This window comes from Aegilops tauschii, chromosome 1 (assembly GCF_002575655.3).
Source record: "Aegilops tauschii subsp. strangulata cultivar AL8/78 chromosome 1, Aet v6.0, whole genome shotgun sequence".
In the NCBI taxonomy this organism is placed as follows: domain Eukaryota; kingdom Viridiplantae; phylum Streptophyta; class Magnoliopsida; order Poales; family Poaceae; genus Aegilops; species Aegilops tauschii.
The window spans coordinates 413,188,680-413,260,768 of record NC_053035.3 but is presented as its reverse complement, the minus strand read 5'-3'; the positions used below and the strand labels follow the sequence as shown (position 1 = coordinate 413,260,768).

The 72,089-nt window shown below is 47.5% G+C and overlaps 1 protein-coding gene and 1 long non-coding RNA gene across 2 annotated transcripts; one reads left to right on the top strand and one right to left on the bottom strand.

The window, feature by feature from the left end:
* Window positions 1-12,227: 12,227 nt before the first annotated feature.
* Window positions 12,228-19,210, top strand: LOC109743421 (uncharacterized). Its single transcript, XR_002228077.4, has 2 exons — window positions 12,228-18,711; window positions 18,805-19,210. It is a non-coding gene; the product is annotated as an uncharacterized lncRNA (long non-coding RNA).
* A 28,560-nt stretch (window positions 19,211-47,770) lies between these two features.
* Window positions 47,771-49,271, bottom strand: LOC109743429 (uncharacterized). The gene has a single exon (XM_020302518.3). It carries the CDS (start codon window positions 48,683-48,685, stop codon window positions 47,987-47,989), a length of 699 nt encoding a protein of 232 aa, XP_020158107.2. The 5' UTR covers window positions 48,686-49,271; the 3' UTR covers window positions 47,771-47,986.
* Window positions 49,272-72,089: the final 22,818 nt, after the last annotated feature.

The window sequence follows — 72,089 nt, the reverse complement described above, 5'->3', positions numbered from 1 at the left end:
GATTCCACGCAACAACTTGGAGATATACTCTCCACCAGAGTCATCACAGAACACACGAATAGGCGTAGAGAACTGAGTGTGAACCATGACAGCAAAAGGCTTATAGATAAGACCTCACTACGAGAAGAAATAAAGTATATCCAGGTGCGTAGAGAGAAGTCACTAGCAGAGGCAAAGGGAGATGAACCCTCGAGATCAGAGTGAACAAGGTCGAAAGGACGCTAAGACACTGTCTCGCTATGAGTAGGTAATTGGACCACAGATTAGAGACATCGTTAGAGACGTATCCAAGAAGACCACGTCGAACTAAGGATGAGAGATCACAAGTGACCCAAGGCGATGATGCCACTGTTGAAAATAGCTAGTTCACACTGGTGGCGGTGGAAGTAGAGGGACTTGATCCGGCATCCCACGTATCTGTGCACTCTCTGTACCCTGCCGATTTGGCTTGGTGTTCTTCTCCTGCTTGCGGGTTGTGTGCCACGTGCTTGATTAAGCACCCCAGGTTCTCCCACTGTGCGCCCTTGGCCTCGACTTTAGGTAGCGCCTGTCGCCGGCTTGCCCCGTTCATAATCCAGGTACGCGTCGACTGTCCGAGCTCCTGCTCACCATTGGTGGTGCTCGAGCGTGCGGTTATGGTATCGCACAACAAGGGAACACGGGATGTGGGATTGAGACAGTGCTCATAGCAACCCGTAGCAAGGCAAAGGATTCCCATCCAGACTTTCAGGGAACGGAGGTGGTCACAAATGTGGACGTTGGCTCCATAGGAGTCTCAACAATGCGCTCATCAGTAGGACAGTGGAGCGATGACGCTGCGGGAGGAGGTGCACTAGAATGGGGGCACTGTAATCTGTTTCTTCTTTCCGGTGAGTGGCAGCGAGATAGACAGGACTCCCAGTAAGATGACGATAAAGTGTCAAGATCAGACAAAGGGTCACCATCAGTAGCACGGAGGTGAACATTGAGCTTCATGGGAGTCTCAACAGTGTGCTCATGAGTAAGAGCGGCAAGAGTAAGATCCTGGATTATTATTTTTGAGCAAGAAGATACCTCAATCCTAAGAAAGTAGCGAAGAGGGCCAAGATCAAACATAAGAAACTCCTTACTCAGACATGCCTTCACAAAGGCAATATACTCAAGGTCTTTGCCGTTGATGATCATGTCATCAACATATAGAAGAAGAGTCCTACCAAGAGCAGAAAAGGAGGACAAACAATGTCATATCATGAGGACTCGCTGAAAACCAGCAACAACCACCATAGAGGCAAAACACTCAAACCAGGCGCGAGGGGCTTGCTTAAAGCCATAGAAAGAGCGATGAAGGGAACAAAGCATGTCGTTAGGAGCAGAGTACCCATGTGGTGGCTGCATTTAAGCCTCCTCATGCAGCTCGCCATTAAGAAAGACATTCTTAACATCCAGCCGAGACAGACCCGTGGCAAACATAGGCCACAAAAGAAGTGCGAGAAGTGGTCATATGGTTTGCAGGAGCAAAAAGTCTCATTGTAATTAGGATTCGTAGTCAGGACCATGCTCTTGCTGAAAGCCACGAGCCACAAGACGAGCTTTGTAATGCTCAAGAGAACCATCAGAGCGAGTCATAATATTGTGGACCCACCAAGTGATGGGACAAACACAAGGAGGAAGAGAAACAATATCCCACGAGCCGGGGCGCTCAACAGCAACAATATCCTCTGCCATCGCAAGGTGCCATTTGGTATGAACAACATCACGACAAGAAGTCGGCTCAAGAACACTGGAAGACCAAAGTGGTCAACAGGCGGAAGTGGATGAGGAAGCAAGTCATAAGTAGGCGAAGAGGGGAAGTGGCATCATTAGATGCATTCACAACACATAGACGATGTATATAAAAGTGAGGAAAAGATGGAAGAATACGGGTAGGAATCATCGGGATAAACTCAGGTGATGGAGACAAGGAAGCCACAACTGATGAAGGTGTAGAATCCTGTGATAAGCGAGGTGAGGAAATCATAGGAGATGATGCCATGGGGTCTGCAATAATTGGAGAAGCAGGAGCAGTACAACGAATGGATAAGGGATCAACTGGAGTGATAGGAGTGTCGGGATTAAAAAAAAGATATCCTCCACTAAAAAGGTCGAGAAAGATGGACGCGAATAGAAGGGATGAGACTCATCAAAAGTCATATCTCAAGAAATAGGCATCCAACGACTAACATGATACCAACAACGATATCCCTTACGCTCATCGTTGTATCCTAAGGAGACACACTCAACGAACTGAGCAGTCAGTTTTTTGCGTTCACGTGGGGCAAGGACATACCAAACACAACCAAACAATTGAAGCGTTGAATAATCAGGAAACGATCAAATAGACGCTCGAAAGGAGCTCCACCTTGCAGAGCAATGTATTGCTGAAGGTTGATGAGATAGATGGAAGTGGTGACAGACTCGGCCCAAAAGTGCGGCGAAAGAGAGGCGGTAACCATCAGTGGACAAGCTGTCTCAAGAAGGTGACGATGCTTGTGCTCAGCCACACCATTCTAAGCATGAGCACCAGGATAAGGGAACAGAAGGATTCCATGCAACAACTTGGAGATATATTCTCCACCAGAGTCACAGAACACACGAATAGGCGTAGAGAACCGAGTGTGAACCATGGCACCAAAAGGCTTTACCCAAGTATGAGAAGAAATAAAGTATATCCAGGTGTGTCGAGAGAAGTCACTAGCGATGACCTCCTTTCGAGGCAAAGGAAGATGGACTCTCGACATCAAAGTGAACATGGTTGAAAGGACGCTGAGACATTGTCTTGCTATGAGTATAAGGTAACCGGACCTGTTTATGAAGCCGACAACCTTGATGCTTAGAGGCATCGTCGGAGACGGATGCAAGAAGGCCACGTCGGACTAAGGATGAGAGATCACAAGGGACCCAAGGCGATGATGCCACTGCTGAAAATAGCTGGTAGACAAGGCAACAGAGGCAGAGACTGGTGGCGATGGCGGCAGAGGGACTTGATCCAACATCCCACGTGCCTGTTCACTCTGTACCCTGCCGATTTGGCTTGGTGTTCTTCTCTTGCTTGCGGGTTGTGTGCCACACGCTTGATTAAGCACCCTAGGTTCTCCTACTGTGCCCCCTTGGCCTCGACTTTAGGTAGCGCCTGTCGTCGGCTCGCCCCGTTCATAATCCAGGTACGCGTCGACTGTCCGAGCTCCTGCTCACCATTGGTGGTGCTCAAGCGTGCTGTTATGGTGTCGCACAACAAGGGAACATGGGATGTGGGATTGAGACAGTGCTCATAGCAACCCGCAACAAGGCAAAGGATTCCCATCCAGACTTGCAGGGAGCGGAGGTGGTCAAAAATGTGGACGTTGGCTCCATAGGAGTCTCAACAATGCGCTCATCAGTAAGAGCAACATGAGCAAGAAGATTTTGGAAATACATAACAATCTCAAGGAAGTAGTGAAGAGGACCAAGATCAGACATACGAATTCAATATGACGAGCCTTCACAAAGGTAATGTACTTAAGAGTCGTTGTCGGTGATGATCGACATGTAGAAGAAATGTTCGGCCACGAGTTGAATGGTGGACCGAAAGTGCAGGACATGAGCACTCACCAAAAACCAGCCGCAATCACCACTGAGACAAATCGCTCAAACCAGGCACGAGGGGGGGGGGGTTGCTTAGGGCCATATAGACAGCGACAAAGACGACAAACCATGCCATCAAGAGAACCCAGGTGGTGGCTACATGTAGACATTCTTGACATCAAGCTGAGAGACACACTAGCGGCGAATAGAAGCCACATTGAGAAGTGTGTGAAGAGTGGTCGTGTGGGCCATATATACAGGAGCAAATGTCTTATCGTAGTCATGACCATGTTCTCACCACTAAACGAACTTTGTAACACTCACAAGTGTTGAGATGAGCATGGGGAGGAAGGGAAATGAGATTCCAAGTGTCGATGCGAGTAAGAGCATGAATCTTCGATGCCATCACATCGAGCCATTTAGGATGAACAACCTCACGATAAGAAGTCACTCAGGAAGAGTTGCACAGTAACCACAACGGTCAATAGGTAGAAGCGAGTGAGCTCAAAAGCCATAAGTAGGCTGAGCTGGAGGCGATGCGTTGACAACAAAAGAAGATATAATAGTCAAGGGAGATGGCTCATGAAAAGAATCCACAACATGCGGACCACGAGTGTAGTAAAGTCGAGGAAGATGAGCAAAAGAAGGAACATGAAAAGTCAAAGTGCTAAGAGTGCCATTATTATCTACTGGGAGGGAAGTACCATCGACAGTAAGAACATGAACAAGAGAATATGGAGGTGGAATGGAGGACAAATTGGAAGAATCGTAAGTTTGATATTGTAAAAAAATAGTCCCTCGGTACCATTAGAGTAAGTAGCAAAACCTTAAAAACGTGTCGATGGAGAACCAAAAGAAGCAGCTACCAGACACTAACGTCGTGTAATCTCTAGCGTAGTCAGGGGGCTCAATTGAAGAGGTCGACGAAGAAGTATCTCGAGATGAAGAGCCAGACTCGGTTTTCCAGAAGCGGTTGGGGATTGGGGATCGATCCAACCGGTTTTTTGCTTCATCTTTTATCTTTTTTTCTATCTTTTGTTTTTTGTGTTCGTTTTTCCTTTTTAATTTTGTTGAACTTTTCAAATTTGTGAAATTTTCTATTTGTGAACTTATTTAAAATTCTAATTTTCGAATTGCTAAAAATTGATTTCCTGAATGTTGTTCAAATTCATGATTTTTTATTTTTTTAACTTTTCTATTTGTGAAGATTTTTGAAATGTGAACATTGTTCGAATACATGAATGTTTTTGGCATTTGCGAACAATTTTGGATTCATTAACATTTTTGGAGTTCTTAGATGTCTTGAATACGTAAACATTTTTTGAATACATGAACTTTTTGGAATTTGTGAAATTGTTTTAGAATCTGCGTACATTTTTTAATTCGACGTGAACATTTTATGAATTCGCCATATTCTTCAACATGTGAATAATTTTGCGTATTCATGTACATTTTTTTGATTCATGAACTTGTTTTGAACACGTGAACATTTTCCAATATGTGACCAATTTTTGAATGTGTGAACATTTTTGGAATCGACAATTTTTTTGGAATTCGTGAACAATTTTTGAATTTGTAAACTATGTTTTGAACACCTGAACATTTTTTGAATTCGCAAACATATATTTTGAATTTGTGAACATCTATTTAATTCACAAACATATTTTTTGAATTTATGAACATTTATTGAATTTATAAACTCTTTTTTAAAATTTCCTTACATGTTAGTACTCCCTATGTAAAGAAATATAAAAGCGTTTAGATCACTGTGTGATGTATAAAGAATTATGGTCAATGTTATGTTAAGTGTTTGGGTCAAATTATTATTAGAAAGCTGGGGTTGAAGTTTGCCAAAAAAAAAGAAGATTATCATTTGGGCTTGATAGAGTATGAGTATGTCCCACTCGGTCCTGTTTGCGTGGCCCACTATGGAGAAGCATACACCAACCATTTTGGTAGCGGGCCTATAACTCATCTCAGCAATTCAATTTAGGCCTCATTCTCCTAATACGCTAGTCAGCATCTCCTTTCCAGTATTTCTCTTAGTCTCACTCCCAACCACTTCACGACCTCAAAGAGGCAAAACGCTCAAACCAAGCGCGAGGGGCTTGCCTAAAGCCATAGAGAGAGCGACGAAGGCAACAAAGCATGTCGTCAGGAGCAGAATACCCAGGTGGTGGCTGCGTAAACCTCCTCAAGCCGCTCACCGTTAAGAAAGACATTTTTAACATCAAGCCGAGAGAGACCTATGGCGAACAGAGGCCACAAAAGAAGTGTGCGAGAAGTGGTCATATGGTTTGTTGGAGAAAAAAGTCTCATATGGTTTGTAGGAGAAAAAAGTCTCATCATAATCAGGACTCGTTATCATAACCATGCTCTTGCTGAAAGGCGCGAGCCATAAAACGAGCTTTGTTACGCTCAAGAGAACCATCAGAACGAGTCTTAACTTTGTAAACCCACCACCAAGTGATGGGACGAACACCCCGGAGGAAGAGAAACAATATCCCACATGCCCTCCATAGATAAAAATGGGAAATTTCTCTCTTCGAGACCATTGAAAAAGAGCAATCTCCTCTGGCATGGAAAGGTGCCATTTGGTATGAACAACATCACGGTAAGAAGTCGGCTCAAGAACAGCTGCGCCAATGCTTGGAAGACTAAGGCGATCAACAGGCTGAAGCGGAGGAGGAAGCTATCCATAATTTGGTGAGATGAGGAAGATGGCACATTTGTAGACGCATCCACAACACGTGGATGACGTGTATACAAGTGAGGAAACGATGGAAGAATACAAGCAGGAATTATCAGGATAAACTCAGGTAATAGAGACAAGGAAGCCATCGGTGATGAAGGTGTAGAATCATGTGATGAGTGAGGTAAAAAAAGAGATCCTCCACTGAAAAGGTCAAGGAAGATGGACACGGGTAGAAGGAAGAGACTCATAAAGTCATACCCCGAGAATAGGCATCCGATAACCAACATGACCCCAACAACGATATCCCTTATGCCCATCGTTGTATTCTAAGAATACACACTCAACAGACTGAGCAATCAGTTTGGTGCATTCATGTGAAGCAAGCAGGACATAGCAAACATAACCAGACAATTGAAATGTCGAATAATCAGGAAACAATCAAATAGACGCTTGAAAGGAGCGCCACCTTGCAGAGCAGTTGATTGCTGAAGGTTGATGAGATAGATGGAAGTGGAGACATACTCGACCCAAAAGTGCGGCGGAAGAGAGGTAGTGACTATCAACGGAAGAGCCGTCTCAAGAAGGTGATGATGCTTTGCACTCAGCCACGCCATTCTGAGTATGAGCACCAGGACAAGAGAACTGAGGAAGATTACCCTGCTCAGCAAGGACTACACGTAACAGCTTGGAGATATATTGTCCGGTAGAGTCAGCATAGAACACACGAATAGGGGTAAAGAACTAAGTGTGAACCATGGCACAAAATGTTATATCTAGATAAAACCTCGCTACGGGAAGAAATAAAGTATATCAATGTGTGCCAAGAGAAATCATCTATATATATATATATATTCTCCAGCAGAGTCAGCATAGAACACACGAATAGGCGTAGAGAACTGAGTGTGAACCATGGCAACAAAACGCTTATATATATAGATAAGACCTCACCGCGGGAAGAAATCAGGGCCGGGCCGGTGTAATCAGAGTCCCTATGCGGAACTCTAAAATAGGCCCTACCTCATCCTCACTATAGAAAATTAAAACAATTGTAGTGTATATATCATCATGTCTTACATAGCAAGGAATATATTCAAGAACCATACCTATTCGAAGCTTGGTTGCATAGTCTTTACTTGAATAACATTATTCTTTGTGTTATTTGAAATGAAATATTCAATTATATCCTCGTAATCAATGTTCTCCAACACTTCACTCTCAAGTGCTATTGTGGCCAAATCAGTAAGCCTTTGTTATGTCATTGTAGTACGCATATAGGAATTCAGTAGCTTCAATTTTGAAAAACTTCTTTCTGCTAATGCAACAGTCACTGGAATGGTCAATAGAACTTTGTATCCAATACTTGCATTGGGAAAACAATCATGTCACTTCTAGAACTTTAGATTTTCAACTAGCACCATATCATCCTTTGGAACGAAATATGTAAGTACCTCAACTCCACATACAGTTCATTGGCATCAATGTCAGATTTGCCATCTTTTTTAAGGGCATCCTCAAGATTATCACAAGAAGATTTCAAACTCTCATTATCCAATGATCGCAATGATTTGGAAGTAAATAAGAAACCAAAATATTTCTGGTAACCCTCATATTGTTCAAATCTGCTTGCAAGTGACATAATTGCTTGATCAACAATAGTTGTAAAATAATCAATTCTAAATTATTTCTCTGCGGACTGTCTTGCAACATTTGTGTCATCTGGGTTCTCATCAAAATATCTCTTTCTTTTCATATCTCGTCTTTTAATGTTGTACCGATATCCATATCAAGTGCAATTTTTTGGCTATCTCCAATGCTTCTAAAAAGCCACTTTCTCTATACCCCTTGAAAAAAGTAATCAACCCTTTCACTTTCTCAATAGTAACATGTATAAGCATATCCTTTGCTTGCAAGTGTTTGCTTACCAAATTAACAACATATAATACCTCATACCAAATGACTATTGCCACTATAAATTCATACTCCCTAGGTTCATTTGCCAAACCTTTTGCCTCGCTTCTCGTTTTTATATCATTATCAATTTCGGATACCTAAAATGAAAAGAAAGAAAATATATGTTATAGTTGAAGATAGCCAAAGGAATTACATAATAATCAATAGAAAAATATTGGGTACCTGAAGTAGAGCCTCCCGAATGTCTGCACATTGAAATCTGGTAGCTTTAACACTGTCCACACGACTCTCCCAACGTGTAGCTAATACTAACTTGAGCGTCACTCCTATCTATGTTATCTTTTAGAATCTTCCATTTCTTAGTAAAAATTGTGAAAGTTATATAAATGTGTTAGATGATATCACGAAGTGTTAAATTAAGGCTATGGCAGCCACAGGCAGAATAGATAGCTCTAGGATTTACATTCAGAAGTCTCCTTTGTACCCCAAGATGCTTGTCCTCTCACATTATCTATATTAAGATCAAGAAGCTTAAGTTCATTCTCTAGCACTTCAAAGTCCTTGCCCAGTTGTATCATTACATCTAAAAATCCTAGAAAGAATTCTTCTACAAAAACATGACTTGAAGATGAATCCACATACTTAACAATTAAAGACATGTTCTTGGTGGCTTGCCTCTTTATTTTCTTAACAATCTCAAACTTAATGATCGAGATGATGAGCATGACTTTCTTCATTTGTAAATACGGCGTACATGCTCTTCAATAACTGTGTTAAATTCAGCCGACAGCTCTACCATACCCAAGAAATTCCCATTGCTATCTTCATACAGTTTGTTGTTACTACCACGAAAGGCTAGATTATGCTTGCCAAGAAATTTAATAATCAAACAATTCTGAACAAAATTTTTCTCTAGTGCTCCTTTTCATTCTCAAGTTGTCCTTGAGCATCTTTATCAATAGTTTGATGCTTCTGCAATCTACTACCTTTCGGTTTATAAGGCTTGCGCGTATCCCTAGATCTATTATTTGGCCAACATAAGATGAATTGTATAGTCTAAAAATTGTACCACTAGAAAGTATACGATTTGGAGTTTTTAATGATATACTTTTTATGATATATAACCTGTGTTACATTGGTCCATTTGTCAACATAGAGATACACGCAAGCCTTATAAACCGGAAAGGAGGTAGTAGTACGCAGCTCTTACCAAGTGGTCATATTCAAAACATGATCTGCACTTGTCTCATGCTCTTTAAGTCTACTGCCAACATGTATCCAATCATCACACCCCTCGTTTGCCAATTGACCTTGTCTATGCCCTTTTGTAAATAGTTTACAACCAAAGCAAAGTACTCTATTGAGGTCCTTAGAATAGACAAGCCAATCTCTATCGCAATGCTCCCCTTTTGACAGAATTCTAGTATAGAATAGTGCAAAAAACCTTCTAGAATATCTATCCTTAGGACCTTTCTGAAATTGTGAGTCTCTTTTAGGGCCCTTTTGTGCTAGAATGTCAATCTGCTTAGGATCAAGAGAACCCCAGTTCGTTGGATCAAATATATCAACATGAAATGAACAACCGACATCCGCAACAGGTGAAGTATTTGCGTTAACATCAATACTAGTTGTCCCGATTTCATCACCATTATTATCCATATCAATGTTTGTGTTACCAATAAGATCTTCATCAACCTCATCATTAGTTTCTTTCTCTGTCTGTTCATCTCTATGAGGGTCAACATTATTTTCAACTGTGAGGCCTTGATCATGTGATTGATTATTAGAGGACACATGTGGTTCTTTTGCAACAAAGTTATCCATAGCTCCTTTCTTTAATCGAGCTAACTTCTCTGTTTTTGTTTTTTCAAACGCTTTTGGTAACCTGATTCATGTTTTCTATTCTGAGAAGACATGACTTGGACCTTGAGACACGTATAGAAAAGATGAAAATAACATAATTAACAAGCTATTGGCATAAATTAAAATTGCTAGATGGAATGCGATCTGCGGAACTCACAGATTGTTGGCCGACAACTGATAGAAGTGTCACGTGTTGAATCGGATGGGGATGGACCGACGGAGGATCGCCGAGCGACAAGCGTCATACTGGAAAGAGGAGAGAAACAGACAAGAGATGAGGCCAGGAGGCGATGGCAGAGAGGACTCGTCCACTCGACCTGGTTTCCTCGATGGCTCGATGCCTTGATCGCTCGACGCCTGGGTTCCATGCGAGACTCTGCGGCCTAGACGGCTGGATGTGCTAGCGCTAGTGGGGCGGCTTACGGGCCCATGCTGGGTTCCGAGTAGCAGGCTTGCTGGCTGTTGCTTGCTATGGGCTGCCTTGTGCTAGGATTTCAGGGCCCTTGGAAATTGGGGGCCCTGTTTCGTCGCACGGGCTGCACGCCCATGGGCCCTAGCCTGGAAGAAATAAAGTATATATCCATGTGTGTTAAAAGAAATCATCTACAAAGATAATACACTAGCGATGACCTCCTTCCAAGCCAAAGGGAGATGGACCCCAGACATCAGACTTAACAAGGTTGAAAGGGCGCTCGCCGATGGTGGCGCCCGAGTGTGCGGTGAGGGGGTTGCCCAACAGGGGAACACAAGATGTGGCATCGAGGCAGTGCACATAGCAACCCACAACCAGGCAACAGATGCTCAGTCGGACTGGTAGGGAGCGGAGGTGTATACAAAGGTGAACATTGAGCTTCATAGGAGTCTTAATAGTGTGCTCATCAGTAAGAGCAGCGCGAGCAAGAAGATGCTGGATATACTTCTCTTGGGAAATAAAAAAGCCATTAAAGGTAGAAGAAACCTCAATCTCAAGAAAGTAGCGAAGAGGACCAAGATCAGACATAAGAAACTCACTATGACGAGCCTTCACAAAGACAATGTACTTAGAATCATCGTCGGTGATGATCGGCATATAGTAGAAGAGTTCGCCCACGAGTTGAAAGGTAGACAAAAAGTGCACATCATGAGCACTCGTTGAAAAACTGGCCGCAATCACTACAGAGAGGAAACGCTCAGACCAGGCGCGAGGGGTTTGCTTAAGGCCATAAGAGAACAATGAAGACGACAAACCATGTCATCAGAAAGGGAATACCCAACATGTGGCCACATATAGACCTCCTCATGCAACCCAACACTAAGAAAGGCATTCTTGACACCAACCTGAGAGACAGAACGGTGAACAGAAGCCACAACGAGAAGTGTGCGAAGAGTGGTCATGTGGGCCATAGGAGCAAATGTCTCATCGTAGTCATGACCATGTTCCCATCACTAGACGAGCTTTGTAATGCTCAAGAGAATCATGAGAGTATTAACCTTGTAGACCCACTTACAAGTGATGAGACAAGCATGAGGAGGAAGGGAAATGAGATCCCACGCGCCGATGCGCGCAAGAGCATCAATCTTCGATGCCATCACATACTGCCATTCAGGATGAGCAACAACATCACAATAAGTCGTCTCGAGAAGAGCGGCGCTAGAATAACCATAGCGGTCAATAGGCGGAAGCGGGCGAGCTCGGAAGCCATAAGTAGGCTAAGCTGGAGGCGGTGCGTTGCCAACATAAGAAGACAATAGTCGAGGGAGATCGCTCATTAGAAGAATTCACAACACGCGGACGACCAGTGTAGTAAGAAGACGAGGGGAAATCTATGGGGAAGCCTCGGGTAATAAACGAGGTGGGGAAGCCGCAGGTGATGATGGTGTGGGGTCTACAATGGTAGTATGGGAAGACATGGTGGGATGGGTGGACGAGGGCAACTCTTGAGTGATAGGTGTATTGGAAAAAGCGAGGAAATAAATATCCTCAATGGGGGAGGTCAAAGGAGAGGATGGACGTGGATATAAAGGACGAGACTCATCAGAAGTCACATCCTGAGAAATGTGGATTCGATGGCTGACAGGATCTCAACACCGATAGCCCTTGCTCATCAATGTAACCTAAAAAGATACGTGCAACGGACTGGGTAGTTAGTTTGGTGCATTCACGGGGGGGGGGGGGGGGGGGGGGGAGAATGTAGCAAATGCAACCAAACAAATGAAGTGTTGAGTAGTCAGGAGAATGACCAAAAAGACGCTCGAGAAGAATGTCTGCCTGTAGAGCAGAGGAAGGATTAATGTTGATGAGATAGGTAGAAGTAGAAACTACCTCAACCCAAAAGTGAGGTGGAAGAGAGGCGACGATCATCAACGCAAGAACCGCCTCAAGAAGGTGATGCTGGTTGCGCTCAGCAACACCATTCTGAGCATGAGCACCAGGACAAGAGAACTAAGGAAGTGTGCCTTGCTCAAAGGAATCCGCCCAGCAAATGAGAGATATACCTAAGGATCTCGAAGCCGCTGAGTTCCACATGGAGCACACCTTGCTCCAGGCCACCATGCATTGCCCGTCACTTATCATGTTGGTCCCACTCTAAAGGAAAATGTGAATGTACTTCTCGATCGCCGCAAGTAACTACGGAGGTAGTTGCATGGAGATGGCTTGATAAACTAGGATGGAGATAAGCACTAATTTGACAAGCATAAGCCAACATGTTTAGTAGATTGAGAACTTTGTCGCCAAGTGGGGATGCAGTTGAGAACTTTGTCTAGAAGAGGCTACAGGTAGACCGTGTGAATCTTGCACGACAAGGGGAGGCTGAGGTAGATGCATGGGAGCTCTGGGAAAGCACACGCTAAGCTTAGCTTAATCACTTAAATCTCGACGATGCTGCAACAAATTGGTGCAAAGGAACACTTGTCAAAGTTGGTGCATAAGCTCCGTGCCACCAAGATAGGTTGCCCCACGTCGAAGACAGGACGATGACCATGTCGGCATCGTACACTGCCATGAGGTGCTTGACGCCATGCCAGCACGATGGCTCTAACATGACAACGCTCTTCGCATGGACCAACAAGGCGTTGAGCACTTGCAGCACAAAGAAGAAACAACAAAGACAAAAGGGGGTCACCTTGCCACAGGCCATGACAGTGATGAATATGCCTTCCATGCACCCTGTTGAGGGTGTCTATGGCAGAATCATTCTGACCAACTCGATGAATCTGCTGCCAGTGCCCGTGTACCGCGAGACCATAGGAGGAAGGGCCATGAGACTGAATCGAATGCCTTCGCAGTGTCAACCTTGAGCATGAGGGTTGCGATGCGTCTGGCATGCAAGCCCTTAGTGGTGAGCATGAAGGAGCTCTGGGTTTCCTTGATCAGTTCCGGGAGCCGAGGCACGACGTGGAGAGCAAGCAGCTTGGAGAAAGCCTGCCAAAGGTATGCGGCAAACAGATCAGGTGGCAGTGCGTGACCTTGTTTGAGTTTTCTTCCCTGGCAACAAGACAATGTGGGCATTGTTGGGCTCGACGAGGCAACCCGGTATAAGCAAATAGAGCTGCTGGACGAGTACGGCAAGCTCATCTTTGATGATCTCCAAAGGGAGTTGGTAAAACAACTCTACCAGGGATGGCGCAACCCATGACGGACGAGTAATGGCACACATGGATGTAAAAGTAGCACGTGTTTGCGTCTCCCTTGGCTAGCTAGTGGACGCGGAGGGCTGGCATGCGATGATGCACGTGAGGGAGGCCAAACCAAGCAACTCAAGCTTCAACTCTTTACGCACATTAAGCTCCTTTTGGGACAGCTGTCAAGACTCCTGCACTGCGTTGAGCTGGAAAATGATTTTCTAGGCCATGAGCTGTTGTAGCTTGACGCTGCCAATATGCCGGTCGCTCCATGGCCGCAATGTGTTGTCCGTATGCTTCAGCAGGACACCCAAACGCTAGAGTGGGCGAAGGTGCGACGGCACATGCTAGGCATCGGCAACCACCTGGCGGAAGCCATCAAAATTCGGCCAGAGATTCTTGAAGTGGGACTGGTGAGCCCTAGGCGTCAAAAGCGTGGTGTACAGGCTGAGTGTAATGCCATGGAGGATCCCGCTCAGAAAAGCAACTAGGATATCATTATCCCCAATTCGTCAAACAGAACAAGCGGTCCGGCTGCACCAATGTTGGTGACCGTTTGCTTCAATTGTAGCGCTGCCTGATGAGGTTGATCTCGCGAAGCCCAAGGTCATCAAGGAAACGGTGAATCTGCCCATCTATCTTTTTTCTAGGTTAGTGTTATTCTTGCCACCCTGGCCTGCTAGATCAAGTTGAAGGCACCGGTAACGACCCAAGGACCAGGTTGCGAGGAGCGGAACTCATAGCTCTTGGAGGAAAGCAAAGCGATCTGCATCAGGGAAAGGACCACATACGGTTGACAATCACCAAGGGGGTGCCTGAGACGAACACAAAGAGTAAAGGTTCAATTCGGTGCATTAAGGCCTCACACGTTTCAAGAAGACCATGCCGAACTAAGGATGAGAGATGAGAGTAACACAAGTGACCAAGGAGATGATCCCACTGCTGAAAAGAGTTGGTAGACAAGGCAGCAGAGGTGGAGTGACTGGCGGTGGAGGCAACAGAGGGAAAGTGAAACCAGTGAAGCTCCCAGAGGTCCTGGGAGTTACGACATCGGGGGCTAGCACGAGAGCACCAGTGTGACGGTCCGAAACAGAGCATGAGTCAAAGTCGAGAATTACCCGACAACCAGAGTCAACAATTTGACCACCAGAAATGAGTGCATGGTATGTCGAGGAACATGAAAAGACGAAGTTCTAAGAAGTCTTTGGCCATTAACCAGGAGTGAGATACCTGTTAGGAAATATGCAACTTGTATTTCCAGGTGGCCATATGCCATTATATATACACACGTACAAGTACAAGTGTTTTACAATATGCAAAAAAAACTTTATAGAACGGGGAAAATACAAAAGGGTACACGGCTAAATATATAACTCTTAACTCCCTCCCTCGAACTCATGGTTGGTCAGTAGCACTGAGCTTGAAGAGATTGAGATAGAAGTCGTGTTGTGCTCTAGTTTGGGCCTTCCTAAAGAAATCCGCCAACTGTAACTCGGAAAGCACATATTGAGGAGCAATAACGCGAATCCTGCACACCAGCACGCACAAAAAAAGCATCAACACCAATATGCTTGGTGAGCTCATTCTTCACAGGGTTGTGCGCAACACTATGAGCACCTGTACTGTCAGACAAGAGCAGAGTAGTGACAGAAACACCAAACTTCTGAAGTAACCACCGTAACCAAGTCACCACTGCCGTCAAAAGAGCCAAAGCTCGCGACTCAGCCTCTACACTCAAACGTGAAACTGTAGTCTTCTTTGTCTTCAAGGTCGTGAGAACCACAAGAAAAACGCAGTAAGCAAAAAGTGAATGACGATCCCAGGGATCACTAGCCCACGTAGCATTTTAATAGGCTTGAAGCTGTAATCAACTGGAGCAGGGAAAGAGCATACGGTGAGAGATTGTGCCACGAAGATATCAAAGAACACAAAGGAGGTGACTATAGTGAATCAGTGTGGGCGCAGAGACAAACTGACTCAAAATATGGAATGTTGAGGATATAGACCTGGGAGTCACCCGCCAGGAGGGCCGGGTTACACTAAGGGTCATTGCCAGAAGCCCGGAGCTAAGTTTCAAGATAATGGGCCAGAGATGGGCTGAGACCCGGCGATGGCTTAAAGCTCGTAGTGCAATCTTTATTGTTATAATAGAACTTGTAGTGTAAGGCAGGTATTGTTTAGAGTCCGAGCCGGACACTCTTATGAGCCGGCCGGGACTCTAAGGGCTGCTGGGCGTCAGCCTCCCTATATAAAGGGACGACCCGGCAGCGGTTTAAGTGCGGGACAACGATCTCTCCGAGAGCCAGGCATAGCAGTTTAGCTCCCTGGCGATCGTAACCCTAATCAATAACACCTCGAACTGGACGTAGGCTTTTACCTTCACCGTAAGGGGCCGAACCAGTATAAACCCTCGTGTTCCTTGTCCCGCATAACCCCTTCAAGCTTCCTAGTTGCGATGGCTCCACGACTAAGTCCTAGCCCAAGGACATCTGCCGTGACAATTCCACGACAGACGGGATAGGAGATATCTGGACGAGTAACATCTAGATAAACAAGACTCCCAATAAGATGATGATAACGCGTTGGATTAGACAAGGGTCACCATTAGTAGCACGAAGATGAACATTGAGCTCCATGAGAGTCTCAACAGTGCACTCATCAGTAAGAGCAGCATGAGCAAGAAGATTCTGGATATATTTTTCTTGGGAAATAAAAAAGCCATCATAGGTAGAAGAGATCTCTATCCCAAGAAAGTAGGGAAGAGAGCCAAGATCAGACATAAAAAACTGCTCACTAAGACGTGCCTTCACAAAGGCAATATACTCAGGGTTGTCGCCATTGATGATCATGTCGTCAACGTATAGAAAAGAAGAAGAGTCGGACCACGATCAGAAAAATATATCCAGAAGAAGAGTCTGACCACGAACAGAAAAATATATCCATCAGAGGTAGAAGAGACCTCTATCCCAAGAAAGTAGCGAAGAGGGCCAAGATCAGACATAATAAACTGCTCACTAAGACGTGCCTTCACAAAGGCAATATACTCGCGGTCGTCGCCATTCATGATCATGTCATCAACATTCTAACCTATAATGAGGCTGGCCAACTCGGCCTCCCAGCGCTCCCCCAGATTGAAGCTTTGTTGGCCGTTCGATGGAGCTGCTTTTGGTCAACTGGTTTGTCTCGGCCGCCAGATTTGTTCTGCCAGTTTTCACCGCGCGGTTAATTTTCACTATCCATGACTGGTGGGCTTGTTCTTCCTCCCTATTGTCTGGGTGAGCCATTCGTGGGTGCGAACGACCCTGCCCTCGCACGCCGTGCGTCGTGCGGCCCGTCGTGGTCGTCTCTGCTGTTGCATGCAAACCCCATATGAACCCTAGCCTCCAATCACAGTCACCACATCCATCCCTCCTCCCCCACCAAGCTTACTATGTTGAATTCCGGTAAGGGCAATCCCATTGTTTATGCATCTTCTTTAACAAAAGAACGATAATTGGGGTATCATCTGAGATGTGCTTGATTAATGTCTTTCAGGCAATGTATGATGCCATTTGCAACCTTCTTGAGTAAGCTGAAACATGAGTAACTCCATTAATTTTTATGTAGGTATGTTAATAATCATTATGTCACATTGTAATTCCATCACAAGAATCATCTCTCCTATTTCATCCTCTGAATTTCTGTACTGCTGGTGCTTACATATATGTATATTTCGCTTCTGCTTGAGTCTCTCCTGTCTGATCCGGTATTGATGATCTATGTGGCCGAAAAAAATACATTGCCTGTGATTTGTTTAGATGCATCATGATATCCAGCTGTGTTGTTATGGCTTCAAAATATGTCTACAGAGTATTATTGATGGTTATTTTGCATGTTGGGTTATATTAGTAATGTGCCTTGAAATTATTTTCCCTCCTCGTCTTGGTGTCTTGTGTTGGTATGGCCTAAAAATGTGTATTAAGAAGTATTTATGATTGCCATTTGCATGCTGGGTCATATTAGTGATGTGGTTTATTTATTCATGGTTCAGATTGTTTGTTTGGTCTTTTGATTTACACATTTGTCCATAATTTTTTTATATGTATATATACAGTCGTCTCGGAATGGGATATGATTCTTTTTGGTATTTCAGTTTACAAGTTCATCCTAGGAATCTTGATATCTGGTTGTGTTGGTATAGTTTTGTAATTTTTCGCCTGGAATCCATCTATCGAGTCTGCTTTTTCTTTGTTCTGTTCATCAAGGTTTGCTCCCTTCTTTTAATGCATTAGCTTTGTTTTAATTGTACTCTTGTGATGCTTGTTGGTTAAGTGATGATTTTACATTCTGGATTAGGCCGACGTGTCGTGTTCTATTTTGCGTCGTGCTGCTTATATTTCGTGGTTGCCTGTGGACAGGAAGTGTGCACTTGTTTCCATTGTACCTATTTTGGAAGCCGTGGTAGCGCGATAGGCTTTACCAGCGCTTGCATACTTGCGTGAGGTCGCAAAACATAATAGTTTGGCGCATCCTGCTATGTGACACATTGTGACCATCCTCGATAATATTTTCCTCTTGGTCTTTTCTGTACATAACAGTGTGATACGACACCTATAGAAATTGCTGCAGACTATTGAAGAAGAGAGCCTGTGGAGATTGGACGTGGAGTATATGAACTCGAGTGCACAGGAGTTCGTTATCTGTCCCGTTCGGTACTGCGCTGTGATTCGGTGCATTGAATGCTCACAACAGGCCCGTGGTCGACCAGGAATTTGGAAATTGAGATATACGTAGAGGTGCAGACCTGACTGGTTGGCAATAGCTCTGACGGAAGTTGGGACGCCGTCGACTGATCGGAGGAGAGCCGTGGCTCGGGACGTCGGTGCCGTCCTGATCCGTGGTTCAGAATTGTTGCTTTTTGGTAGTGTTGACAGTGATCGAGTAAATGCAGGGATGGGTAGATGCAAGCAACTGTCTCCTACCTTACGAGACTAGATCTTTCTTCTCTTGAGGCCGGTGAACCGGAGGAGGCGACTGCGGCTGCCGGAGAACATGGACTTCTTGATGCAACCGATTAACAGGTGAGAAAATCTGTTATATGTTGCATGTTGGGTTATTCAGTATGAAGATCTAATCAATTCTTCACTGGGGGCGTGGGGCGGGAGCGATTGCAGGAGTGTTTGAGGTGAACGAGAGTGACATACCCATGGTGCCCCTCCGGTACCCAGTGATGGCGCAGCTTCGCGGCCAGATCTGTGCGATGGAAGTGGCGGCGCAGGCACCTGGTCGAGATCGACCCCAAGCCTCAGAGCAAATCCATAGAGCAGATCGACCCCAAGAGTCCAGGATGGATGCGTAGGTAAGAAGTTTTTGCTGGTACTGATATTTTCTGCTTGTTGAAGTGCTGCAAAATTCAGTCTGAAAAGTGACTGCTGCCGGCATTCAGTGATTTTCCTGTAATAATCTGTTTCAGCGCTATCGATGATTTTCACGTACAGGCGACGTGTGTCCACATAGACTATGTTGATTGATTTTGCTGTATCATGTCTACGTTTGTGTAGTTAAAGGGACGAGTCTAAACTGTTTATTAAGTGGTGATTGTTCCTGCATGACAACGCGACATAGAGCTTTGTAACTATGGGAACAGATCTGAAAAGTTAAACACTGAATTTGCTTTTGTTCAAGTCAGTTTGCATTTTGTCTGATTCAGAAAGTACATGATGACACACCATAGTGTGCATTACCAGTTTGGTGCAAATGAAGAGTCAGGATTGGGGCTGCCGAACCCGGTTGAGCGCCATGCCCGAATAGGATTTCAGCAATGGAGAAATCAATCCCGGGTTTGCTGAAAATCCTGTTGACAATGTCATTGTGCCAAAATTAGGAATGAGCTTTGACACAAGGGGGAAGCTTATGATTTTACAATATGTGTTCATGGGAGAAAAGTTTTAGCATCAGGTACGGAAAGAGCAGGCTTAACGTGCAGAGGAAAAAATGCATGCAAGAGATAGTCTGTGGGTGTGCGGTATGTTCAAATGCTAGAATAATTTCCGGTACGTACTTCTAGCTAAGTGTGCTCATGGGTGGTGACTGAATTTTGGCCTGTTTGACTGTTCGACAGGGGAAGCCGATAGTGGAGAACACAAGATCTTGCCGTGGCGAACGCCCTGCTCTCATAAGACTTACGTTCGAAAGACAACGGGTGGTACATAGCCGAGCATAGGAAGGAGCACAACCATTCTTGAAACAGGCTTTCACCCTGCTTTATACATAAAGCACCATACGAAGTACACGGCCGAACGATACAAGGTAGTGAGGTAGCCCTCTTACAAAGCAGATCCCGGGATAACCGGACAACACAAACGCACGCGACTATGATGCCGAAAGAAAACATAGGACGACTAGATTACAACACCACGAGATGCCCTAGAACACCTAAGCTCCATGACAACGTCCTCAGGAGGGGAAACGGCGCCAAGCTTTGCCGTTGTTGAGCCCGAGTCGGACGAGGGTTTTCACCCGGAACTTTGGCATGGAGAGGAGAACCACAACGACGTCCCCAAGAGGATAACGACATCTGCAGGTGTTGCCGCCGTCAGCGCCAAAGCACGGAGCTTTCGCACGGCAACTCACTTGTGCCACCATGAGGCACCGAGGACACCCGTGCTGCGCACCAGCCTCCAGATCTGGGCACCCCATTGCTAAAGAAAAATAATGTGCCCGAGCTACCCACCGCTACACCTCTTGCCGCCCTAACGACCCAGAAGCATAGCCACCACCGCCCACTTTTGGCCAGACAATACATTGGCCTTCACACAAGCATATTGATGTATACAGCGGGTATTTGGTGAAACAACTACGGTAGAACAACTGAACCTTGCCAAGGTGTACAACATGATTGGGAGTTTCTTTGGGAGGATGGAGAATGTGCCTTTCACAAAAAGAGCCCTGCAGAATCTATGTGGTAAAATTAGCCGTGAACAAGCTGAGGATGATGTTTGAAAAACAAAGGAGGTGTTTCAGGAACTTGGTTCAAAAGATCAATAGTTCACATATCAGGTTCAAGTTGACAAAGAGGGGAGGATCAACAATTTGATGTGGGCTAATGGGAACAGTAGACTCCAGTACACTTCTTTGGAGATGTTGTCACCTTTGATACAATGTACATAACGAACCAGTATGACATGATGTTTGGTCTATTTGTTGGAGTGAACAATCATTTTTAGAGCATAATACTTGCCGGCGTGCTAGTTTGGGATGAGAAAGTCGAGCATTCAAGTGGGTTTTCTCAGAATTCATTAGGATGATGGGCTGGGGTGCACCCCAGACAATTCTTACAGGTTAGTTCTTCTGAGAACATGCTAATCAATTAAAAAACTTTGAGAGATAATTCCTTCTGATTGGGACAAAAAATTAAATTCCATTCCTTCACGTGCAGACCAAAACACAATGGAAGTAGCTATAAAAAAATAAATTCCATTCCTTCACGTGCACGTCCTAAAGAAGGAAAAGGAGTCCCTAGATCAGTTGTACAGTAACAAGAGCGACTTCCAGGCAGAGTTCCACAAGGTTGTGAATCCCATGCTGACCATAGATGAGTTTGAAGAAGTGTGGAAGTTTCTCGTGGAGAAGTACAACCTCAAAAACCACCCATACATGATGCAATACACACTCACTCAAGAGAAAGACGAATAATATTCGTTGCAGTATTGCCACCGCGAACGTTAACAAACTCATAGTCGAAATCCAAGCTGAAACTCTGGTGGATCGTTCATTGGCCAGCGGAGGTCTTAGCATAACATCAAGAGAGGTGACGGAGTCACATTACACAGTATAAAGCAGCGTATAGCAACAAGGTCATGGAACCAGCGAGAAGCTAAAGCGCTATGTATGGCAACACATATATTGGCATAATCTTGAATACTATGAAATAACGATTCCGTATAAACAACGCCCAAAGCAAGGACCACCAAGTCTATTGTATCAAACACCATGGGGTTGAGCTACTCCATAACTTCTTTTAGAACAATTCTAACAAGTGTCAAAAAGATTATTCAACCATCATCATCATCATCATTTCTTTTCTTTTTATAAAAGTAGAGATTGTGATAATGTCGTTCACAGGATCACACGATTGTTTCCAAGCTAAGCAAAAACTTGAACGAAGTGCAAAAAAATATTAACTTAGAAACATGGGGCATAACTTGAGCAAGTGATTCCCTTATACAAATACAGAGCAATCATACTTATTTAGGCATATCAAACAATGGGACACATGATTGCATAGTATTTATCAGATGAGGATCATTGCACAAGACTCTACACAAGAAAAAAAATAACTTTCCCAAGCTTAGAACTTTGCAAAGAACTAGTCTCGAGAAAATTATGAAAAGAGAAATTGCAGTTTATTAAAGAAGAGTATGGAAAGTGGTTACCTCCCCAAGCTTACATTAAGCAAGGTTAATAAAATATTTTTTACCGTTGAGGTGCAAATAACCTCTCCTTGCAGATGGCGACTCCCACCCCTCTCCTCTCCACCTCTGGCGACTCCCATGGCGATTCTAGGGTTTAACCCTACGATCTCCATCCGGCGAATCCAATGGATGGCCTCATCCATTGGGACTTCTCCCCCGGCCTTAAGGTCGAGGCACAGGTGCGTGCACGGTTTGGATCTACGGTCCACTTCGTCCCCAACCCCGGCTCCAAGGAATTCTTCCTTGAAGTTTCCTTCTCCTCGGCCTCTTTTCCCCTCTCGGTGGATTCGGTTGGTTTGGCTCTTCAATCATGTATTGGAGGGCTCGGTGATGGTTTCAATGTTGTTCGCTTGGGTGATCGTCATTTCCGGTTCTCGGTGGCATCAAATCGAGTGGGTCACTTTATCTTTGGTCTACGGGACCGTATTTGGCCGGATTTTATCTGTCACTTTCATTTGCACCATGGTATGGACGATCGCCCCCGGATTCAATCATGGCATGCGGACTCTGAGCTGACTGGTTTGGCTTCTTCACCTGGTCCGGCTATCAAATCTAAATGGTTATCTTCACATCATAATGTGCATATGGATCCTGCATCTATTCCAGTGTTTCAGAATTTGGGTTTGATCCCGCCGCCGACGGACTTGCATTCCGGCGAGCCTCCTGCTGAGATCTCTTTTGGTAGTTTTCTGGCTCCGGTTTCTCTGGATATTCTTCGGATTGGGTCCATATCCCTACCTATCTCCTCCGATAATCCGGCCAAGTTGCCTTCTTTTCGAGGTGGGTTGTTTAATTTGGGATCATGGGAGTCCATCCCTGATGATACTCTTTACTCCATCTTGGATGGATGGCAGGCTGGTTATGATAATGACAGTGTTAAGCTCATGGTACAAATTTCATCAGTTCCAACCAAAGATTATATATACAAAAGGCTTAAGCATTGTTCTATATGTGATCGGCTTGGACATGTCGCAGACACTTGCACTGGGTACTTTTATCAAAGTTGTGGGGATGTTTCTGGGGATTGTTCTTGTTTTTCTTCACGTAGAAACTCCCACAAGCATGTGCCATGCAAGGTGGGCCCGGGCCCTTTAGGTCATCCATGCAATGCTTGCTCTGCAACTGACCACATGACTAGGCTTTGTCCTGGGCTTCGTCGTTGCACGCTTTGCCACCGTCTGGGTCATGCGGCCCGTAAGCCCAGATCTTGCAAATTTTTACCTCATTGGGCTTGGGCACAAAAATCCCTACAAGTAACAAAATCAGAGAGGATCTTGCCTCGGGGTGAGTCGGGTGTGTCTGCGTTTGGAAATTCTATGGTTGTTGGTATGGCCCGTGTTGTGAGGGATACGCGTGCACGTTGGGTTTGGAAACAGAAACAGAAAATCCCACGCTCCTCGGACGTGGCCACCCCCCATTGCTTGACGATACGCCTCCCCGGTCAGGGTGTAGTCAATTCAGCCTGCCAAAAACCCCAATCGGGTGAGCCGACGTCTTCCTCGAGCTCACCACCCCCACCTTCATCGCCCCCGCTCCCATCGCCTTCGTCTCGGAGCAATCTCTGTCCATCATCGGCGATCTCCCTTTGGGCGGATACCAAACCTCCGGCAACTCAAGCTATGGCGAACTTCCCAATGCGCCCGTTCGCCTTTGCTCCGGCTGGATCGACCTTCGACCGTGGCCCTGCTCATCGAGTCCAGCGCCATGTCATGGTGGTAGATGATCCGCCCCTCAACCATGACAGGTACGCTATTGTTTCAGTCCATCCTCCAGTCCCTGATCATCAAAAGGAGTTCTGGCTAGCCGAGGTCTGTCGCATTATCACTGGGGATCTAGAGTATGATTTGGTGGATGATTTTATTTACCCGCTGGGAATTGGATGTGTGGTTTTTGCGGATATGGAGAGTAGGGATGCTGCCATTAGAGAGGGGCCTCACGCTCTGACTGAGGATTCTACTTTCTCTTTAGTCCCTCATGACGAATGTTTCAATATGCGCATGCCTGCTTTTGAATATGAGGTTTGGGTCATGTTTCTCGCTTTCCCAATGGACTATCAGACTGAACACTATATTCATAAGGCCGTCTCTAACTTTGGAAAGCTTCTTGTCTGGCCATGCCCGGGTCACAACAAAGCTAGAGTTCTGGTTAAGTGTCATATCAAAGATGTTGCTGAGGTGCCGCATAGTCTGTTGTTTACCAGGGTTGATTTGCTGCCAGGTCTTGCTCGATCTTGGTCTGTCCCTGTGTATGTTCTGAATGGCAGAAATACTATTCCCATCTTAGTTGGTAATGAAGATGTTCCTCCTCTTCTGAATGCATCACCCCAGCCATATGAGCTTCCATACTACACCCTCATGCAGCAGGCAAGAATTGATGAGATGACTGCACAAGAGGCTCTGAATGAAGAGGCATGGAATGCCCCGGAACCTGCCCAGGAGCACATTCAGGAAAATGGTTGGCCTATGTGGCCCGTGGTTCCTCCGCCATACACAGGGTTCAGTTTTAGAACTTTCTTCCAGTACGACGGGCCGTCCCTGATGGATGGTGTGGACCCAGAAAACAATGTCCAGGACAACCTGTCTGATATTTGGTCTTCTGATTCGGAGTTTCAGGCGATGGAAGCGTTGGCAGATGGATTTGTGCTTGGGAATCCTGCTGCACGACTGGCATTTGTCAGAGCAGGAGGGGATTCAGTTAATTTCTTTGTGGTTGTTGATCATGAGCTGTTGCTTTGGATGGGAGGGATGCTCAAACGCATATATACGCCGGCCCTCACCTTTCAGCAATCCGAGGCTGTTATGTTACCCCTTAACCCGTTCAAGTTTCTCCAGAACCAACCGAATGCTGATGCGGCTGCCTGGCTTGTAGGCATCGTCCCAGAGCGTGATGTTATGTCAGCGGTGTTCAGTTCAACCTTTCAGTTGGGGGCTGTCATCATACCCTCGTCTCTGCTGCAGGAGTCTGTTGAGCACATGTCTGAAGTGATAGATACTGATTGGGAGATGGCGGCTCGCTCTCCTGGTCTCAAGGCGATCTCACGATTTGTTTCTGAAGATGCAGAGTTACAGTCAGTGCCCCTGTCAGATCAAGATACTGCTCTTCAGGTGATTGCTTCTGCTTCTCTTTATAATGCTCCTCAGCCCCGCAATGTGCTAGTGCCTCTAGATACAACCACTGTCAGAAGAAGCACTCGATCTAACAAGTATGATGGCTTCAAGATCAATCATGTCTCTGACACCAAGCGATCTAAGTCACGGGTGAAACCACGCGAGACCTCTTTTATCACAGCTGTTTCTTTGGCTGCTGCCCCCATGTAGGTTATGTCTGATGCTTGTCCCCCTCCTACGTCGATTGAAGATCTTCAACAGATGGGTAGCCGTTGCAGGATTGCGCAGGATGTTCTTTCTCTCGAGAAGCTGCTGGATGATCAGCGCTCGTCCACTGGAGCTGGCGACTGAATTTTCGCTCGCTCATGAATAAGTCGTGGAATGTATTGTCGTGGAACATCAGGGGCATCAACTCTAATGCTAAGACTTTGGCTCTTAGGAATGCTATTGATACTAGCGGTTGTTCTGTGCTATGTATCCAGGAAACTAAGCGTGAATCTTTTGATCTGGCGTTTATTAAAACTTTCTGCCCTAAGCGTTTTGATAAATTTGTGTTTGCACCATCAGTGGGTGCCTCTGGTGGTCTTATTATAATATGGAATAGTTCTGTGTTTGTGGGCACGCCTTGGTATGTTGACTCGTTTGCTGTGGGTGTCTTTTTTGTTGCTACTCAGTCTAGTGATTCTTGGAAATTGATCAATGTCTATGGTCCATGCTCTGGTCAGCGTCGGGTGGATTTTACTAACTGGTTATTTGACCTAAATATACCTGATAATGAAAATTGGTTGATCCTTGGAGATTTCAATTTTATTCGTTCCACGAATAATAGAAACAAGCCTGGGGACGACGCTGCGGACATGTTGTTGTTTAATGAAATCATTCGAGCGCAGTCTCTGATGGAGTTACCTGTGAAGGCAGAGCATATACCTGGAGCAACATGCAAGACGACCCCCTGCTCGAACAGCTCGATTGGTTCTTTTCTTCCTCTTGTTGGACTACCTCCTTCCCAAACACGATGGTCCTGCCATTGGGGAAACCGGTGTTTGATCATATTCCGTGCGTGGTTGCAATTGAATCTAATATCCCCAAGTCCAAGCTCTTCCGCTTTGAGAATTTTTGGGTTAACCATGTTGGGTTTACGGATGTGGTTGCCGCCTCTTGGTCCAAGGCATGCCATGCACCGAACGCTGCTGCCCGCATTTGTAAAAAACTGAAAACTCTGAGATATGATCTCAAGAGATGGAGCAGAGGTATCTCAAAGCTGAAAATGATGATCCAGAACAGTAATGAATCTTTAGTTATGATGGATAATCTCGAGGACAAAAGACCTGTATTTATCCAGGATTCAAACTTTAGGAGGATTTTGAAATCTCACTTGCAGACACTGCTAAAGTTTCAGAACGAGTACTGGAGGAAAAGATGCACGATCAGGTATTTCAGATTTGCTGATGAAAACACCAAGCTCTTTCAATCTCTGGCCACTAAGAGATATAGACACAATTCTATTGCCATGCTTCGTGATGATGCTGTGGAAATCCATGACCACGTTGGCAAGGAAGGGGTGCTGTTCAAAACCTATAAGGAACGTTTGGGTTCTTCTAAACCCACTAACATGCGTTTTGATCTTTCTAGAATCATTCGTCAGATCGAGGGACTGGATCAATTGTCGGCACCCTTTTCCAATGAAGAGATAGATACTGTAATTAAGGAAATGCCGAATGACAGGGCTCCGGGCCCTGATGGTTTTAATGGTTGTTTCCTTAAGAGCTGTTGGCAGATCATCAAGTCGGATTTCTATAAGCTGTGCCATGCCTTTCATGGTGGAGGGCTAGATATCACTAGCATTAGTGAGGGGTACATCACCTTGATCCCTAAGATCTCTTCTCCAGAAACTGCAAATGATTATAGACCAATTATTTTACTGAATTGTTGTCTGAAAATCATCACAAAGATCTTGGCTAACCGGCTGTAGAAAGTCATCCTCAAAATCATCCACAAAAACCAGTACGGTTTCATCAAAGGGAGGACAATCCAAGATTGCCTGGCGTGGTCGTTTGAATACATCCATCAATGCCATACCTCAGCGAGGGAAAATATCCTCCTCAAGTTAGACTTTGCTAAGGCGTTTGACACGATTGAGCATGCCCCCATGATGGAGATCATGAAGCACATGGGTTTTGATGACAAATGGCTCGGATGGATGAAAACGATCTTTGGCTCGGGGGTTTCTTCTGTACTCCTTAATGGAGTTCCTGGTCGGAAATTTAATTGTAAATGTGGTGTGCGACAGGGTGACCCTCTCTCACCGTTGATCTTTGTCCTTGCGGCTGACCTTCTCCAAGCAGCAATTAATGATGTTTTCGCTCGAGGACTAGTTGAGCTTCCTCTCCCTCGTGACAGTGCGGGTGACTTCCCCGTTGTTCAATACGCTGATGACACAATTTTGGTTATGCAGGCATGTCCTGAACAGGCTGCCCGTATGGAAACTATCTTGGAGGATTATGCTGTTTCGGTTGGGCTGAAGATCAATTTCCAGAAATCAACTCTTATACCCATTAACATTGATCACCAGCGTGCTTCTGAATTGGCTGGGGTTTTTGGTTGTTCTGTTGGTTCCTTTCACCTACCTCGGCCTCCCAATGGGGACGACGAGGCCAAGTGTTCTTGATCTCATGCCGCTAGTACATGCAGTCGAGAGGAAGACGTCCACTGCGTTGTCGCTGATGTCATCTGGGGCCAAACTGACTTTGGTCAATTCTGTTGTGACTTCGATGCTGATATATGCAATGTGCACAATCAAATTGCACCCAAAAGTGATCGAGCATCTGGACAAACTGCGCAGATATTGCCTCTGGGCAAAAAATTATGACGATGGGGTCAAGAACAACTCCCTTGCGGCCTGGGAACTTGTCTGTCGCCCAAAACGCCGCGGAGGCCTTGGTGTTATTGATATCAAAACACAGAATGTTGCCCTTCTCCTGAAACATCTATTCAAATTCTATAATCATGAAGATGTCCCCTGGGTGGAGCTGGTTTGGGACGCTTACTACAAAAACAAAATACCGCATGCAACTGATGCAGTGGGCTCTTTCTGGTGGAAGGACGTGATGCAACTCAGTGGGGTCTTCCGGGGGATCACCAAAGTCACCCCAGGGGATGGCTCTAGCGCTTTAGTTTGGAAAGATGTTTGGTTTGATAGTAGTCAGGATTCCCCACTCATGGACATGTACCCACGGGCTTTCTCATTCTGCTTGAATGAAGACGACTCCATTGCTAAGGTTCTTACTGCAACTGACCCAGCCATGATCTTTAGTCTACCTCTCTCGATCCAGGCGAGAGAGGAAATCAAAGAGATCCAGCAGGGGTCGACGCAAATTCGTGTGGCCAACGACCGTTGTGACATTTGGGAATGCACGCTCGGGCGTTTCTCATCCAAGAAATTATATAATCACTGCTACAAGCAGGTTGTGGCAGATGAGGCGTTCGGTTGGCTCTGGAAAGCCAAGAGCCCGATCAAATTCAAGATGTTCGGGTGGCTACTCCTAGTTGATCGTCTGAATACCAGGAATATGCTCAAACGCAGACATTTTGCTGTCGCGGGGGGCAACTACACATGCATGTTCTGTCAAAACCCTCCCGAGGAAACTGTGGAACATCTGTTCTTCAATTGCCCCTTTAGTCAACACTGTTGGAGTAAAGTTGGATTGGCGTGGCCGATAGGTGCCAACAGATTGGCTCTGCTGCGTGGGGGTAGGGATAACTGGAGGCAACCTCTTTTCATGGATATATTTCTTTTGGCTGCTTGGAGTCTATGGATGGAGAGAAACAACCAACACTCCAGAGGGATTCAGCATTCCTTCGGAGCATGGTTGGCTAGATTCAAGCATCTCTTGGAGTTGCGAACACATAACTGCAGAGAGGAACTTCGCCCCTTCCTGTCTAGTTACATTGTAAATTTGGGTCACTAGGGTTGTAGCTAGCTTGCATGGCCGGGGGGGCGGCAAAAACCCTTTGTAATGCATATGTAACTGTTCCTTTGTGAGTAATACAAAGTCAGTGGGAGCCTCTCCCACTGTCATTCACCCTTCAAAAAAACCTCTCCTTTAATGGGCATGGACCTACGCTTCATCAAATGTTTATGATGTTGTCCGGTAGAACCGGACACTTGCAGTTGAAGATTTTGTCGAATCGAAGCGACTGAATGGCTTGTGAGGGTTTTCATACGATTGGCACGACACCATACGTGTTACCACATTAGGTTCAAACCTCTGCAAAAATAAATACACAAGATAAAAAGAACACAAGGATCGGTACACGAACGTAGTTCATATACCCAGCCGGGAAAAAGAAATAAAAGAAAATATGAAGAACTACAAAGTTTATTGGTTGGGATGCTTCAAAGGTGAATAATAGACATTAGAGTGCAAACGGATGGTTAAAATATAAACCACTGACCTCGGCTTGAAGAAATAAATAAATTGGACATTCTTGCCTTGGTATGAGCGCACGTACGACCGCCCATGGTCGTACGATCCATCGTCTTTTACTTTATTATGGCACACAACGTTGACATCCAACCATACAAGCGGGCGTACAAGCGCTCGCGCTCGTGCAAGACACCGTCTTATGCTCTGGATCTCCGGTTGCTTTCTACCCGAGGTTCATATGAGCATACGCGCTCGTATAGGACATCGTCTTTGGCTCTAGTAATCTTCTTGTCTTCGTTGAGGAGCCTTACAAGCTATGCTCTGGATCTCCGGTCGCTTTCTTCCCGAGATTCACACGAGCATACGCGCTCGTATGGGACACCGTCTTTGCCTCTAGCAATCTGCTTGTCTTCGTTGAGGAGCCTTATGACCGTGCATACAAGCGCTTGCGCTCGCATGACACACTGTTGGTGGCTCTGTTGCCTCTAGATGTTTTTGTTGGCGCCCCCTTGCTCGATACGACTGTAGATATGACCATAGATGATCGTATAAAACACCGTCTTTTCCTCTGTTTTGTCTAAAGCTTCATTTTCTTCAAAAATTCCTGCAGGGTTAGTCCCAACACTTGTACTAGGCAAACATTAAGAAGATTCAATAGTGCAATTTGTACCACATAAATTTTGAGCAGACGAAAAAGTTCACCTATTGACGACTAAATTAACCAAGCCAACTATAATAGTAATTCATGCAAAGTGACAATGCAAACATATAAATGTAAACTAAACTATAAATACTTGAAATTAATAAAGACTCATACTTACTTCCAGGCTGCCTCCTGATAGTGCTTTCTTTAGAGCGATATAGCCAGGCTTCGATGCTCCATAAATCCACCCGGATCCCAAGGGATATTGACCCGGTGTGTAGTTGGACTTGCCTCTGACCACTATTTGGAGCATCTCATAGCAAAGTGTGGTCGGAGTCGTACCCTCTTGCGGTGCATCGGCATCATGTATGTGAAGAGGTCCTCTCTCTGAAGCGAGAACTGATGCACCGGACTAGGAAGACATGTCTCCATGTACTTCTGCAATGCAAGGGTTAGAGACTTACGAATTGTCGGGGGTGTCGTGCAACATATGCCAAAGGATGGCTTATCATGGTGGGGGAGAGTAAGACATCGCCGGTGCCTGGAAATGGGATAAGGCGTAGACATGTACGCCGACGCATCTTACCCAGGTTCGGGGCTCTCCTAGGAGATAACACCCCTAGTCCTGCTCTGCGGGGTCTTCGCATGATCACTATCTCAACAATGGTGGCTACAACGTTGCTCCTTGAGCTGTTTCTCTAGAGGAGAAAGAAGAACAAGGCTAGCCCTAGCTTCACTCTCTCTATATGTGTGCGTGGTCTCTAAGAGGCTGAACCCTTTGCATGGGTGCCCTGGGGGGTTTATATAGGCCTACCCCTAGGGGTACATTGGTAATCTGGCGGGGTGTAGGACCCGACTGTCAGTGTCTACGGTCGTCGGCTTCTCCGCCGGCCGCTGGGGCCTGCCGTTTGGTGGGTCCCACCGGCTGTCCCGTACTTCACCAACAGGTCGTGCCCGCCGCTTGCGGGTCCTGCAGGCTGCTAAGTACTATGGCTGCGCCACCGATGATGCATGCTTTGTCGGGGAGAGCATGGCTACAGTGCCACCGCCTGGTGGGCGTTCACTGTAGCCACTCCCCGTCTCTTCTGATTAATGGCGCACAAACTCCAAGGGAGGGGGAGGGCCGCCTGCTAAGAGTTGGCCTCCCCTGTGCCGACTGGTCAGGGCTTGCCGTCTTCTGGTGTCTCACAAACAGATAGGGCCCGCCGCCTGTGGGCCGTACCGACAGCCCGTAGTGGGAGCATGGCCTCCTCTGCCATGGGTGATGTCATGGGCTGCGTGGTAACAGTGCCGCGCCGGGCGAGGGATGTCCGCCCAGTACGCTGCACTGTGGCACGTTCCGCCCTGGATACGGGGGTGGCAGTCTGTACTGTAGCCACGCCCCGTATCATCGTTATAATGTGGTGCAAACTTCAAGGGAGCGGAGGGGGGCCGCCTGCTAGGAGCCGGCCTCTCTGGAGGCCGCCTGTTAGGAGGCGGCCCACCTCATGGCTGTCTTCTGGGAACTGGCGCCCTCTAGCAGCCGGCCGTTTGGTCCAGCCGGCCCTGAGGAGGCGGCCCTTCGTCTTCGAGGCTTGAGGGGCGCAGCCGGCCCCGATGTCTTGAATCGCCATGGGGAGCGGATGAGGCTACCCGTGGTCATTTACTCTGACAGTAGCCCCTGAAGCCGGTGGGGCGCCGCCGCTGAGAGGGCGAGGAGCCCCAGCAGCTTCCTACTCCGAGTGGTCTAGTCGCTGTGATTCGTCCGTCTTCTGAGGTGCCGACTGCTAGGAGTCGGCCATGACCAGGCAGGACCGCCTGGCGAATTCGAAACGTTTGTGATGAGCGGGGCGGCATGCCAGCCGGATGGTTGACCTGCCACCCGTTGCTCGCCTGCCACATGGCGCCAGCAGGCCGGGCCAGCCTGCCAGCCCACGTCCGCGACAGGACGTCGCCGCAGGCCGGGGCCCACCACTATAGGGCCTCGGCACGCGTGCTCCCGTGGCAGTTAATATGCGCCTCTATTGGCGCGGTAATCGTGGGACCGTGGGGGAAGTGGGCGCAGTTAATCCCACGGCCCCCACGCTCACGCCTCCTCGGCTCCGCCGCCTGGGGCTATAAGTAGGGGGAGGAGGGGGGCGGCAGACGCACGCGCGCCCTCCTCTCCCTTCTCCTTTCTTCTCCTTCTCACTTTTGCCGCAGCGCTCCCGCTTCTCGCCGAAGCGCTGCCGCAGTCCCTCGTCGCTGAGCGCATCCTCCCCGCAGCGCTGCTGCTCCGCCGCGGGCTCGTGAGTTCGTCGCCGCGCCGCACCGCCGTCGGGCTCAAGTCCTCATGGCGCGCGACCGGGCCGGCGCTTAGGACGGCTCCAACGTGCACGAGGATGACCTCGCTTTCCTCCGGCAGACGCGGCAGCTGCCCGGCAAGGGCTACGTACAGGTACGCATTCAACCGCGAGACGGAGATCTCGCCGGCGCCGGAGGAGGGCGAGCGCGTCGTCTTCCGGTCGCACTTCCTTCGTGGCTTCGGCCTGCCGGCGAGCGAGTTCTTCCGCTCCTTTCTTCAGTTCTATCGGCTCCAGCCGCACCACCTTACGCCAAACACGATGGTGCTGCTGTCCGCCTTTGTCACGCTCTGCGAGGGTTACCTCGGCGTCCTCCCCACCCTCGAGCTTTGGGGGGAGTTTTTCTACACCAAGCTCGACACCGCCGCTAAGAAGGAGGCGGCTCAGTGCGGAGCCTTCATCGCGGTGCGACGTCCGGGTGCTGGGAACTGCTTCCCGGCCATCAACTTGTCACAGTGGGTCAAGCTGTGGCAAAAATCTTACTTCTACGTGAAGAACATCCATCCGACGTAGGACTTCGTCAACCTACCGGCTTACACAGCCGGCCCGTCGGTTGAGCCCCGCACCAACTGGACCTTCAAGCCGAGGACACTGTCGGCTGCCTCCACTGCCGCCATCGCCCGGCTCAAGGTGATGGTGGAGTCGGAGGGCCTCAAGGCGTCGGACCTGCTGACCGCCTTCGTGGTGCGCCGAGTGCTCCCCCTCCGATTTCGGCCTCACATGATCAGCCGGATGAGCGGGCATCGAGACCCGTGCCGGATGTGCACTAAGGAGATGCCGGACGTGGAGGTGGCCCGGCTGGTGAACCAGATCTCGAACTGCAAACTCTCGGAGGAGGAGTGGCAGTTCGGCAAGCGGCCATACTCCCGCGCAGACCCGCCGCCCGTGGTGAGTCTTTAACTCTTCTTTCTCTTTATATGCTGTGTTCTATTTTTGCCGCCTGATCAGTCGGTCACAATGCAGATCCTCATACCCCAACCGGCAGCCGACGCCCTGGAGCAAGGCCATGAGTACCTGCCAGACCGGTCGGTGAGTGACGTGGACGACCCCGACTTGGGGGCGACCGCCATGGAGGAAGACGACGCTACAGGTGGCGGAGTCGGAGCAGGCGGCTCCGGAGAAGGCGGCTCTCAAGGAGGCAGCGTCGAGGAATGGCTGGATGATGACGAGGAGGAGGCCGAGCCGCGCTGCCCACAGGGCGCCGACAAGGCGGGAGCGGGCTCCTCAGCCGCGCCGACAGCACCAGGGGGCGCGCCGCAGCGCCGAGCCGACTCGTTGTTGTTCGGCAGCCGGCCGAAGAAGCCGAAGAACCCAGCTGCTACGACCAAGCGGCGAGAGGCCGCCGCGAAGGCGGTCCAGTTCCAGAGGGCCCCGAAGCAGCCCCCGACGGTGTCCGCGTAAGTACTTGCTTTCTCTTCTCGTGCTTCCTTTGCCTCCGCTTCTGTGTACATGGTGACGCAAGGTGAGTCGAACTCAATGTCAGTTGGGATGACGGCCTCAGCCCCATATACCAGGAAGAAGGGAGTGAAGCCGGTTGACTTGTTCGGAGTGGTGCGTAGGCTCCAGAGGACGGCCGGCAGCTCGTCGATCCAGCAGCCGGCCGTCCGCTCCAGAGGCTCGACCAGTCGGGGCTTGATGCTGGAGAGGATGAGGCCGTTTGCTCGCTCGACTTGGCCGTTTGACTGCGGATGGGCAACAGACGCTAAGTCCAGTCGGATGCCCTGCGTCGCACAGAAACGGGCCAAGGCTCCCTTGGCAAAGTTTATGCCATTGTCGGTGATGATGCTGTGTGGTACACCGTATCGGACGGTGGTATCTGCGATGAAAGTCACAGCAGTCGGACCATTCAGTTTCTTGATTGGATTCGCTTCAATCCATTTGGTGAATTTGTCCACGGCGACAAGCAGATGGGTCATGCCGCCGCGTGCTGTCTTGAATGGTCCCACCATGTCCAACCCCCACACGGCAAAGGGCCAAGTGAGGGGGATGGTCTTGAGTGCAGAAACCGGCAGATGTTGCTTGGAGCTGAATTTCTGGCACCCCTTGCAATGCTTGACTAGATCCTTGGCGTCCTCCAAAGTAGTCGGCCAGAAGAAACCATGGCGGAATGGCGACAAGGGATCTGGAGGCCGCGTGGTGGCCGCACTCGCCTTGGTCGATATCTTTGAGGATTGCTTGGCCCTTCTCTGGTTCTACGTAGAGCTAGAAGACCCCAGTCACGCCGCGTCTGACAAGCTCTCTGTTTACTATCATGTAGGCTCCTGCTCGGCGCTGCACCTGCCGGGCTGAGATCTCATCAGTCGGCAGCACTCTGTTCACCAGGAATTGAGGATGGGCTGCGCCCATGATGGTGCTTGAACTTCATCTACTGTTGTCACGGCCACTTGTACTAGGGCGGCTGGGTTGGGAGGCGGCGGGTTGGAGTTGGTTGCCGCTTGTTGCATCGTTGGAGTCCCCGGGACGACTGCTGCAGCCCCTGGGCCGGGTTGTGAAGTCCCCGGGCCGGGTGCGACTGCTGCAGTCCCCGAGCCACTTGGTGAAGTCCCCGGGCCGGCTGCTGCAGCCCCCGGGCCGGGTTGTGAAGTCCCCGGGCCGGGTGCGACTGCTGCAGTCCCTGTGTTGCCTGCCGAAGTCCCCGGGCCGGCTGCTGCAGCCCCCAAGTCGGATCCGACTGCTTCGGGAGCAACCGGTACGAAGATGGACTCGGACTCTGGAGAAGGCTTGATTGACGGCTTGCGGAGGCACCAAAGGGAGACGCCGGCTGGTATTGCTTGACGGGTGGAGCCGATCCGTACCAGGGCATCAGCTAGCTCGTTTTCGTTCCATGGCACATGAAGGAACTCACATCCTTCAAAATATCCGCTGAGTTGCTGGACGAGGAAGCGGTAACTTGCCATATTTGCATCATTGGCGGCCCAGTCGCCAGACGACTGTTGTACCACCAAGTCGGAGTCGCCATAGCACAGGATCCGGCGGATGCCGATCTCTTTGGCCAGCCGGAGGCCGTGTACTAGCGCCTCATACTCGGCCACGTTGTTGGAGGCGGCAAAGTGAATTTGCAATGTGTATCTGAGCTTGTCGCCTTTGGGAGAGGTGAGAACAACGCCGGCTCCCAAGCCGGTGCGCATCTTCGAGCCATCAAAGTGCATTCGCCAATGAGTAGAGTCCGGAGCTGGCGGCAGGTACTGGGTCTCGGCCCAGTCAACGAGGAAGTCAGCCAGTGCTTGGGACTTGATGGCGGTGCGTGGCTGCTAGAAGATGGTGTAAGGGGCCAGCTCGATGGCCCATTTGGCCACCCGGCCAGATGCATCTCTGTTGCCTATGATCTCAGCAAGTGGGGCAGTGCAGATAACCGTGATTGGGTGCTCTTGAAAATATGGCTTCAGCTTCTTGGCGGCAAAATGCACGCCGTAGCACATCTTCTGGTAGTGAGGGTAGTTCTGCTTCGAGGTTGACAACACCTCGCTCAAATAGTACACAGGCCTCTGGACTGACTATGCTCTGCCGTCTTCTGGGCGCGCTACTACCATGACAGTGCTGACCACCCGGCTGGCGGCGATGTAGAGGTACATGGGCTCTTTAGCAGTCGGAGCCGCCAGGACAAGCGGCGTGGTCAACATCTTCTTCAACTGGAGAAAGGCCTCATCCGCCTTGTCATTCCACTCGAAATGAGTGGTTTTCTTCATGAGCTGGTACAGGGGAAGAGCCTTCTCGCCCAGCCGACTGATGGATGCCAAACGGCTGATGAATTTCTGGACGTCTCTCAGTCGGGTGGGTCTCGCCATCCTCTCGATGGCTTTGATCTTCACAGGGTTGCACTCAATGTCGCGTTCTGAGACCAGGAAGCCAAGGAGCTGGCCGGCTGGTACTCCAAAAACACACTTCTCCGGGTTGAGCTTGATTTGAAATCGGCGCAGATTATCAAAAGTTTCCTTGAGATCTTCCAAGAGGGTACCGCGCTTCTCCGTCTTTACCACAATATCGTCTACATAGACATGGGCATTTCTGCCGAGTTGCTTGAGTAGGCACTTCTGCATGCAACGCCAAAACATGGCACCGACATTTCTCAAGCCGAATGTCATGGTCAGGCAGCAGAAGGCTCCGAATGGTGTGATGAAGGCGGTCTGCCGGGTTCAACTTGATCTGGTGGTTCATCCAAGAAACTCAGCAGCTCGCATCCGGCTGTGGAGTCTATCACTTGGTCAATCCGAGGCAATGCAAACGGATCCTTGGGGCAGGCTTTGTTGAGGCTTGTGTAATCAATGCACATGCGCCACTTGTTCTTCTTCTTCAGTACAAGGACTGGGTTTGCAAGCCACTCTGGAAAAAACACTTCCAAATGAAGCCGGCTGCTAGGAGCCGGGCTATCTCTTCACCAACAATTCTTCTCTTCTCTTCCGATAGTTGGCGGAGGGGTTGTTCGACTGGTTTTGCATCTGCTCTGACATGTAGCTTGTGCTCGGCGAAATCCGTCGGAACACCCGGCATGTCCTTGGGAGACCATGCGAAGATGTTACGATTCTCACGGAGGAAATCGACGAGTTGGCTTTCCTATTGGCTACCGAGGTTGGTACCTACGATAGCGTGCCTCTCCGGGTGCTCAGGGTCCAATGGGATCTTCTTTGTTTCTTTGGCCGGCTGGAAGGAGCCCTAGGTCTCTGACTCTTTGGGTTCTGGTGACAGGTCCGGCTGCTTGCTGGCCATGGCACCACCCAGTCCAGGAGCTTCTTTTCAGCGGTAATCACGAGGGACTCGGCCAGCCGGCTGCTAGCCGCGGCACAGACGGCCGACTCCTCGTAGTCTCCGGCTATGGTGATAATGCCCTTGGTTCCTGGCATCTTCATCTTGAGGTAGGAATAATGAGGCACCGCCATGAACTTGGCTAGAGCGGGCTGACCTAGGAGCACATGGTAAGGACTCTCCAGGTCAACCACCTCAAACCAAATTGCTTCACAGCGGAAATGATCCTTGTCTCCGAAGAGGACGTCTATCTTGATCTTGCCGATTAGTGAGCAGGAAAGGCCGGGCACAATGCCATGAAATACAGTCCGACTCGGCTGGAGCTGCATCTGCTTGATGCTCAACTTCTCCATAGTATCACGGTAAAGGATGTTGATGCTGCTACCGCCATCTATCAGAATTTGGGAGAATCGAGCAACTCACCTCTCCGTTGCAAGGGTGGCATCCAACACCAAGGCATAGGAACCCGGAGAAGGCATCACTTCCGGGTGGTCTGCATGGCTCCAGCTGATAGGCTTCTCAGACCAGTGCATGAACTCTGGGGCCGTTGAGGCAACGACGTTCACTTCACGGTGCTGCTGACGTCGGCTGTGTGTGTCGTTGGCCACACTGGTGAAGACGACATACGCACCATGTTCTTCAGGGAAGTCATCTTGGATCACGCCGACTGCTGGGCGTGCTACCGGCTGCTGGGGAGGCGGAGCCGGCGGGCTAGGAGGCGGAGGAGGCAATCCTTCTCCCTTGGCAATGCGGACGAGCCAGTGGCATTTCCGGGTTGTATGGTTGGACAGCTTCACGCCGCTGTGGAACTTGCAGGGAGTGTCAAGGGTCTGCTCAAAGGAGAAAGCAGGCAACCAAGCTGGCTTGCCGCCCTTCTGATGCTTGGGGCCGGGTTGTCCCTCAGGCTTCTAGTCTTCAACTGTTGCCACCTGCCGGCTGGTGGAAGCCGGCTGCGGGGCCTTGCACTTGTTGTCGTTAGGCTGCTGCCGCCTACTGTTGTCAGCAGCCGGTGTCCTAGGAGCCGGAGGGAGCACCTTTCCGGAAGCGTCCACTCGGAGCTCCGACTTCATGGAAGAGTCGGCGGTGGCGTACTTGTCTGCTATGATCAGCAGCTCGTCGAGTGTGGCCGGCTTGTCGCAGAGGAGTCGGTGCTTGAGTAAGGTGCCCTCTCGGCACCCGACGGTGAAGTACTCTATGGCTTGCACTTCATGCACCCCATTCGCAGGAGTTACGCAGTTCTTCCCACCGCGTCAGGTAGTCGCGGGTGGACTCCTCCGGTCCTTGAAAGCACAAGGAGAGCTAGCGGGGCTTGGGCAGCCGCTTGTAAGTGCTGGTGAAGTTGCGGATGAACACTTCGGTGAAATCTACCCAGCTGTTGACGCTGTAGGGCTTCAGGTTGTTCATCCATGTCCGGGCCGTGCCCTGGAGCATGAGCGGAACGTACTTCACGGTAACGTGCTTGTTGCCATTTGCTATGTTGACGGCCATGGAGTAGTCGACCAGCCAATCTTCCGGCTTCACGGATTTGTACTTGGGTGTGTCTCGTGGGAGCGAGAACCCTTTGGGGAAGGGCTCGTCACGAATGCGGGGGCCGAAACAAGGTGGGCCCATCGCGTCTTCTTCTTCTAACGCCAGAGATTGAGCGAGGCGGTCGATACGGTGGCGGGCATCATTCTCTTCGACTCCTTCTCGGCGGCCCAGCCGGTTGCCGAGAGTCGGTGATCAACAGGCGGCGGGGAGGCGTGCCTCTCCCTGCGAGGAGGAGGAGGCGGATAGTCGTCCCATCGTTCCACTGCTCGTGGGCGGCCATCTTGGTCGTGCTCGATGGTGAGGCATGTGCGGCTGCGGCTAGCAGCCGGCTCTCGGTCTCGCCTGTCGCGGACGCCACCTGTCGGCGTCCGGGAGGTCACGCCTTGCTCTCGGCGAGGGGGCGGGTTCTGAACCCGCTGGCCGGGTTCTTCTATGCGGCAGACGGCTTCTTGCTGCGCGGCAGCCGCGTCAATTAGCTGCTGAACACGCTCCGTCATGCAGCGTCGCTCGTCACCCTCTAGGTGGTCCAGCTCGTCTGCTGCCGCCTGGGCAGCTCATATGTTCTCCATGGGCGTGGCATAGACAGGGCGGTCTACCCCGAACATGCTGGCGACGGCAGCGCCGCGCTATCAGACCGTGGCAATGCGGATGGGCCCACTAGCAGCCAGCGTGCAGCCAACGGCGAGGTCGATCTTGCGCTGGTAGGCCTCGAAGAGGCGTATCATGGTGGCCAATTTCTTGGCGCTCTCAACGAGCGAGACGCGGCAGGCTTCTAGCGTCTCGGCGTTGGCGTCTTCTGCGATGGGCGCAGACAGGTCTCGCAGTGCTGCCTACAACGGATCTTGGGCCGCCCCACCAGAGGCTCCGTCGTGGCTAATGACGAGCACCTCCGTGACAGTGCTGCCACCACTGTCCGCGCGAGGGAGCGGGTCGTCGATGACCACCACGTTGGTGGGGAAGGCGTCGAGGGAGGCCGTGTCGGAGTTGACAAGCATCGGGTCGGTGGAGCCGATCGACTCTAGGTCGGAGGCCGGTTCGTTGGCGATGTCAAGCTTGCCAAGGAGGTCGACGAGGAAGCTCTCGGAGCTGCCTGCTCCCGCGTTGGGCGCAAGCTCGTCGCAGAGGCGGACCTCGCCAATGAGATCAGCGAGGCAGCTCGCCGCGCAGGCGACTTCCGCGCCATGCAGTGCGTCAGCGCAGACGCCATCGGGCGTGCCGGGCTGGTTGCGCTCGCTAGGGAGGAAAAGGGTTCCCGTCCAGAACAGATCTCCGGATGACGGTGCACCTAGCCCCATGGTGGGCGCCAAATGTCATGGGTGTCGTGCGACATATGCCAAAGGATGGCTTATCATGGTGGGGGAGAGTAAGACATCGCCGGTGCCTGGAAATGGGATAAGGCGGAGACATGTACGCCGACGCATCTTACCCAGGTTCGCGGGTCTCCTAGGAGATAACACCCCTAGTCCTGCTCTGCGGGGTCTCCGCATGATCACTATCTCAACAATGCTGGCTACAAGCTTGCTCCTTGAGCTGTTTCTCTAGAGGAGGAAGAAGAACAAGGCTAGCCCTAGCTTCACTCTCTCTATATGTGTGTGTGGTCTCTAAGAGGCTGAACCCTTTGCATGGGTGCCCTGGGGGTGTATATAGGCCTACCCCACAGGGGTACATTGGTAATCTGGCCGGGTGTAGGACCCGGCTGTCAGTGTCTACGGTCGGCGGCTTCTCCGCCGGCCGCTGGGGCCCGCCATCTGGTGGGCCCCGCCGGCTGTCTCGTACTTCACCGATAGGCCGCGCCCGCCGCTTGCAGGTCCTGCCGGCTGCTAAGTACTGTGGCTGCGCCATCGATGATGCATGCTTTGTCGGGGAGAGCATGGCTACAGTGTCGCCGCCCGGTGGGCGTTCACTGTAGCCACTCCCCGTCTCTTCTGATTAATGGCGCACAAACTCCAAGGGAGGGGGAGGGCCGCCTGCTAAGAGTTGGCCTCCCCTGTGCCGACTGGTCAGGGCTTGCCGTCTTCTGGTGTCTCACAGACAGATAGCCCCCCGCCCCGCCTGTGGGCCGTACCGACAGCCCGTAGTGGGAGCATGGCCTCCTCTGCCATGGGTGATGTCATGGGCTGCATGGCAACAGTGCCGCGCCGGGCGAGGGATGTCCGCCCAGTACGCTGCACTGTGGCCACGTACCGCCCTGGATTCGGGGGTGGCAGCCTGTACTATAGCCACGCCCAGTCTCGTCGTTATAATGTGGTGCAAACTTCAAGGGAGCGGAGGAGGGCTGCCTGCTAGGAGCCGGCCTCTCTGAAGGCCGCCTGCTAGGAGTCGGCCCACCTCATGGCTGTCTTCTGGGAACTGCCGCCCTCTAGCAGCCGGCCGTTTAGTCTAGCCGGCCCTGAGGAGGCGGTCCTTCGTCTTCGAGGCTTGAGGGGCGCAGCCGGCCCCGATGTCTTGAATCGCCATGGGGAGCAGATGAGGCTACCCGTGGTCATTTACTCCGACATGAATACATTTTAATATGTCACCTTGGCTATCATTGTAGGGAAACACTTCATAAGATTCTTCCTTTGGAGTGGATAATTCGACACTCCTTAATGGTTTCCCCTGCATAAGAAAACCGCCCGAAGAAACATAGTTCAACATTAGTGTAGATAAATCAAGAGTATTTCCTTCATGTAGTTTGCCACTATTAGTTAACACTAGGCTTTTAAATAAGATTCTTAGCGGCTCATGATCATTATCCCCCTCACTTGGAGGATGACTTTCCTGCACATCAAATTCATTAGCATCAAGTTCATTCAAACTAGAATTATCATACTCTGATTCTGGCATATCAAAGAGTTTGAATAAATTGGGGGGGGGGGTATGAAACAATTCTTTTATCGTGAACCCCTTTTCTTCGTGTTCTTCTTATTCGTCCTCCTCTGATTCACATCATAATTGCAAAGATACTCACCACAATAATTTACTATGATGGCCACTGCACGATACATCTCAGTAAGTATGGCATTCTCTTCAATGGCTTGAAACTATTTAATTTCATTGAGTAACATCCAGACACTTGTGCATAAAACATATTGTAATGTTTCCTTAGTTACATCACTCTCACAACAATTGTTGTAAGATGCAATGATCTCGTAATGAGCATATGCACACTGGAATGCAAGGTGGGTCTTACCATTACAACTTCTGGAAGAAACTGGATATGAGGAACATAACATAAGTGCACATTTGTCTTTATTAATTTACTCATCCCATATATAGTAGGCATACGTTCATCAGTGAGAACTTCAAATAATTGCAAGAAATCACCATCAAAATTAATACTTGTGAGAAGGCAGTCAAACCATTCGTCCTCCTCTTCTTCCTTGCTATATTCTTCTTGTGAGCTCACTTGTTCGTGTGTATCATCTTGTGCCTTTTTATTATTGGAAAGATATTCTTGACAATAATAGTTTACGCTTTCCAAAAAACCATACATCCAGTCAAGAATTTCATCCTTGCTTCAAGCTTGAACAACTTTGATCTCCGCAGATAATTTCCATGCACTTGTGGATAACACATAACGTATGATTTCCTCAGTGGCGTTCATCTTACTAGCGTTGTAGTGTGCTACCACCTCGTCATAAGTATTCATGCACTGGAAGTCAAGGTGTTCCGAAGACCCACAACTTCTACAAGAAACTCGATACATAGAACATTACATAGATGGACATGTATTTAACATTCCTAGTAGTTCTAATGTACCCATAGAAATAATACTCTTCTTGAGAGTTGCATCATCAAAGAACTTATCAAGTGTGTACAAGAGCTTACTCTTGGAAGTGGGAGGCGGGCATGGGTGAATTTTTTCCTCTTCTTCTTCATCGATGCTTTCCTTTTCTTCTAGGAGCACTTATTCATCCAAGTTCAGTTGTTCTTTGTGATTCCCTTTATTTTGTTGCAAGTTAGTTTCAAAAATATTTGATTCATGATCTCTTGCCACTTATTGCAGCCATTCATCATTGGGGGCTGTTTGCTCCTCATTGTTTGCATCCTTTCCTTCATGTTTCTGTGATTCTTGCAAGATTTTTTCTACTTCTGGGATAGATGCAACCCACTCTTGGTCATTGACAACTAATGCATTATCACAGAAATTATCTAGGCAAAATGTATGGATAGGTTGCAACTCAATGTAAATTGTATCAAGGATAGCATCTCTTATATCTGTACCCAATATATAAATTAGAACCTCATCAGCACATTGATTGTCGGTGCTCTTTGGATCCACAATCTAAGCATGGTGCTGGATATGAATGGGGTATAAGGGACGTAATTTGTTTTTACCAATTTAATCCATTCCTTCAACTTTGCTTCATCGGTAGCCAAAAATGGTAGACTCTCGCATCTCTTTTCCTTCGTAGCAAGTTTCATTTGTTCCTGGAGAGTCATCTCAAAAGACATGTTTAGCAATTTTTTCTGATATAAACAATAACTAACAAAATAAACTATATGTCTGAGCGGGAAGGTAATAACCGAGCGCTTTTGCTCCCCGGCAATGGTGCGAGAAAAGCTTGATGACCTGCAAGGGCACAGGGCTATTGCAATTCGTGGTAAGCAGAGTATGTCGATCTTACAGGGAGCAGTGTTGCACGGGTAACTACCAACCCCGCAACTACATCGTCACTTATGTGCCTACACTCACACCTATAGCACTATCTAGAAATAGTCTATTCGTCGGTTGGTAGTGGAAACGATAATAAGGGTGGTTTTAACTAAACAACTATGCAGAGGAAAAAACATAAATAAAACAAGGGTAAAATAAAGGGGCGGCGCTTGAGTAATAAGGTTGTTCTGGAGGTGTTCGGAGTCATCACTACCCATACGTTCTGTGAATACTAAGCCAATTTACATTTTTCTCTTTGTGGGCGGAGCCAGTACAGATACGTGCATACACGCGGCGGCCCCGTATCACATACACCACCACCATTCGTCCCCACTCTGGTTATCAAACAGTGATTAAGCGGAAAAAGGTCCCTGTGGACACAGCCAAAATGGTCTCCATTTACCCCCCTACCGCAATGATCCGGGATGAAGGGAGATATGGCCCGTCACACCACCCACCTCCGGAACCAGCTGGTTCACCAACAGTAATAACCTTCCGTCCAAAATTGGCATATGTTGGATGATCGACTTCACCCAACATCAAGAAGACTTCTAACATAAACATGTGAAGAGGATATCATATCGTGCAAGACAATCGGTACTAGCACAAACTAGAGTTCATCTTATTCCCTCAAGAACTAATTAAATTACTCAAACATGGTGATGGAGTACATAGAGATGAGACATGAGTTAGAAGCCAACAAGAAGTTGGAAATGGAGAGAGACATGGCATAGTGATGAAGAGGGCATGGGCCCTCCGGCCAGCGCAGGCATGGAGGTGCCTCCTCCTTCCTTCTTCCTTATCTAGGCCCTTCTCTCTACGTTGGAGTTGCTGCAATGGAGGTGTGGTGGTTGTAGATGAGACTTGTGGAGAATGGAGATGGCTTGATGTGGTAGCTAGGGTTGGAGGCCTTCTTATATGAATCGTCCTCGGGGTGTCCTCCGTTGATCTAGCCTCCTCCCTTTCATCCAAGTGCTCTAGGGGGAGACAAATCCATGTCCAATACAAGCCTTGGTCGTCAAGGATCTTGTAGGAAAAAACAGAGACGGAATCAAAGCAAAATTGGGAAAGTTCTAGCCAATTTTTAGAGCTGCCCGAAGGTCATACGAGCGGCTATGCTCGCATGGAAGGTCGTCATTCTCTCTGGACTTCGGGAGCTGTTTTGTATTTTGGTCACCATTTCTTCATACGAGCTACGATTTTGACATTCTTGGGCTTGTTGGATTGCTAACGAAAAGCCCGATGTGTCATAGGCCTTGAATCTTCAATTTGGACACTTTTAATAATTGTCAAATGATCAAACTCTCCAAGGGGCCTTGATCTGGTGACTGAAACTTCTCCAGTTTGACTCCCAACCTGGTTCTTTTGATGTCCCAAGTCCATGAATATGTCAACACACCTACAAAGACCACAAAACAAAGAAAAACTAAATAAAAATAAAAAGTGTGCAACGAGCACGGTAAAACAAGTAAATACCGAAAACTATGCATTTGAGACATGAATAAGAGTGTTGGATGGGTATGATATGAGGGATTTTGGCACTAGAATATACTCTAAAATGTGTGCATAAAGTCCACTTATCTGTCATTGTGATTCCCAAGACGTTGAGATATTATGCTCTTACAATTATAGCATCTTTCTTTGAAAGATTTGCTTAGTTTCCATTCGATATATCTCTGTTAGCCAAGTCCATTCATTACTTTTGCCAGTTCTAGATCTACTCATATTATTCCGCTGCTGATTTGGGTCTCGCTCAAAGTTTCGCAAGAAAATTTGAATCTCCCATCCCCCCCCTGTCGATATACTCTCGGTCCTTACACATGCATCTCCGCATATACTTTCAGACATCTGTAGATACCCGTCCCACGAATCAGCGGTCGTGCCATATGCAAACATCCGAAGTACGGTTGTGCACTTCTGGTAACCAGAGAACCCAATCCTTCTCATGACGTCCTTCTTCAAGATGAAGTAGTCATCATAGGACCGGACGCCATGGTACAAACGATAAAAGACACTCTTGCGCATATGAAAATGCCGGCGAAAATGGTCAGCGAAGAGTGCATCGCGGGCAAAGTATTCATCCATCAGTGTCAAATGGTCGTGCAACCTGTTGCGATTGAGCAGTCGATGACCCTTGATCGATCCCTTGAAATTGAGAACATGCTCCTCACCATGGTCCGTGTCTTCAAGGACCGCCTGCATCATCGCCGTCTCATTCGTGTAGTCCTCCTCGTCGGACGAGCCGTCGGACGACTCAACATAGTGCTTGTATATGTACTCCAAATCAGAATCCATAGCTTGAAAGAAGAAGGGACAACTTTCTTAGCTCCGGGAATTCATTGAACAGAGTCAGGTCTGGTGAGTATAGGAGTAGCGGATGGTACCTGACTGTGCGGTCGGAGAAGAGGGGTTGAACGGCGACGGTGGAGAAATGGGGTGGAGCGAGGCTGGAACGCTGGAGGTGACGGAGACGTAGAGTTCCGGCATGGTGTATCGTGGCGGCCGGTTTGGTGGAGCGGCGGCGAAGGCAAGAGAGAAAGAAGGAAGGAGAGAAAATGGGAAAAAATGGAGGCGTGGGTCCGGAAGGGGTTTTGGATGGGTCGGAGGTGTCGGAGTCCTAGGTGATCGCTTTCCAGACTCCTGCAAAGCCCCTCGTGTTTGTCTCAGGTTTGCAAAATAGTACATATTAACTGCTCGGCGGATCAATACAGACCCGCGTTGGATGACAAAACGCGTCCGGACCGCACGGTCTGGACGTATGCGAACTGTTTGAGGGTCGGCGTTGGAGGAATCCTTGATATGAGGAGAGATGTTGTCCGTGCTCTTCTTGTGCAGGTCCTCCCATCTATGAAATTGGAAGTTTGAAACCCATCACAGACTCACCACTTGAGCTGAAAACAAAATAAAACAGATGTACCTTGTATGGACGTGACCGGGCGGTTGGTTCAACATATGCACATCAGGCAAATGATCTCGCCGCATCGTCAACATCTGCTCGAGCCATCTCGCCGGAGTTGCCCTCGCCTTATTCTTCAGCCGCCCCGACCTCCTCCCGTGGCAATTTTCTGGCATAAAATATACTGAAGTAGATTTATCGCCAACTAGACTTGTTTGTTGAAAAACGTGATTGTATTAGAAAACATAGGTTAGACTAGGAATTATTCTGGCTTGCCTTGTACTTCAACTAGATCATGTAATCCTATATATATATGCCCACGAGGCTCAAGCAATACGACGGACGATTCCACCAATCCCTCTCTATCCCTTCTAACATAGTATCGGCCTAATCGATCCTAAACCCTAGCCGCCGCCGTCGCTTCTGCACCCACGCGCCGCCCCTGGGGCGGTCGGCCTCCATGACCGCCGCCACCGGGGGCTGCGCCGCCCGTACCTAGGGTTCGTTCGCCGATCGTGTTGACCGGCTGCCCTAGAAAGTCTTTTCCCGAGCCCTTGCTCGAGTTTTTTCTCTTTCACCGGTCGCTTTGATCGGCGTTTTCTTTTTGGTTTTCTGATTTAAGATTGGTTTGCGTCGTCCAACACCGCCGTCAACTTGCGCACCTCTACTTCGACACGAGCGCAACTACCCGGCCTCTTCACCGACTAGGCGGCCTCCGCTCGCGGCGGCCTGATGGCCGTCATGCGCGTATTCGTCGCTCACGTCGTTCTCCGCCGAGAGTCGTCGCCTTGATTGGATCGGGATCCTCCATCAAACTCGCCTCCATCCAGCTCGACTGTTTCACGCTCCGTGCGGGACACGTCTCCCATGTGCTCGTGCTACGCGTGTCCAGCCGTGAGTGCTGCGATTAGCCTTCGCGCGAGGCAACCTGCAAAGTACGCGCGTGGCTTGTGCATGGCTTGTGCTCGTTCATCGTGCAGTACGCATGCTGCCCACGCACGTGTGTTGGCTTGTTGCACCTCATAGCCCCATGCGATGCGATCAGCTTCGCGCACGGTCCCACGTCCACAACGGCCGCGCGACGCACGCCGACCAGCTACACGCCTACACCGCCCTCACGAGTGATTGGACTGATCATCCGACCGCCCGTGTTCTACTTCATCCATGCTGCGCGACCGATCTGGCCAGTTCTAACATTGCTATATATGCCCACGAGACTCAAGCAATACAACGAATGATTTCACCAATCCCTCTCTATCCCTTCTAACATTGCTATCCTCTGCAAATATAAATTGCCATAAAAAATCGTCTGATTTGTCATGGCTGTAAATCTGACATCAGATTTAAAATTGAGTCCTACATAAAAAGCAAAACAAAATGCCTTCAGAATATGCAGAATCGTATGGTGGAGTACTATATAAACACAAGCCCATACAGACCACGCGAATGTCGTGCAGTACAAATCGGGAGTCACTCGCACGGAAGCACACGGGTTGCACCACACGCCTCCACTCCACACGAGTACAACTACATGACGCGCGTATTATACGGCACGCGTACGCCCGTACGAACCGCGCGCTCACAGCCTGGCCTCGTTGTGGCATTCCTGCCGCCGGACCTTGACGTCGGGGACGCCGATGGCGATGCGGCACGCCGACCTCCCCTGGGCGTTCCGCTTCACGAACCCGAGGAACGTCACCCGGCCCTTCACGTCCGTCCTCGCCTCGAACTCCATCTCCCCGGCGAGCACGTCGCCGAGCAGGCCCCCGATCCCGGCGGCCGCCACCACCTTGTCCGCCTGCACTGTCATGCCCAGCCGCATGGTCGTCGCGCCGCGGCTCGGCACGGTGCCGGCCGGGACGACGGCGCTGCCCACGGGGGCGCCCCGGTAGAGGAGCGTCGTGGCGGCCTCGCCGTAGCGGAACGAGGCCGGGTTCGGGTTGCGCACGCGCACCACGAGGAGGAAGGTGACGTTGAGCTGGACGGAGACGGTGGGGAGCGTCACGCGCGGGGCGGCGCCCGTGGCGTTGGCTGAGAGGAGCTCCGTGGTCGGGTCCCGCGGCCGGAGGACCGCCAGCAGGACGATGGCGGCCACGGCCGCCAGGAGGAGCAGGACGAGCACGACGAAGCTGGCGAAGATGATGGCGTGCCGGCGGCGGCTCTGGCGGGCTGCCGGCGGCATCTCGCCGGACCCCGACATGCACCTCAGGCTCTGCTGCTCGCGGGCGCGCGCGCGGGGTTGGCGTGAGTGTGGTATGAGCACAGTGAGAGCTGTCATGGAAGAGTCACGGGGAATATGGTTTTATTCGCAAAAACGTACACAGCACACTGAACTCGTAAGAGGATCCTTCCGATCTCCAAGAATCTGCTTTGATGATTTTAACAAGCCAACCAGAGGTGTTTTATTAGTGCCAGAAAGCTGGAATCAGGGAGACCGGTGCGCCGTCGTCCCTGTCGTAGGGTTCATTCACTCAACCAAAGGCCTATAGCATAAGATGATACTAGGAATTCACGACACCGTGACTCATGCTTGTGTGCGAATGCTCTCTTACAAAACCATCACTCTCTACTTCAGTTTCTGAAACCTAATCTGGCCATGCTCTAATTGAAAAAGGTGTTCTTTTAGTCTATGCATCATCTATCGGCCAAATAGCTCTGGTTTCTAAACTCTAAACCACGGTGTAAACTTGACCATTTACTTTTGAAACCATTTGGATTTGGTCTGTCAGAGACTCTATTTGACCAATGACATGGTGTTCCGCACACGTGGCAACCTGTTGGCGCACAAAAATAAAATAAAATAAGACATATATACTACTTTTTAATAAATTTGAAAAACTTATCAGAAATCATGACACGCCCTCTAAATAAGAAAAAATACAAATTTGATGCTTTCTAATAAATTATTACTTGCAAATCTAGGAACCACGCAAATGAAACAGGTTCAGAAATTTTAACAAAAGGGGGAAGCATATGTATTTTTTAAAATGAATATTAGAGAAAACACATACATAATCTGCATAATGTGCTAAAAATACGCACATTTTCCACAATATTCCTAGAATTATTTTTCCCAAACGTTAAAAAACTGAAGTTAGTTTTCTAGGAGCCCAGAGCGAACGCGCCGCTGGCTGTTAAATCAACCTGCACGGATCTTGGCGCACGGGGGTTGCGACGTCTAGTTTTGACTTTCTTCGCTCCATGAACGGCTCGGCGCGACGCAGAGACAAGCTAGCTACCTTCTTTATCCTCTCTCGACAGCTCCATACAGTTCAACATTTTTTTTCTAAGCTTGCATTGATCTTTGAAAAAAAAATCCTAAACATTGCCATGCTCTTACATGCCAAACTCCAAGCATTTGCCATGTATACGTGTACTATGTTTTTTCTCTATATTGTCATCATGTTTATCAACCCAAAATTAAAGTTTTGTCTCTCTACAATTTCCATGGGCATTTTTTATCATGCATGCTTTTTTCGTATTGTACTAGATGCCTGCAAATTACTTTTGTATATAAGATGGCAAATATCTTTGTACACTCCATGGCAAATACTTTTTTTTTGAGGGATCCATGGCAAATACTTTACTGCATGTCAATTGTTAATTTTCTATTTTTGTACACATAGTGGTTTTGGACAATTTTTTCACTTTTTTTATTTTTTTCATGCAAAGGGAATTGTGTTGGCCCGGGAGGCCTAGAAAGGGACTCGCCTACGTCGGGGTTTGCGTTGTCGGGAAAACGCATCGAACGAAAACATTCACTCGAGGGAAACTAGCATAGTGAACCTTTCGTTCGATACAGGTTCCATCCCAATCAGAGGTTCGGTCAATATTGGGGTCCTTGGACTTACCAAAGCCCAATTCGGTCGGGATGTCCTTGAAGATGCATGTATCAATCGTAGCCGTCCTGAGTAGTACCATCAACATGGTTTATAAGGAGGTCCAACCCTAACTCTGGCTCGATGATGAGCCGGAAAGTCGGGGAATGCATGTAGTCCGAGGAGAGCGCAAAGGCAAACTGCGCGAGGATGTCGACGAGGAACATCTTAACCCTTAAGGCTTCGTTTGGAACAAAGGGATTTGGGAGGATTTGGTGAATCCCTCCCGTCCACCCAGTCCCCTTGATTCCCCTTTGTGTCTGTTAAAATCATGAATTAAGGAGGGACATCAGGAGGGGCGCCATCTCCTTCTGTGCCTGTGCAGCGCATTCTTGCTTTCTGCCTGTGCTTCCCCGAGGTAGGAAGCGAGGGTTCTGAATCACGTGGGAACGAGAGGATCGAAGGGGATCAGAGCGGATGGGCGGACGAAACCTCCCGTACCAAATAGGGCCTCGAGGTTTTGAGGGTTTTCTAGGCCACGCGAGGAAAATACCATCAACCCCCCCCCCCCCCAACCTCGTGGGCCAAACGAGGCCTAAAGATCATGACGTTCTGGCCGAGGCAGAGCACGGGACGGGACCGAACAACATGGACACCGCCGCCACGCCGTTCTTGAATCGTCCTAGGTCAAACCGGCTGTCCGTCAGGCCCCAAAAAGTGACGTTGTGGTGCCTGGGGGACACTGGCACAAAGAGGTAGGTGCCCTTGGGCGCGAGCAGCTCGCTCAGATGAATGTCATGGAATGTCTCCCGCACCACGAATGACGAGGACCGAAATAACTGTAGCATCGCCTTAGGGCCTGCCCTAGGCCATGACAATAGATGCGGTGGCCTAGGCCCATTTTATGTCGAAGCAGAGTAAAATAACTTAACAAAATTGAATTGTAACTCCAATTTCAATTTGACCTCCTCTCTGGTCTGGAGGAGGTCAATCAAAAAAAAAAAGACTCTTAAATAAGGGCTCACTACATTTGCATACCTAAATAAATTACAAAATTGTGATATCTAGAACATAGCGTCAACACTATGGCATGCATACCTAAATAAATTACAAAATTGTGATACGCAGAACATAGCGTCAACACTATGGGATGTACGGGGGTGGTGCATTGGTGCCCAGCACCCACTTCACCATGTTGCATCTATTTAGCTATTCATACACTGTTGTCGATGATGGACCCCGGGAAGTCGGACCCTGACGAATGCTCCGTCGCTGCCCGACGCCCCCTCGCAATCTCAGCGACCGGATCTCCCACGTAATCCTACGATCCTCTAGTTCTTCGCCGTCGGCGGATACCTCACTGACGGGATGGTGAAGATGAAGCTAGGCTCGGATATGGGCCCGGATGGCACCCTGGGTCGTGAAGGAAATATGCCCTAGAGGTAATAATAAAGTTGTTACTTTATATTTCCTTATTCATGATAAAGGTTTATTATTCATGCTAGAATTGTATTGATCGGAAATCTAAATACATGTGTGAATACATAGACAAACACTGTGTCCCTAGTGAACCTCTACTTGACTAGCTCGTTGATCAAAGATGGTTAAGGTTTCCTGACCATGGACATGAGTTGTCATTTGATAGCAGGATCACATCATTAGGAGAATGATGTGATGAACAAGAACCATCCGTTAGCTTAGCATATTGATCGTTCAGTTTTATTGCTATTGCTTTCTTCATGTCATATACATATTTCTTTGACTATGAGATTATGCAACTCCCAGATACCGGAGGAATACCTTATGTGCTATCAAACGTCACAACGTAACTGGGTAATTATAAAGATGCTCTACAGGTATCTCCAAAGGTGTTTGTTGGGTTGGCATAGATCGTGATTAGGATTTGTCACTCCGAGTATCGGAGAGGTATCTCTGGGCCCTCTCGGTAATACACATCATAAGAAGCCTTGCAAGCGAAGTGACTAATGAGTTAGTTGCGGGATGATGTATTACGGAACGAGTAAAGAGACTTGTCGGTAACAATATTGAACTAGGTATGAAGATACCAACGATCGAATCTCAGGCAAGTAACATACCGATGATAAAGGGAATAACGTATATTGTCATTACGGTACGGCCGATAAAGTTCTTCGTAGAATATGTAGGAACAAATATGAGCATCCAGGTTCCGCTGTTGGTTATTGACCGGAGAGGTGTCTCGGTCATGTCTACATAGTTCTCGAACCCGTAGGGTCTACACGCTTAACGTTCGATGACGATTTTGCATTATATGAGTTATGTGATTTGGTGACCGAATGTTGTTCGGAGTCCCGGATAAGATCACAGACATGACAAGGAGTCTCGAAATGGTCGAGATGTAAAGATTCATATATAGGACGATGATATTCTGACACCGGAAGTGTTTCAGGGTGTACCGGTACATATCGGAGTATCGGGGGGGGGGGGGGGGGGCGGTTACCGGAACCCCCCGGGGGATTAATGGGACTTATGGGCCATAGGAGGGGAGCACACCAGCCCACAAGGGGTAGCGCCCCCCCTAAGGAAGGAGGCCGGATAGGAGAAGGAGGAGGGGGTTCGCCCCCCCTTTCCTTCCTCCCCCCTCTCTTCCCTTTTCCCCCTTCCGGTAAAAGGAAAGGGGGGTCTGAATTGGACTAGGGGCCCATGTAGGATTCCTCCTACTTGGGGCGCCCCAAGGCAGTCCCCCTCCCCCTCCCACCTATATAGATGTGGGGAGGGGGCGCCTAGTGCACACACCAACAATTGTTAGCTGTGTGCGGCGCCCCCCTCCACAGTTTACACCTCCGGTCATATTCACGCATTGCTTAGGCGAAGCCCTACGCGGATCACTTCACCATCACCGTCACCATGCCATCGTGCTGACGGAACTCTCCCTCGACACTTTGCTGGATCAAGAGTTCGAGGGACGTCATCGAGCTGAACGTGAGCAGAACTCGGAGGTGCCGTACGTTCGGTGCTTGATCGGTCAGAACGAGAAGAAGTTCGACTACATCAGCCGCGTTGTCAAAACGCTTCCGCTTTCGGTGTACGAGGTTACGTAGACACACTCTCCCTCGCTCTTGCTATGCATCTCCTAGATAGATCTTGCGTGAGTGTAGTGTTGGAAATATGCCCTAGAGGCAATAATAAATGGTTATTATTATATTTCTTTGTTCATGATAATTGTCTATTGTTCATGCTATAATTGTATTGTCCGGAAATCGTAATACATGTGTGAATACATAGACCACAACGTGTCCCTAGTAAGACTCTAGTTGACTAGCTCGTTGATCAACAGATAGTCATGGTTTCCTGACTATGGACATTGGATGTCATTGATAACGGGATCACATCATTAGGAGAATGATGTGATGGACAGGACCCAATCCTAAGCATAGCATAAAAGATCGTGTAGTTTCATTTGCTAGAGCTTTTCCAATGTCAAGTATCTTTTCCTTAGACCATGAGATCGTGCAACTCCCGGATACCGTAGGAGTGCTTTGGGTGGGTGACTATAAAGGTGCACTACGGGTATCTCCGAAAGTGTCTGTTGGGTTGGCACGGATCGAGACTGGGATTTGTCACTCCGTATGACGGAGAGGTATCTCTGGGCCCACTCGGTAATGCATCATCATAATGAGCTCAATGTGACTAAGGCGTTAGTCACAGGATCATGCATTACGGTACGAGTAAAGAGACTTGCCGGTAACGAGCTTGAACAAGGTATTGGGATACCGACGATCGAATCTCGGGCAAGTAACATACCGATTGACAAAGGGAATTGCATACGGGATTGATTGAATCCTCGACACCGTGGTTCATCCGATGAGATCATCGTGGAACATGTGGGAGCCAACATGGGTATCCAGATCCCGCTGTTGGTTATTGACCGGAGAGGCGTCTCGGTCATGTCTGCATGTCTGCCGAACCCGTAGGGTCTACACACTTAAGGTTCGGTGACGCTAGGGTTGTAGAGATATGTGTATGCGGAAACCCGAAAGTTGTTCAGAGTCCCGGATGAGATCCCGGACGTCACGAGAGGTTCCGGAATGGTCCGGAGGTGAAGAATTATATATAGGAAGTCAAGTTTCGGCCACCGGGAAAGTTTCGGGGGTTACCGGTATTGTACCGGGACCACCGGAAGGGTCCCGGGGGTCCACCGGGTGGGGCCACCTATCCCGGAGGGCCCCGTGGGCTGAAAGTGGAAGGGAACCAGCCCTTAGTGGGCTGGGGCGCCCCCCTTGGGCCTCCCCGCATGCGCCTAGGGTTGGGAACCCTAGGGTGGGGGGGTTTCCCCTTGCCTTGGGGGGCAAGGCAACCCCTTCCCCCCTTTGGCCGCCGCCCCCCCATGAGCTCTCATCTCTAGGGCCGGCGCCCCCCCAGTGGGCCTATATAAAGGGGGGGGGAGGGAGGGCAGCAACCTACAGCCTTGGGCGCCTCCCTCTCCCCCTGTTACACCTCTCCGTCTCGCAGAAGCTCGGCGAAGCCCTGCCGAGACCCGCTACATCCACCACCACGCCGTCGTGCTGCTGGATCTCCATCAACCTCTCCTTCCCCCTTGCTGGATCAAGAAGGAGGAGGCGTCGCTGCACCGTACGTGTGTTGAACGCGGAGGTGCCGTCCGTTCGGCACTCGGTCATCGGTGATTTGGATCACGGCGAGTACGACTCCGTCATCCACGTTCATTGGAACGCTTCCGCTCGCGATCTACAAGGGTATGTAGATGCACTCCTTTCCCCTCGTTGCTAGTAGACTCCATAGTTGCATCTTGGTGAGCGTAGGAAAATTTTAAAATTATGCTACGATTACCAACAGTGGCATCATGAGCCAGGCCTATGCGTAGTTACTATGCACGAGTAGAACACAAAGCAGTTGTGGGCGTTGAGTTTGCCAATTCTTCTTGCCGCTACTAGTCTTTTCTTGTTTCGGCGGCATTGTAGGATGAAGCGGCCCGGACCGACCTTACACGTACGCTTACGTGAGACAGGTTCCACCGACTAACATGCACTAGTTGCATCAGGTGGCTAGCGGGTGTCTGTCTCTCCTACTTTAGTCGGAACGGATTCGATGAAAAGGGTCCTTATGAAGGGTAAATAGAAATTGGCAAATCACGTTGTGGTCATACGTAGGTAAGAAACGTTCTTGCTAGAAACCTACAAACCACGTAAAAACTTGCAACAACAATTAGAGGACGTCTAACTTGTTTTTGCAGCAAGTGCTATGTGATGTGATATGGCCAGAAGATGTGATGAATGATATATGTGATGTATGAGATTGATCATATTCTTGTAATAGGAATCACGACTTGCATGTCGATGAGTATGACAACCGGCAGGAGCCATAGGAGTTGTCTTTATTATTTTGTATGACCTGCGTGTCATTGAATAACGCCATGTAATTTACTTTACTTTGTTGCTAAACGCGTTAGCCATAGAAGTAGAAGTAATCGTTGGCGTGACGACTTCATGAAGACACAATGATGGAGATCATGGTGTCATGCCGGTGACGAAGATGATCATGGTGCCCCGAAGATGGAGATCAAAGGAGCATAATGATATTGGCCATATCATGTCACTATTTGATTGCATGTGATGTTTATCATGTTTTTGCATCTTATTTGCTTAGAACGACGGTAGTAAGTAAGATGATCCCTTATGATAATTTCAAGAAAAGTGTTCCCCCTAACTGTGCACCGTTGCGAAGGTTCGTTGTTTCGAAGCACCACGTGATGATCGGGTGTGATAGATTCTAACGTTCGAATACAACGGGTGTTGAAGAGCCTAGCATGTACAGACATGGCCTCGGAACACACGCAATACACTTAGGTTGACTTGACGAGCCTAGCATGTACAGACATGGCCTCGGAACATGGAGGACCGAAAGGTCGAGCATGAGTCGTATAGAAGATACGATCAACATGGAGATGTTCACCGATCTTGACTAGTCCGTCTCACGTGATGATCGAACGCGGCCTAGTTAAATTCGGATCATGTTTCACTTAGATGACTAGAGGGATGTCTATCTGAGTGGGAGTTCCTTAAATAATTCGATTATATGAACTTAATTATCATGAACTTAGTCTAAAATCTTTACACTATGTCTTGTAGATCAAATGGCCAACGTTGTCCTCAATTTCAACGCGTTCCTAGAGAAAACCAAGCTGAAAGATGATGGCAGCAACTATACGGACTGGGTCCGGAACCTGAGGATCATCCTCATAGTAGCCAAGAAAGATTATGTCTTAGAAGCACCGCTAGGTGAAGCACCAATCCCTGAGAACCAAGACGTTATGAACGCTTGGCAGCAGCGTGCTGATGATTACTCCCTCGTTCAGTGCGGCATGCTTTATAGCTTAGAACCGGGTCTCCAAAAGCGTTTTGAGAAACATGGAGCATATGAGATGTTCAAGGAGCTGAAATTGGTTTTCCAAGCTCATGCCCGGGTCGAGAGATATGATGTCTCCGACAAGTTCTTCAGCTGTAAAATGGAGGAGAATAGTTCTGTTAGTGAGCACATACTCAGAATGTCTGGGTTGCATAACCGCTTGTCTCAGCTGGGAGTCAATCTCCCGGATGACGCGGTCATTGACAGAATCCTCCAGTCGCTTCCACCAAGCTACAAGAGCTTTGTGATGAACTTCAATATGCAGGGGATGGAAAAGACCATTCCTGAGGTATATTCAATGCTGAAATCAGCTGAGGTAGAGATCAGAAAAGAACATCAAGTGTTGATGGTGAATAAAACCACTAAGTTCAAGAAGGGCAAGGGTAAGAAGAACTTCAAGAAGGACGGCAAGGGAGTTGCCGCACCCGGTAAACCAGTTACTGGGAAGAAGTCAAAAAATGGACCCAAGCCCGAGACTGAGTGCTTTTATTGCAAGGGAAGTGGTCACTGGAAGCGGAACTGCCCCAAATACTTAGCGGACAAGAAGAAGGCCGGCAACACCAAAGGTATATGTGATATACATGTAATTGATGTTTACCTTACCAGTACTCGTAGTAGCTCCTGGGTATTTGATACCGGTGCGGTTGCTCATATTTGTAACTCAAAACAGGAACTACGGAATAAACGGAGACTGGCGAAGGACGAGGTGACGATGCGCGTCGGGAATGGTTCCAAGGTCGATGTGATCGCCGTCGGCACGCTACCTCTGCATCTACCCACGGGATTAGTTTTAAACCTCAATAATTGTTATTTAGTGCCAGCTTTGAGCATGAACATTGTATCTGGATCTCGTTTAATTCGAGATGGCTACTCATTTAAATCCGAGAATAATGGTTGTTCTATTTATTTGAGAGATATGTTTTATGGTCATGCCCCGCTGGTCAATGGTTTATTCTTGATGAATCTCGAACGTGATGTTACACATATTCATAGTGTGAATACCAAAAGATGTAAAGTTGATAACGATAGTCCCACATACTTGTGGCACTGCCGCCTTGGTCACATTGGTGTCAAGCGCATGAAGAAGCTCCATGCAGATGGACTTTTGGAGTCTCTTGATTACGAATCATTTGACACGTGCGAACCATGCCTCATGGGTAAGATGACCAAGACTCCGTTCTCCGGAACAATGGAGCGAGCAACCAACTTATTGGAAATCATACATACCGATGTGTGCGGTCCAATGAATGTTGAGGCTCGCGGAGGATATCTTTATGTTCTCACTCTCACTGATGATTTAAGTAGATATGGGTATGTCTACCTAATGAAACACAAGTCTGAAACCTTTGAAAAGTTCAAGGAATTTCAGAGTGAGGTTGAGAATCAACGTGACAGGAGAATAAAATTCTTACGATCAGATCGTGGTGGAGAATATTTAAGTCACGAGTTTGGTGCAAACTTAAGGAAATGTGGAATAGTTTCACAACTCACGCCGCCTGGAACACCTCAGAGAAATGGTGTGTCCGAACGTCATAATCGCACTCTATTGGATATGGTGCGATCTATGATGTCTCTTACCGATTTACCGCTCTCATTTTGGGGCTATGCTTTAGAGACTGCCGCATTCACTTTAAATAGGGCTCCGTCGAAATCCGTTGAGACGACACCGTATGAATTATGGTTTGGGAAGAAACCTAAGCTGTCGTTTCTAAAAGTTTGGGGATGCGATGCTTATGTCAAGAAACTTCAACCTGAAAAGCTCGAACCCAAGTCGGAAAAATGCGTCTTCATAGGATACCCTAAGGAAACTATTGGGTATACCTTCTACCTCAAATCCGAAGGCAAGATCTTCGTTGCCAAGAACGGGTCCTTTCTAGAGAAGGAGTTTCTCTCGAAAGAATTGAGTGGGAGGAAAGTGGAACTTGATGAGGTGATAGTCACCCCTTCCGAACCGGAAAGTAGCGCAGCGCGGGAAAATGTTCCTGTGGTGCCTACACCGACTGGGGAGGAAGGTAATGATGATGATCATGAAGCTTCGGATCAAGTTGCTACTGAACTTCGTAGGTCCACAAGGACACGTTCCGCACCAGAGTGGTACGACAACCCTGTCCTGGAAATCATGTTGTTAGACAACGGTGAACCTTCGAACTATGAAGAAGCAATGGCGGGCCCAGATTCTGACAAATGGCTAGAAGCCATGAAATCCGAGATAGAATCCATGTATGAAAACAAAGTATGGACTTTGACTGACTTGCCCGATGATAGGCGAGCCATAGAAAACAAATGGATCTTTAAGAAGAAGACGGACGCGGATGGTAATGTGACCATCTACAAAGCTCGACTTGTCGCTAAGGGTTATCAACAAGTTCAAGGGGTTGACTACGATGAGACTTTCTCACCCGTAGCGAAGCTGAAGTCCGTCCGAATCATGTTAGCAATTGCCGCATACTATGATTATGAGATATGGCAGATGGACGTCAAAACGGCATTCCTTAATGGCTTCCTTAAGGAAGAGTTGTATATGATGCAGCCGGAAGGTTTTGTCGATCCTAAGAATGCTAACAAAGTATGCAAGCTCCAGCGCTCAATCTATGGGCTGGTGCAAGCATCTCGGAGTTGGAACATTCGCTTTGATGAGATGATCAAAGCGTTTGGGTTTACACAGACTTATGGAGAAGCCTGTGTTTACAAGAAAGTGAGTGGGAGCTCTGTAGCATTTCTCATATTATATGTGGATGACATACTATTGATGGGAAATGATATAGAATTCTTGGAAAGTATAAAGGCCTATTTGAATAAGTGTTTTTCAATGAAGGACCTTGGAGAAGCTGCTTATATATCAGGCATCAAGATCTATAGAGATAGATCAAGACGCCTCATTGGTCTTTCACAGAGTACATACCTTGACAAGATATTGAAGAAGTTCAGTATGGATCAGTCCAAGAAGGGGTTCTTGCCTGTATTGCAAGGTGTGCAATTGAGCACGGCTCAATGCCCGACCACGGCAGAAGATATAGAAAAGATGAGTGTCATCCCCTATGCCTCGGCCATAGGGTCTATTATGTATGCCATGCTGTGTACCAGACCTGATGTAAACCTTGCCGTAAGTTTGGTAGGAAGGTACCAAAGTAATCCCGGCATGGAACACTGGACAGCGGTCAAGAATATCCTGAAGTACCTGAAGAGGACTAAGGATATGTTTCTTGTTTATGGAGGTGACGAAGAGCTCGTCGTAAAGGGTTACGTCGACGCTAGCTTCGGCACAGATCTGGATGACTCGAAGTCACAAACCGGATACGTGTATATTTTGAATGGAGGAGCAGTAAGCTGGTGCAGTTGCAAGCAAAGCGTCATGGCGGGATCTACATGTGAAGCGGAGTACATGGCAGCCTCAGAGGCAGCGCAGGAAGCAGTCTGGATGAAGGAGTTCATTACCGACCTAGGGGTGATTCCCAATGCGTCGGGCCCGATGACTCTCTTCTGTGACAACACTGGAGCTATTGCCCTTGCGAAGGAGCCCAGATTTCACAGGAAGACCAGGCATATCAAGCGTCGCTTCAACTCCATTCGTGAAAGTGTTCAAAATGGAGACATAGATATTTGTAAAGTACATACGGACCTGAATGTAGCAGATCCGTTGACTAAACCTCTCCCTAAGGCAAAACATGATCAACACCAGGACGCAATGGGTGTTCGATTCATCACAATGTAACTAGATTATTGACTCTAGTGCAAGTGGGAGACTGTTGGAAATATGCCCTAGAGGCAATAATAAATGGTTATTATTATATTTCTTTGTTCATGATAATTGTCTATTGTTCATGCTATAATTGTATTGTCCGGAAATCGTAATACATGTGTGAATACATAGACCACAACGTGTCCCTAGTAAGCCTCTAGTTGACTAGCTCGTTGATCAACAGATAGTCATGGTTTCCTGACTATGGACATTGGATGTCATTGATAACGGGATCACATCATTAGGAGAATGATGTGATGGACAGGACCCAATCCTAAGCATAGCATAAAAGATCGTGTAGTTTCGTTTGCTAGAGCTTTTCCAATGTCAAGTATCTTTTCCTTAGACCATGAGATCGTGCAACTCCCGGATACCGTAGGAGTGCTTTGGGTGTGCCAAACGTCACAACGTAACTGGGTGACTATAAAGGTGCACTACGGGTATCTCCAAAAGTGTCTGTTGGGTTGGCACGGATCGAGACTGGGATTTGTCACTCCGTATGACGGAGAGGTATCTCTGGGCCCACTCGGTAATGCATCATCATAATTAGCTCAATGTGACTAAGGCGTTAGTCACGGGATCATGCATTACGGTACGAGTAAAGAGACTTGCCGGTAACGAGATTGAACAAGGTATTGGGATACCGACGATCGAATCTCGGGCAAGTAACATACCGATTGACAAAGGGAATTGCATACGGGATTGATTGAATCCTCGACACCGTGGTTCATCCGATGAGATCATCGTGGAACATGTGGGAGCCAACATGGGTATCCAGATCCCGCTGTTGGTTATTGACCGGAGAGGCGTCTCGGTCATGTCTGCATGTCTGCCGAACCCGTAGGGTCTACACACTTAAGGTTCGGTGACGCTAGGGTTGTAGAGATATGTGTATGCGGAAACTTGAAAGTTGTTCGGAGTCCCGGATGAGATCCCGGACGTCACGAGAGGTTCCGGAATGGTCCGGAGGTGAAGAATTATATATAGGAAGTCAAGTTTCGGCCACCGGGAAAGTTTCGGGGGTTACCGGTATTGTACCGGGACCACCGGAAGGGTCCCGGGGGTCCACCGGGTGGGGCCACCTATCCCGGAGGGTCCCGTGGGATGAAAGTGGAAGGGAACTAGCCCTTAGTGGGCTGGGGCGCCCCCCTTGGGCCTCCCCCCATGCGCCTAGGGTTGGGAACCCTAGGGTGGGGGGGTTTCCCCTTGCCTTGGGGGGCAAGGCAACCCCTTCCCCCCTTTGGCCCCCGCCCCCCCCATGAGATCTCATCTCTAGGGCCGGCGCCCCCCCAGGGGGCCTATATAAAGGGGGGGAGGGAGGGCAGCAACCTACAGCCTTGGGCGCCTCCCTCTCCCCCTGTTACACCTCTCCGTCTCGCAGAAGCTCGGCGAAGCCCTGCCGAGACCCGCTACATCCACCACCACGCTGTCGTGCTGCTGGATCTCCATCAACCTCTCCTTCCCCTTGCTGGATCAAGAAGGAGGAGACGTCGCTGCACCATACGTGTGTTGAATGCGGAGGTGCCGTCCGTTCGGCACTCGGTCATCGGTGATTTGGATCACGGCGAGTACGACTCCGTCATCCACGTTCATTGGAACGCTTCCGCTCGCGATCTACAAGGGTATGTAGATGCACTCCTTTCCCCTCGTTGCTAGTAGACTCCATAGATGCATCTTGGTGAGCGTAGGAAAATTTTAAAATTATGCTACGATTACCAACATGTAGGAATTTTTTTAAAATTGCATGCTACGTTTCCCAACAGTGGCATCGGAGCCAGGTCTATGCGTAGATGATATGCACGAGTAGAACACAAAGAGTTGTGGGAGGTGATCGTCATATTGCTTACCACTAATGTCTTATTTTGATTCGGCGGTATTGTTGGATGAAGCGGTCCGGACCAACCTTACATGACCACGTTCATGAGACTGGTTCCATCGACAGACATGCATCTAGTTTTTCATAAAGGTGGCTGGCGGGTGTCTGTTTCTCCTACTTTAGTTGAATCGAATTTGACTGCAGCCGGTCCTTGTTGAAGGTTAAAAGAACTAACTTGAGAAATCACCGTTGTGGTTTTGATGCATAGGTAAGAACGGTTCTTGCTAGAATCCCGTAGCAGCCATGTAAAACTTGCAACAACAAAGTAGAGGACGTCTAACTTGTTTTTGCAGGGCATGTTCTGATGTGATATGGTCAAGACATGATGTGATATACGTTACTGTATGAGATGATCATGTTTTGTAAAAGTTATCGACAACCGGCAGGAGCCTTATGGTTGTCTCTTTATTGTATGAAATGCAAACGCCATGTAATTGCTTTACTTTATCACTATGCGTTAGCGGTAGTTGTAGAAGCAATAGTTGGCGAGACGACCACGACGCAACGATGGAGATCAAAGTTGTAGGATCGAAAGTATGTCTAGAGGGGGGGTGATTAGACTACTTGACCAAATAAAAATCTAGCCTTTTCTCAATTTTAAGTGTTGGCAGAATTTAGCAACTTAGCACAAGTCAAGCAATCAACCTACACATGCAATTCTAAGAGTATAGCAGCAGAATGTAAATCATTGCATATGAAGGTAAAGGGGAGGAGTTTGGAGGGAGCAAACGCAATGTAGACACGGAGATTTTTGGCATGCTTCCGATAGGTGGTGCTATCGTACATCCACATTGATGGAGACCTCAACCCACGAAGGGTAAATGCTGCGCGAGTCCACAGAGGGCTCCGCCCACGAAGGGTCCATGAAGAAGCGTCATTGTCTATCCCACCATGGCCATCACCCACGAAGGACTTGTGTCACTAGGGTAGATCTTCATGAAGTAGGCGATCTCCTTGCTGATACGTCTCCAACGTATCTATATATTTTTATTGTTCCATGCTATTATATTATCTGTTTTGGATGTTTAATGGGCTTTATTATACACTTCTATATTATTTTTGGGACTAACCTACTAACCAAAGGCCCAGTGCAAATTGTAGTTTTTTTTGCCAATTTCAGTGTTTCACAGAAAAGGAATATCAAACGGAATCCAAACGGAATGAAACCTTCGGGAGAGTTATTTTTGGAACAAACGCAATCCAGGAGACTTGGAGTGGACGTCAAGCAAGGAACAAGGCGGCCATGAGGCAGGGAGGTGCGCCCAGGGGGGTTGGTGCTACGTCTTGAGCACTGCGTTGGTTTTTCCCTTGAAGAAGAAAGCGTGATGCAGTAAAGTAGCGTAAGTATTTCCCTTAGTTTTTGAGAACCAAGGTATCAATCCAGTAGGAGACCACGCTCAAGTCCCTCGCACCAACACAAACAAATAAGAACCTCACAACCAATTCGATAAAGGGGTTGTCAATCCCTTCACGGTCACTTATGAGAGTGAGATCTGATAGATATGATAAGATAATATTTTTGGTATTTTTATGATAAAGAGAAATAAATATGCAAAGTAAAATAAAAGGCAATAGAAATAGCTAAGTATTGGAAGATTAATATGATCGAAAATAGACCCGGCGGCCATAGGTTTCACTAGTGGCTTCTCTCAACAACATAAGTATTACGGTGGGTGAACAAATTATTGTCGAGCAATTGATAGAATTGAGCATAGTTATGATAATATCTGGGTATGATCATGTATATAGGCATCACGTCCATGACAAGTAGACCGACTCCTGCCTGCATCTACTACTATTACTCCACACATCGACCGCTATCCAGCATGCATCTAGAGTATTAAGTTCATAAGAACAGAGTAACGCTTTAAGCAAGATGACATGATGTAGAGGGATAAACTCATGCAATATGATATAAACCCCATCTTGTTATCCTCGATGGCAACAATACAATGCGTGCCTTGCTGCCCCTGCTGTCACTGGGAAAGGACACCGCAATATTGAACCCAAAGCTAAGCACTTCTCCCATTGCAAGAAAGATCAATCTAGTAGGCCAAACCAAACTGATAATTCGAAGAGACTTGCAAAGATAACCAATCATACATAAAATAATTCAGAGAAGATTCAAATATTATTCATAGATAAACTTGATCATAAACGCACAATTCATCGGTCCCGACAAACACACTGCAAAAGAAGATTACATCGAATAGATCTCCACGAGAATCATGGAGAACTTTGTATTGAGATCCAAAGAGAGAGAAGAAGCCATCTAGCTAATAACTATGGACCCGAAGGTCTGAGGTAAACTACTCACACATCATCGGAGAGGCTATGGTGTTGATGTAGAAGCCCTCCGTGATCAATGCCCCCTCCGGCAAGACGTCGGAAAAGGCCCCAAGATGGGATCTCACGGGTACAAAAGGTTGCGGCGGTGGAATTAGGTTTTCGTGGATGCCTCTGATGGTTTGGGGGTACGTAGGTATATATAAGAGGAAGAAGTACGTCGGTGGAGCAACGTGGGCCCCACGAGGGTGGAGGGCGCGCCTGGGGGGGGGGGTAGGCGCACCTCCCTGCCTCGTGCTCTCCTCGTTGCTTTCTTGACGTGGACTCCAAGTCCTCTCGATCACGTTTGTTCCGAAAATCACGTTCCCGAAGGTTTCATTCCGTTTGGACTCCGTTTGATATTCTTTTTCTGCAAAACACTGAAATAGGCAAAAAAACAGCAATTTGGGTTGGGCCTCCTGTTAATAGGTTAGTCCCAAAAATAATATAAAAGTGTATAATAAAGCCCATTAAACATCCAAAACAGAATATAATATAGCATGGAACAATAAAAAATTATAGATACGTTGGAGACGTATCAAGCATCCCCAAGCTTAATTCCTGCTCGTCCTCGAGTAGGTAAATGATAAAAACAGAATTTTTGATGTGGAATGCTACTTGGCATAATTTTCAATGCAATTCTCTTAATTGTGGTATGAATGTTAAAATCCGAAAGATTCAAGACAAAAGTTTAATATTGACATAAAATAATAATACTTCAAGCAACTAACTAAGCAATTATGTCTTCTCAAAATAACATGGCCAAAGAAAGTTATCCCTACAAAATCATATAGTCTGGCTATGCTCTAGCTTCATTACACAAAATATTTAAATCATGCACAACCCCGATGACAAGCCAAGCAATTGTTTCATAATTTTGATGTTCCCAAACTTTTACAATCTTCACGCAATACATGAGCGTGAGCCATGGACATAGCACTATATGTGGAATAGAATGGTGGTTGTGGAGAAGACAAAAAGGGAGAAGATAGTCTCACATCAACTAGGCGTATCAACGGGCTATGGAGATGCCCATCAATAGATATCAATGTGAGTGAGTAGGGATTGCCATGCAACGGATGCACTAGAGCTATAAGTGTACGCCTAGTCTCACATCAACTAGGCGTATCAACGGGCTATGGAGATGCCCATCAATAGATATCAATGTGAGTGAGTAGGGATTGCCATGCAACGGATGCACTAGAGCTATAAGTATATGAAAGCTCAACAAAAGAAACTAAGTAGGTGTGCATCCAACTCGCTTGCTCACGAAGACCTAGGGCATTTTGAGGAAGCCCATCATTGGAATATACAAGCCAAGTTCTATAATGAAAATTTCCACTAGTATATGAAAGTGACAACATAAGAGATTCTCTATCATGAAGATCATGGTGCTACTTTGAAGCACAAGTATGGTAAAAGGATAGTAGCATTGTCCCTTCTCTATTTTTCTCTCTTTTTTACGGCCTTCCCTTTTTTTATGGCATTTATCTTTTTTTTATTTAGTCCGGAGTCTCATCCCGACTTATGGGGGAATCATAGTCTCCATCATCCTTTCCTCACTTGGGACAATGCTCTAATAATGATGATCATCACACTTCTATTTTCTTACAACTCAAGAATTACAACTCAAAACTTAGAACAAAATATGACTCTATGTGAATGCCTCCGTCGGAATACCGGGATATGCAATGAATCAAGAGTGACATGTATGAAAGAATTATGAACGGTGGCTTTGCCACAAATACGATGTCAACTACATGATCAGGCAAAGCAATATGACAATGATGGAGCGTGTCATAATAGACGGAACGGTGGTAAGTTGCATGGCAATATATCTCGGAATGGCTATGGAAATGCCATGATAGGTTGGTATGGTGGCTGTTTTAAGGAAGGTATATGGTGGGTTTATTATACCGGCGAAAGGTGCGCGGTATTAGAGAGGCTAGCAATGGTGGAAGGATGAGAGTGCGTATAATCCATGGACTCGACATTAGTCATAAATAACTCATATACTTGTTGCAAAAATCTACAAGTTATCAAAACAAAGTATTACGCGCATGCTCCTAGGGGGATAGATTGGTAGGAAAAGACCATCGCTCATCCCCGACCGCCACTCAGAAGGAAGACAATCAATAAATAAATCATGCTCCGACTTCATCACATAACGGTTCACCATACGTGCATGCTTCGGGAATCACAAACTTTAACACAAGTATTTCTCAAATTCACAACTACTCAACTAGCATGACTCTAATATTACTATCTTCATATCTCAAAACAATTATCAAGCATCAAACTTCTCATAGTATTCAACACACTCATAATATTTTTTTACTAATCTTGAATGCCTATCATAATTAAAGCAAATTACCACGCTGTTTTGTAGGACTCTCAAAATAATCTAAGTGAAGCATGAGAGAACAATAGTTTCTATAAAACAAATCCACCGCCATGCTCTAAAAGATATAAGTGAAGCACTAGAGTAAAAACTATATAGCTCAAAAGATATAAGTGAAGCACATAGAGTATTCTAACAATTTCCGAATCAAGTGTCTCTCTCTCAAAAGGTGTGTACAGCAAGGATGATTGTGGCAAACTAAAAAATAAAAAGACTCGAATAATACAAGATGCTCCAAGCAAAACACATATCATGTGGTGAATAAAAATATAGCTCCAAGTAAATTTACAGATGGATGAGGACGAAAGAGGGGATGCCTTCCGGGGCATCCCCAAGCTTTGGCTTTTAGGTTTCCTTAGATTATCTTGGGGTGCCATGGGCATCCCCAAGCTTAGGCTCTTGCCACTCCTTGTTCCATTCTCCATCAAATCTTTACCCAAAACTTGAAAACTTCACAACACAAAACATAACAGAAAATCTCGTGAGCTCCGTTAGCGAAAGAAAACAAAACACCACTTCAAGGTACTGTAATGAACTCATTATTTATTTATATTGGTGTTAAACCTACTGTATTACAACTTCTCTATGGTTTATAAACTATTTTACTAGCCATAGATTCATCAAAATAAGCAAACAACACACGAAAAACAGGATCTGTCAAAAACAGAACAGTCTGTAGTAATCTGTAACTAACGCAAACTTCTGGAACTCAAAAATTTCTACCAAAATAGTAAGACCTAGAAAATTTGTTTATTGATCTGCTGCAATTGGAATCAATATTTTATCACGTTCTGGTAATTTTTAACAATTGTTTTCGTGAACAGAAAGTTTCTGGAATTTTCAACAAGATCAAATAACTATCATCCAAGAAGATCCTATAGGTTTAACTTGGCACAAACACTAATTGAAACATAAAAAACAAATCTAACCAGAGGCTAGATCAATGATTTATTCCTAAATTGAAGAAAAAAGCAAAAACATTAAAAATAAAATTGGGTTGCCTCCCAACAAGCGCTATCGTTTAACGCCCCTAGCTAGGCATAAAAGCATGGATAGATCTAGGTGTTGTCATCTTGGACATGCAATCTTTTTGCGGAGTTATGCTCGAATCCGGGAGGTTCTTTATGTTTCCCTTCATATTCAGAAATTTTTAAATCCAAAGAATCCAACCGTTTATTGCAAAGAGTGATCAACATATTCATGCGATTAAGATTGACGCTAACACTCTTAAGAGGTTCAAGAGACTTTTGTAAAATTTTCGTTACTTCGCAAATCTTCTCAAAGACTTGGGTTTCTTCCTGGATATTATGTGGCCCCTTTTGTTGAGGTAGTGTTCCCACTACCCCTACTATGATTTCATGCGCAATACTGGGATCAATTTCTATAAAAATTCCTTTAGCAACGCAGTCCAAAAGTTGTCTATGAGACAAATTTAATCCAACATAAAAATTACGAAGAAAAATTCTAAAATTCACCTCTAAGGTATAATTACGATAAGATTCCATCATCCTAAACCAAGCATCATTTAAGTTTTCTCCTTGTCTTTGCTTGAAGTGAAGAACCTCAAACTCAGGGGACAAAGGAGTAGATAAAGGACTAGCCATAACGACAAAGTGAGCGGAAAAGAGGCGAACGGAAAAGAGAGGGCGACTAAAACGGCAAGGGTGAAGTGGGGGAGAGGAAAACGAGAGGCAAATGTCAAATAATGTAATGCGAGGGATAAGGGTTTGTGATGGGTACTTGGTATGTCTTGACTTGACTTGACTTGGCGCGAATCTCCCCAGCAACGGCACCAGAAATCCCTCTTGCTACCTCTTGAGCACTGCGTTGGTTTTTCCCTTGAAGAGGAAAGCGTGATGCAGTAAAGTAGCGTAAGTATTTCCCTTAGTTTTTGAGAACCAAGGTATCAATCCAGTAGGAGACCACGCTCAAGTCCCTCGCACCAACACAAACAAATAAGAAACTCGCAACCAAGTCGATAAAGGGGTTGTCAATCCCTTCACGGTCACTTATGAGAGTGAGATCTGATAGATATGATAAGATAATATTTTTGGTATTTTTATGATAAAGAGAAATAAATATGCAAAGTAAAATAAAAGGCAATAGAAATAGCTAAGTATTGGAAGATTAATATGATGGAAAATAGACCCGGGGAGCATAAGTATTACGGTGCGTGAACAAATTACTGTCGAGCAATTGATAGAATTGAGCATAGTTATGAGAATATCTAGGTATGATCATGTATATAGGCATCACGTCCGTGACAAGTAGACCGACTCCTGCCTGCATCTACTGCTATTACTCCAGACATCGACCGCTATCCAGCATGCATCTAGAGTATTAAGTTCATAAGAACAGAGTAACGCTTTAAGCAAGATGAATGATGTAGAGGGATAAACTCATGCAATATGATATAAACCCCATCTTGTTATCCTCGATGGCAACAATACAATACGTGCCTTGCTGCCCCTGCTGTCACTGGGAAAGGACACCGCAAGATTGAACCCACAGCTAAGCACTTCTCCCATTGCAAGAAAGATCAATCTAGTAGGCCAAACCAAACTGATAATTCGAAGAGACTTGCAAAGATAACCAATCATACATAAAAGAATTCAGAGAAGATTCAAATATTGTTCATACATAAACTTGATCATAAACCCACAATTCATCGGTCCCGACAAACACATTGCAAAAGAAGATTACATCAAATAGATCTCCACGAGAATCGTGGAAAACTTTGTATTGAGATCCAAAGAGAGAGAAGAAGTCATCTAGCTAATAACTATGGACCCGAAGGTCTGAGGTAAACAAGTCACACATCATAGGAGAGGCTATGGTGTTGATGTAGAAGCCCTCCGTGATCAATGCCCCCTCCGGCAAGACGCCGGAAAAGGCCCCAAGATGGGATCTCACGGGTGCAGAAGGTTGCAGCGGTGGAATTAGGTTTTCGTGGATGCCTCTGATGGTTTGGGGGTACGTAGATATATATAGGAGGAAGAAGTACGTCGGTGGAGCAACATGGGCCCCACGAGGGTGCAGGGCGCGCCTGGGGGGGGGGGGGTAGGCACGCCCCCTGCCTCGTTGCTTTCTTGACGTGGACTCCAAGTCCTCTGGACCACTTTTGTTCCGAAAATCACGTTCCCGAAGGTTTCATTCCGTTTGGACTCCGTTTGATATTCTTTTTCTGCGAAATACTGAAATAGGCAAAAAACAACAATTTGGGCTGGGCCTCCGGTTAATAGGTTAGTCTAAAAAATAATATAAAAGTGTATAATAAAGCCCATTAAACATCCAAAACAGAATATAATATAACATGGAACAATCAAAAATTATAGATACGTTGGAGACGTATCAGTTCGCACGCCCCCCACCCTCGTGGGCCCCTCGTGGCTCCACCGACCTACTTCGTTCGCCTATATATACTCATATACCCCAAAAACATCCGAGAGCACCAGGAAACCCTATTTCCACCGCTGCAACCTTCTGTACCCGTGAGATCCCATCTTGGGGCCTTTTCTGGCGCTCCGCCGGAGGGGGAATCGATCACGGAGTGCTTCTACATCAACACCATAGCCTCTCCGATGATGTGTGAGTAGTTTACCACAGACCTTCGGGTCCATAGTTATTAGCTAGATGGCTTCTTCTCTCTCTTTGGATCTCAATACAAAGTTCTCCTCGATTCTCTTGGAGATCTATTCGATGTAATTCTTTTTGCGGTGTGTTTGTCGAGATCCGATGAATTGTGGGTTTATGATCAAGATGATCTATGAACAATATTTGGTTCTTCTCTGAATTCTTATATGTATGATTTGTTATCTTTGCAAGTCTCTTCGAATTATCAATTTGGTTTGGCCTACTAGATTGATCTTTCTTGCCATGGGAGAAGTGCTTAGCTTTGGGTTCAATCTTCCGGTGTCCTTTCCCAGTGATAGCAGGGGCAGCAAGGCACGTATTGTATTGTTGCCATCGAGGATAAAAAGATGGGGTTTATATCATATTGCTTGAGTTTATCCCTCTACATCATGTCATCTTGCCTAATGCATTATTATGTTCTTATGAACTTAATACTCTAGATGCATGCTGGATAGCGGTCGATGTGTGGAGTAATAGTAGTAGATGCAGAATCATTTCGGTCTACTTGTCGCGGACGTGATGCCTATATACATGACCATGCCTAGATATTCTCATAACTATGCGCTTTTCTATCAATTGCTCGACAGTAATTTGTTCACCCACCGTAGAATTTGCTATCTTGAGAGAAGCCACTAGTGAAACCTATGGTCCCCGGGTCTATCTTCCATCATATTATTTTCCTATCAATTTATTACTTCTTCCGTTTTTTATTTTGCAATCTTTACCTTCCAATCTATATCATAAAAATACCAAAAATATTTATCTTATTATCTCTATCAGATCTCACTTTTGCAAGTGGCCATGAAGGGATTGACAACCCCTTTATCGCGTTGGTTGCAAGGTTCTTATTTGTTTGTGTAGGTACAAGGCGACTTGTGTGTAACCTCCTACTGGATTGATACCTTGGTTCTCAAAAACTGAGGGCAATACTTACGCTACTTTGCTGCATCACCCTTTCCTCTTCGAGGGAAAAACCAACGCATGCTCAAGATGTAACACTTGCCCGTACAAGCTCCTTGGTTCAACTCCACAATCTTGATGGAGGCTCCCACGTGACACCTAACCAATCTAGGAGACACCACTCTCCAAAAGGTAATAGATGGTGTGTTGATGATGAACTCCTTGCTCTTTTGCTTCAAATGATAGTCTCCCCAACATTCAACTCTCTCACACAGATTTGGATTTGGTGGAAAGATGATTTGAGTGGAAAGCAACTTGGGGAAGGCTAGAGATCAAGATTCTTGTGGTTGGATTGGAATATCTTGATCTCAATACATGAGTAGGTGGTTCTCTCTCAGAAAATGAATGCTGGAAGTGTAGGCACATTCTGATCGCTCTCTCCACAAATGGAGGATGGGTGGAGGGGTATATATAGCCTCCACACAAAATCTAACCGTTACACATAATTTACCAAACTCGGTGGGACCGAACACTGAAACTCGGTCAGACCGATTTTGTTCAAAATGTGAACATTGGGCTTTTCGGTGG

What these genes read in the sequence shown, in the direction of transcription:
- LOC109743429 (XM_020302518.3), bottom strand. Translation starts at nt 48,685, where the DNA reads ATGACAGCTCTCACTGTGCTCATACCACACTCACGCCAACCCCGCGCG.